Source organism: Melospiza melodia, chromosome 1, assembly GCF_035770615.1.
Source record: "Melospiza melodia melodia isolate bMelMel2 chromosome 1, bMelMel2.pri, whole genome shotgun sequence".
Lineage (NCBI taxonomy): Eukaryota > Metazoa > Chordata > Aves > Passeriformes > Passerellidae > Melospiza > Melospiza melodia.
The window spans coordinates 33914651-33986739 of record NC_086194.1 but is presented as its reverse complement, the minus strand read 5'-3'; the positions used below and the strand labels follow the sequence as shown (position 1 = coordinate 33986739).

Genomic DNA, 72089 nt, shown 5'->3' with positions numbered 1-72089 from the left:
CCCTTTGCTCCAGGGATTAGTTTAGTCACCTTGCATGTCACAGCCCAAATCCATAGGGAACAACTACCAAAATAATTGTTTTGACCAGGTGTCATAGACTGCAAGCTTTTATCACAGTAGACTGTGTACTTGTGGCATAATAGGAGATTAGGACTCACTTGAGAAAGAAATAGCTTGTCACTCCATCGATCAGAAGGTCACACAAGAGACCAGCGTTGCCATCATTTTGGAGCAGGGGCAAGTTTGAGGAGGGACAAGGAAATTACTGCTGCTATTGAAGAGACATAGATCACCTCCCGGCTCACACCTGGCCAGCTACTTTGACCATCAAGTTAAGGCAGAAAACTTCATGACAGATTGAGGATATATCTATGTCAAACTGAACTCCATTTTGTTCTATGAAACCTTTTTCGAGTCAAGGCTTCTATACAGTGCTGTGACCTTCACTGAAGAATGTCATCCCATGCCGGAATGCAAACTCATTTGTAGATTACAGCATAGATTTTACTGCAGAAACAAACAAGCCATCAGACATGAAAAGCTCTTTCCTGTGGGAGCAAATGCATTTTACTGGATTTTGTCTTTGAATAACACTCCAAACCACAGCTAAGGAGGAAGTTGATGGTAAAGTCTGGAAGAAGCATATGGTAGAGCCCAGCTGCAAGAAGGCTGGAAGAAAACTCACTGACTCTCGGGTTTGTATGACCCACTCTGTATCAAGGTTTATCACACTAAACAAAAATTCAGAGTGATTTGTTGACAGTGAAATATTTGGGATCAAGAACATCCTTCCCTTCTGACACACTGTTCTTGGGATCCTGCTAAAACTTCCCTGCATGTAGACACTAGGGAAAAGTGTCTAAGTAGACAAGGAATCAGGAAAGCAGAGAGATTCATTTAGATGGGCAAAGATTGTGATGATGAATGTCTCTGTTTTCCAACTTGGAAAAAACACCAGTTTCTGGAGATGTATGTAGCAAATTTAGAGGAAAAGATGATTGCAACAAATTTCCTGAGAGGGTAACTACCCGCTGCAGGTGGTTCTGACCATTACATCTCTACCTGTCCACTGCTCTTTTCTCAGACTGTGCATCCAGACTTAGAGCAATGGCTTCAAAGTTGAACCAAGAACCTCTCCCTGTGCTTGTGTGAGGAGGGAAAGGGCATTTACATGCTGCTTAACAAAAAGGGACAAATGGGCTGCCTAATTCAGGGGAACAGATTGTGGGTTGCTGTGCTGATCACAAGAAGTCACTACTACTAGGAAACCTTTCTGTGAAATGTTCTAGGACAATCCATAAGGGCTGCTCCTCAGCAGTATCCTTCTGCCAGTTGTTCTAAGAACCAATGAGGATTTTAGCAAAATCTATGAGGGGCAACTCAAAAACTGTGGAATTACATAAAAATAAAGGGAAACGGTCCCTTCTGCTTTAGGATTTGTTTCCCCTGTTGCTTGTAGGGCTCCTGGACACTATCTGTATATATTGAGTTGAGATTAGAGTCAGAATTTCCTTGTTTCAAAAATCCATATCCATTTTCATTCTTTCTTTCTCCTTCTATGGATGAAGACAGAAAACTGCAACTGAAGCTGGAAGTGGTATTGAGGCAGCTTATCCATCAGAGACAGCAGGGACTGGGGATAGAACAAGAGGACACAGTCTCAAGTTGCGTCAAGCGAGATGTAAGTTAGAATTAAGAAGGCAATACTTCACAGAAAGAGTGGTCAGATTGGAATCATTTACCCAGTGAGGTGGTGGAGTCATCATCCCTTGAAGAATTCAAAAAAAGACTGGATGTGGCACTTGCTGCCATGATCTAGTTGAACAGTTAGAACATCGGCTGGACTTGATGATCTTATAGGTCTCTTCCAGTCTTGAACTTCGGTGATTCTGTGATTCTATTTTATAATGCCCGATTCTGGTTTGACATTCACAGAAAAATTCCTGGGAAGAAATAGCACAGTCATGGCAATTTCCTTAATTTTAAAGGTGCAATACATAAAATTAAATACCTTTATTTAGTCTGTCTCTCTGGATAGTCATATCTATGTAATCCAGAGACTGAAGGGAAACATTCAGTGACCATGTTAGAAAGCTCTGTGCGTCTTCTTGTCAGATGCCCCATGAGAGAAAAATACCTTTCATTACCAGTCTAGTCCAAGGAAAAATAGGAATAAGATGAGAGAGAAATATAAACAGATAAACTTGCCACAAGTGTGGATGTATATTTTTTTGGAAAATTTCTCAGGTGTCTGTGCTCAGTCACCTGGAGTCTCCAGCAGTGGGATGAAATAGGAAGGATTTTTTAAAAATCCACAATCACATATCCAAACTAATTCTGCCGAACTCATAAGCAAGATGTGAGGTAGGACAAATACGTGCTGTCAGATGTAATACAGTGAAACAAATCACATTTCATCCTTCTTCATCTGATTATTTCCCCATCGTATTGTTTATCCTCATAGGCCACACGGGTTTGGGCTCTAAGCTGGGATATGCTCTTGGTGATACTGTCTGGAACAGGAAAAATGTTTTTAAGTCCATTTAGGTAATTTGTAGGTTTTACTTCTCCCATTTGCACCCGAGGGCATGTTGTGGCTGAGTTCATCCAGGGCAAGAGACAGCGAAGTGTGATTCATGGAGCTCGTGCTCAGAACACAGGGTTAGCTAAAAGGAGTGGAAGGACATAGCCTGAGTAAAGGCAAGAGCAGCCAATGGAAGTTCTCTGGAGCAAACTGCTCAGACATGAAGAAAACTTCTCAGTGAAGCATAACAACAACCACTTAGGTATTTTTACATTAAAATACTGTGGAACAACATACAACATTTCTCAGTGCAAAAGACATGGCATCTGTATGAACAAAGGAATGTGAATAATCTGTGTTTTACCAAGTGGGTGTATGGAGCAGTACTTACACAAATTGACACAAGAGGTCATGTTTGGCAATGAATATACACCTGTGAAAATTCTGACATGCTCCTGGGGTTGCCTATATTCCTGTAAAATGGGTTATAAAAAAGAAGAGAATGCCACAGAGTCAAGTTCCAAACCTAATCAGGCAGCTGTAAATGCAGTGAGCCTAATTTATATATATTTAAAAAGAAAACATTAAATAGACATAGGATCTATTACAAATCATGTTTGCTGTAGACAACACATACTGAATTTTGTTTTTAAGCCCTCATTCTTGCAGTCTGCTGAGCACATAGTATTCTACACCTGCTGCTGCTACTCTGTAATACTAAGGTACACTGGGAGTAGCTTAAGGCCAAACTCTCAGTGTACAGGACAGAAAGGAAGACTGTGTTTGCCACCCTAGCATATTTGCTGAAGAGCTGAAACCTCCCTGGACTGGATCAGAACAGAAACAGAACGGAAACAGAAAAGACAGCACAACCAGCTGGACTGTTTGTCCTAAATTGAGCAAGTTTTCTCAGCCTGAGGGTGCACCCTCAGGGCAGGACCCTCCCTACAACCAGGGACCTGCACACAGAGAGCATATAGTGCTGTAACCGGTATGCGCAGTTAATGCTGCTTCTGAACATATTCCCCATGTCTCTGGAAGAGCCAGTCTTTTATGACCTTAAAACACATACCCTCATGCACTTTTCCCCTGCCACTGGGCTAGAGGCTTTACCAGTATGACTTATCCAGTAATAAAGTAGTGCTTGGTCCTTGGTTTCTTTAAATGAAAAGCTTGTTTATAAACAGAGAAACAACAGATTTCTCCTTAAAGAATCCCGAGGGCTTGTCATAAACAGCTGCAAAGTTGGGGCACAGATTTAAACTTTACTTGCTTTCCTACTGCTTTATTTGCAGGAATGGTAAGTGCCAACCTTTATTTTAGGTATCCTTATTGTAAGTATTAAATATTAAATATTAAGTGGTGAAATCTTCATTATATTCATGGAGAACTTTCTGCTATTTCACAGGCTTTTACCTGGATGTCTGTGAGATGCTTTAATGCATGCACATGCCAAAAGCTAGACAGACATACATTCATGCAGTCACTGTTCATCCTGCACAAACTACTCCTCAGCTGGGGTCATTCAGACCTGCTCCTCCCTGCAACAATGCTGATTTACATAATCAAGGACCTGGCCCTGAAAACACTGCTGATCCACCCATGGTTGCCTCCTGTTTCCCCAGCCATTGCTGAGAGGTAAAATAACACACTATGGGATTCTCAGGCTGAGTCCCCACACCACGAAACCCATTGAGCTGGGAGTGCCAACTCTGGGCATCTGTGCTGTGGGGCAGCACACCAGTTATGAGCACTGACTTACAGCAACCCCCCAGTGCCCCAGAGAAGACAGACTGCTCTGCCCTGCCCCCAGAAGGTGCTCAGGCGCTGCTTCCTCGGAATGCCACTTTGCAGTGGTCTAACGCAATACATCTCAAGGAGCATTTATGCTGTGTTCACTGCGCATTCAACTGTGGCCACTTCAAAGGTTTAACCAAGTATTTTATGGCCATGGTAAAGGGTTCTTATTGATTTAAATTGCAAGCCTGGCTCCCGTCAGCTTCACTTGAGGGCAAAAATGCAATAAAATATCCCACATCAGAGAGACAGACATATCGCATTCAAAATCTTAAGACATCTTTTTTAGTATAATCACCTTCAGTGGCATGCTGTTTTCCTCTTTTTTTTTTTTTAAGGACAAGGTTATCTTAGAGATTTCTCCATCTCTACAGATTTGTGATGGGCTGCCTTTTAAATTTGCCAGCAGGTCCATCCAGTGGTAGGCATGAACCAAGCCTCTTGGGGTTTGGGTTTTTCCTATGTGTTGGACACATGTGCAACGTTGCTGGGATGACATTGATGCATTGGCAAATGTTAGCTCAGAGTCGTAGAGTTTGGTCATTAAATTATTTGCATATGCAGCAAGCAGACCCTCAGAGGGGTGTGTGTTGGGGGGTGGCTTTCCTGCGCCCCTGGGATCCTCTGCCTTCATTGGTGTACCTTCCACAATTTCAGGAAACCCTTCTCCAGACTGGGAAAGTCCTTTACCCTCTAGCACAGTTTTAATAAAGGAGACACATTGTCAATTCAGAGCATTGTTTACCATCTTCTCATCATGGAGAGGCTCTGTGCAGCCACAAAGAAGGTTTCCTCACTGGGGCAGTGCAAAAAACCAGACAATACTTTCATTGTACTTCACAGGTAGTTTCTTTAAAATAATTTATCTGAAATGTATCTGAGGTGAAGATAACCTCCGGACACATTCAGAAAATAGCAAACGATTGCTAGGTATCTGACATTTGAAATAACATGTTTCTGGAGGGTTGACATTACAAGAGTCATTTCACTTCAAAATGTTATTCCTAATGTAATTTTTTCAAATTCATAAGAGGCGCTTGCTAGGATTCAGCGCAGCGCCGGAGTCACTCGAAAGACAGAGGTCAAATTCATTTCATTTCTTTTATGTTTTCCTCTCCTCGCTAGATGAAACAAATGATTGAGCCAGGAGCACTTGGCAGGTCGGTGGCTGTGCGCGGCGGCGCCGTCGCAAGATCGATTTTCCCCATCCGGGGGCCGTGGGCGGCATGGGTGACATCTGTCGCGGTTGTCATGGCAGCCCACGGCGCGGGCCGGGGTCAGGCCTGACAGGGAGGGCCTCCCTGCCTCCGCCCGACGCGCTTCAAGGTTAACAGCCAATGGACCAAAGAAATAGGCAATTATAGTGCAGTCAATTCTGGTTAGGGAAATACCCGAGAAGTAAATATATCTGATCAGTGGATGAAAATGAAGCAGCCCGGCACTGTGGGTGGGGGCTGTCAGTGCCCTCTGGGTGCGGGGCTGGGGCTGTGCCCTCCCAGACTCGGCAGCTGCCTTCGCCCACCTTCAACTCTGCCTCATGGAGAGGCTTCCCCCTTTCACCCATGGATGGTCTCTGTCTGGGTCCCCAGACTGCCAAAGGCCACCACCACCTCCAGGAGAGACTCTTCCTCCCTCACGAACTCTATTTCATGGCCAGGTACTTGTAGTGCCACCCATGGCGCCTAAACAATGGCTTCAATAAATTATATCTCCATGTAACCAGGTGTTATATGTATATTCTAATGTTGGTATCTCCTGTGGGTAGTCTGGTTGTAGATCCAAGAGGGGGAAGAGATGAGGGATCCTGAGCTTCAGCCACTTAGCAGGAGTGGATGTTGCCTTCCCTCAGCCATCGAGGGCAAACCAAAGCACCACCATGCCCAGCAGCTGACCTCAGAGCTCAGCTCCTTCAAATCCTCTCAGTCTGCCTCTGCTCTGTCTTCCCTGAATGCAGAATAAATGCAGCAGGCTGTCCCAGAGCAGCTGTGGTGTGGATGGGGGAGGAGGAGGCAAGCAGCTGGGTCCCTGGGCTGGTGAAGTCCCCGAGCCTCTGAGCTAGCTGTAATGTTTGGGATGGACACCCTCTTCCGCAGCAGGAGGGATGGGTGAGGCATCAGGAGATTGCACTCAGATACACGCAAGGATGCCTGGGCACAAGTCCCACAGCATGTCAAACCCATCTCCACTCCTGAGTGATTTTGGAGGTGATGCAGTTTGTTCTGGACCTCCTGTCCATCAAGCAATGTATGCACCAGCTACCACCAGAGATCCCCCATTTCCTGCATGTTTTCCCTGCTGCTGCTTCTGAGGATAGCCTAAGGAGAGGGATAGAGGACATCTTGTTCAGCAGGAGAAGACTGGGATTAGCTTCACAGGCTGTCTCTGCATGTCCTGTCATCACAGGCAGGCTGGAAACACTTTTCTCTGCCTCTGGATGCTCGTGGAAAGAAGGAAAACACCCCTGGCTCAGTGCTGCAAAGGCTGCTCTCACTGAAATGCACGCACCAATTCCTGTACCTTGGGGTAAGAGTCTGCCCTAACCAGAGCCCCTTGTCAATCACTCCTGGCTCCCAGGGGGATCAGCACAGCAGAATGGAGGCTTGTTTGTCCCAGCAGCTGCAGTTCCTCCAGAAAGAAGCTATCCGAATCAATGAAAACATTCAGTTTTAATGACCGCAGAAAATAAATCCCTGAAGATCATGAGTGTGTTTCAAATGATGCATCAAAAGCAATACTGCCATTTCCTTCTGAAGATATTTTCCCAGTAGCTCAGTGTGGTAACAGTCTTTCCCCCCACACTTCTGACTTTAATCCAGAGCTACAACTTGAATGAGGTGAAACTTTTGATTTCCAAGATCACGGAGGAGCTAGAGCAAAATTTTCACAATTCTGAATTGTGTTTGCAACCCCAGTTGATTCATCACTTCTTTCTGTCTGTATCTGGTTCCCACTCGATCACCTGTGGTGCTCCTGTGGTGTTCCACCTGCTCTGCTCTGCTCAGCCGTGCGTGGACATGTGTGGGGTCAGGGCAGGGAAATGAGACTCAGCCTTTGTCCTCCAGCCTCAGTGCAGAGGTCCAGCTACTGCTGATCTGCCTTAACAGTGTTCATGGTGCTCATGGTCTCATAAACTCCATTGCTGGAGTTTATGAGACCCCACAGCTCTTTGGTATCGCTTTTAAGATTTGTCTTGCGCAAAAAAAATTACACATTTTTGTAGCTTCTTCTTTTCAGCAAAGCCAAGATTTGCTGCCTTTCTTCCCCCCCTCCCCGCCTTTTTTTCCTGAGAAGCTTTTATTCAGATTTGCCTTTAGCAGCCTTTTCCATTGAGAAAATCTTACATAGAACTGAATGCTGTTTACCAGACTCATTATCGATGACAAAGGGAAGTACCAAATACTGAAGATTTTATTTCTTCTAGTTATTAGCGTCTTAGCTGTCATCCTGGTCTGGGATTCTGTTGATCTCCTGTTGCCCTGCTACATTCCTGTCAATCTCCTCAGCACACTGCCTGGGTATCAAATTATTTGGCATTGCCCCTCAGATGCCCTCTGGACTCATTACATGGGTAATAGTGTTTTCTGTATTACTGTCTCCATCTGCTAAGGAATTACTTTCAAAGTATACCGTGTTTTCCTGAAGATCTCCCTCTGGTATGCTAAAAAAGAAATATTTATCCCTAAGAAGGTCACCACCTCTATTTAGTCACCTGTTGAATGGATTCAAGATGCTTTGATTGCAGGCTTTCTGGGGCAGGTTTTCTTTGTGTCATTCATTGATACTCAACACCTGCTAAAATGATCCTGTTCTTCAGAAGGAGTCTTCATCTATTACTCCAGCAAAAATAATAAACACAAAAAAAATATGCTTCCTAGATCTGGGGTCACAGTGATACAATTTTTCCTCATTTTGGTCACATTTGTTGTCCCACAGAAACTGATTCATGAAGTCATTTAATTTCTCAATCCTTTATGTGATCAGCGCAGCAAAATTTACAATGCCCATATACTGTGTGGAAGGCACCAGTATGTTGCAGCATTTTAACCTTTTAAATATTCCGTATTTCAGCTGGCTAGCCATCCTACCCCTTCTGCACAGTTCACTGCAGCTGTAAATAGTGGAGGGAGAGGAACAGACAGCCAATCAAATTACAAAAAGCTGAAAAGGTCAAAACCGCACAATTTACTACTACCTTTTCCAAAATACAGGAGGCTTTAAGATTCCATTATTTTCTCTTGAAACAGTTAATTAAAAGAAGCAAAAATTGTGTAAAAGGAGTATGTGGATGGAAAAATAAGTAAGGCAGTCCTTGTATAATATGTGTCACCAGTGTAACTGCTTCTTTACAGTCTTAATGTCAACTACTTCTAGTCTTTCTCTGTTATTAAGAGCCAGTCCTGCAGCTGCCTTCTTCAATTTTCTGTAGGGCATCCCAGCGACTGGCTAGCTGTCAGCCTTCCACCCTTCTTCTGCTTTTCATCTGTTCTTACAAGCAATTGAGCGAAAACCTGGCAATTTTCTTCAGGGAGATAAATTTTGCAAACACACAAAATTCACTTCACAGCTTCCAGCAGACCGGAGGACACCAATACGTAGGAAAAGGAAGAAGACAAGAATTTATCTTGACATATGCAACCCCTAGACAACACTACAATCTCCTTTGAGTAATATGCAAGGAGCCTTCTTTTAGGCTGAAGATGACACTGGAAAAAATCCCTCCCTCTATATTTGCAACACCACCATTCATTTTGCAAGTCAATTTGCTCTTATTTCTGGCAGAATCAATGTCTACAGCATCACACCACTGTCCCTGTACTCTCTCCACACTGGCTTTCTGTCCATTGCAAATAGTTTAAAAATTCCCGCTGTAGACAGAAAGCAGCACCACCCCTCTGCTCCCCAGTGCATGGAGAAACAGCTCAAGGATGACAGGCTGCCACAGCTCTGTCACCCCCAGGTATGGGCTGGTGTCCCAGGACTCCATGATTTGCAGGCAGAAAAGGAATTTTTTGTTCTGGGTAACTTATTCAGCCAGTTCAGCAGGTGAAAAAGAGGCCTCTGCTACTTTGCCAGCTGACTGGTCTTCTCTGTGGAAACACTGTCAAGTAATTGTTAGGGTGTGTTTTCCTAAGAGTTTTCACTTTTTTCTTTCCGTTGGAGTCATATTTATGTAATTTTATGACTTTTGCTTGGGTATCCTTGAGAGTAAATTAAATCAAAAGCAGCAGAAAATTAATAGAAGATATAGACCCTTTGGGTTTTGATACATGAGAAGTAGGGTAAAAAGAAAAAAAAAGAAGAAAAAAAAGTGAAAAAGAAATACCTTCTCTCCTGTTTTTCCACAGCTATTTAATGGAAAATTTCAAAGAATACCAGAATAGTTTTTCTTCTGTCAGGCTGTATGTATATTTCCCTAAGGAAAAAGAAGTAAGATCATATGGAAGCTTATTCATTTGGTCTTATTTTCCCTTTCTGCAAAAAGGATGCCCACATTTTGTGTCTGGTCTCTGTACTGTACATGGCAGAGGAGCCCTGGCTGAGGATGTGTTGTTGTAGCTCTACTACAGCCCTGCACTAGGGTGAGAAACCATCTCAGTGCCAGTGTGGTTTAGAAGAGCCTCCCTCTTCTTCCAGGGCTGAGCAGTGGCCCCAGACATGTAACTGGGAAGGGTAAAACTCTGCTGGGGCTTGGATGAAGGGGCAGCTGCTGAAATGAAGCTGGATGAGGTGCTGCCAGTTCAGCTGCCAGGGACTGAAGCTGGCGCTGCATTGCATCCATGCAGAGGTCAGTCACACAGTCACACAGTCACACAGTCACACAGCATGGGTGCCAGCCAGGAGGCAGCAGTGTGTAACCTCATGCCCAGGGTACAAGGGACTACAGCTCACACCAGCCTGGTGAGCAGCAATTTGTCTGAGGTTACCTACTAGCTGAGGGTTCACAAGTGTAATATGTGGAATCACATCATTAATAGAAAGGTGCCATTTCCAGATTTTTTCACAAACAGACCTTTCAATTCACTGTGCTCAAAACACTGAATGCACAATTCTCAGGTATCCTACTTTGTTAGAAAAAACATCTTAATCTGGATTTCACATGCTCAGCCATGAGGAAACGGCCCCCACTCCCAGTAAATCGTTCTAATAGTCAGTTTCTCTCTATGTAAACACTTCAGTGTTTATATGATGAAAGGGAGCTTTTGTAATTGACTTTAACTTGTAGCCATTTCCTTCTCCTCCCCGCTTCGAGTTTTCTGCTTCCTCATGTCATTTTACTCCCAACTATTGTTTATCTTCTTTCCCCTCAGCTTTGCTTCCTACCCACCTTCTATTGTTTCTGTTTTCTCAGCCTTTTTGACCCTCCATTCCTTCTCTCTCTCCGTTTCCTCTTACAACATCCGCCTTTTTCTGAATTTATCTGCTCTGCAGAATTTCACAGTGCCCGAATACAACCATGGCACAAAGCCTGCTGTGATTTAGTCACCAGCAATCTGTCACTCAACCATAATGAAAGCCTGTCACAAACAAAATTCCATCATATGAGAGGAATTTCCTGTATGGAATTATATTTTTGGATGAGAAGGGCATTTCTCTTGTGGCAACTCTCCCCACAACATCCCATTCTTCGCAGAGCCAAAAATTGATTTACTTCGATATAAGAGAATGCCAAACAGAGCCTTTTGGGGACGGAAGAAGTAGTGCAAACTACTGATAATCAAGATAAATCAAGCCATGACGTAGAACATAAGCACTATGCTCCATTCAATTCAGCTAGGGAGCTCAACTTGTTCAGCACTGTAGGTTATTTTCCATTTGTAATTAGAGCAACAAAGAAACAGCCTTTCCCTGTTCTGCTCCATCAGCACAGCCCCAGCAAACATCCTCATTTTCAATAACTCTTCCCCTTTATCTCACTCTGCCTGATGCCTAATAAGCTGATTGCTATTTACTTTGGACCAACAGCTAATCTGTTAATGATTGATTTTAAATTTTTACAGCCATTTGTCTTTGGCAGGACTTGAGAGTGTGAGCAGCAGTCTTTCTTACCTGATGAATTGGCTTTTCTTTAAAAAAAAAAAAAGGATTTAAGTCAAAAGTCTTCACTGTTATGTTTTGCTGACAAACAGCTGACACACAGTGAGCAAAGCTTAGACAAAAGGGTAAATCTTCATCAGAAATTTCATAAGCCTTTGAAACCACCAGTAAATAATGTAAGTGGACATTTTGTTAATAGTTGTAGAGGGGTAAAGACCTACTTATGAAGTAAAACATAATTGTACTATAAATTCACTGGGCTTAAAATTCTTAATTAACAAAATTGATGCTTGTAGCAATGGTTAGGTAGGGAATAAGAACTAATCCTGCTACTGTGCTCGAAAATGATCTAAATTGTATACCATATGATATATGTATTACCATGATATATGCCTAAAAGTGAATTTCATTTCCCATTAAAGGACTGCCAAATAGACAGTAGTTATTTTAATTGCTACAACCCAGCAGTGTGGTGCAATTTAATTGTTGATTCTAAAAATGGAAAAGTGAATAATAACAGCTTAGCCTGTATATTCTGAAAAGAATAGGAAAAATTCTATACCAGGAAGCTATGCATATTTATAAATGTTGTTTCTTCAATGAGCCACTTAGGGACAGGCCCAGCAAGGAAATAAATCATGGTTAGAATGCCTATACTGTGTCTCACCCATAGATCTCAACGCTCTTTAAAAAGCTATGCAAGTTGTGTGATTATCATTTTACAAAGGGGAGATGCCAAATATCAGAAAGTGATTTCCCCAACATCTAGAATGTTCCCGATCCAGAGTTTGGTTTAGGACTCACACTGGAAAGGCAATCCCTGTTCAAGAAACCAGAAAAGCCACTTTGTGCTAAACTATCAGCAAGCTCTAACAATAAATGCCTTTTAATCAGTTAACAATTGATTTATAAGATGATCCAAAAGTATATTCATTATACATGCTGTATATACATTATATATGCATCCAGGATCCAGGTACATTATGAGGGATAGTCTGACAGAAACAGGGAGGCAACCTAAAAGGTTGTGCAGCTGCTCTGTCCCCTTGTTGACAATGAAATAGCAGCAGAGAAGGTTGTTTAATCCTCACCAGTCCCACACCACAGTTCTGGTACCACAGGTAGCCTCTGTCAGGCTTGAGTTGTGGAAGCCTAAGAACTCCTCCCAAATAACCCCAAAAGCAGACTGATGCACATGGAACTTGTGACCCACTATTTCCTTATGTATATTTTGCATAATTTGGCCAGGACTAATAAGCTGTAAGCAAACATAAACACTGTATATACATCCAAACCTCTCAGCTCCAGGCTGAGTTACCCAAGCTTACTATCCCCCACAAGAATTTTGAACTTATGGCTAGCTTAAAAAGCAAACTGGCACTTTCTCAAAGGAAATGAACACTGGGGTAACCAATTTTGGCAAGACCAGCCCAGGCCAGCAACCATTGGTGCAGAGGTTTTGCATTCCATGGACTGGATGCATAATTGCAAAGCACCGAAAAGGAAGCACTGAACTCTTTGAAGGATGCAAGCTCTAATCTCATTAATATTTTAGATGCCACAAGACATGGAAGCTCCACCCTCTGTCAGCAATATCGTGAAGACAATCAAGGTGACTTGGGAACAGGACTCATGGGCCTCCACAATGGTCTATTGACCTTCTGGTGAAGCAGATACCGTGTGACAGAGATTGCCTATCTCAGCAGGCAGGATGGAAACAGGAGAAAGTGTTAAATATAACCAGGTAGACAGTGATGAATTGACATGCTGAAAAATCGAACGCTTCAGTAATCAGCCTAAGGATCTGATATCAACAACATTTTTCAGTTTTGTCTGAATTCATTGAAAGGTGTAGTTTAGCAAGCTCACTTCTCATTGGTAAGACCTTTCATCTTTATGCAGGTTTTCTGATTGGATTCTGAGACATCATCGCTGGGCTCCGTGTCTTGCTGTTCTTTGCATAGAAAACAGAGAAAACATTTGCATGAGAGTGAAGTGGCCTGAGCAAACCAGAGAATTGGAGAAATTACTGGATTTGTGACGCTCAAAAGTATTACTCTGCTCCACTCACCATAAGAAGTCAGGGCCAGATTCAGCCCCAACATTCCTACACAAGGTTGTGCAAGGTCTCCAAGCAATTTCCAAAACATACCTGTGATCCTCATCTGACATGAAGAAAACATCAGGGTGAGAAATTAGGGATTTATCTGAACCTTTGTTGCAAGCTGGAGGGGACATTTAGTTGAGGCATGCTCCACAGCAGCCCCCAAAAGGAGGATCTTGCAAGGCTGCAGGGAGTCTAGAGGAGGTGGTCTCCAAAAATGTAGTTTTGTGGGTTATTTGCCCTGTTTGACACTCCGAGCCCTCTCACCAGTTTGGAGGCGAATCCCTCCTCCACAGCTCTGAGTTCTTCCCTGGATGAAAGGTGTTTATTGAAAGCTTGAAACAAGTAAATGTTGCATGTATATTTAGCACTCTGAAGCCTTTGTAGCTATAATTCTAATTACAGAACTCTAATGAATGTCTTTATGGCTTCATTAAATCTTTGGGATATTTATATTATCCAAAGAAATAATCTCCATCCATTAAGAGTGCATAAATCCTGAAGCAGAAGTTTAGATATTGCTACAGATATGCTTATTTCATTGCAAAACACATATAGAGAATTTAAAGAAATCCATTAACAGGATTATATACCTTTCTTCTAAAATATATTTTGAACATAATATTTTATTACAGAAGCCCGACTGCTAGCAGAGCACTACAGGAGAGGACATTCTAAAGTAATTACTCAGATGGTCAAATGGGCAAATATTATTCAGCCAATGTTTGAAAGATCTTTCATAAGGAAAAGTTTAGTGTACTTTTCATCTGTATATTATTAATCTCAAAATTAAATACTTAGGGTACAAATGTCAAAATCTGGAAGTTTTAAAAAAAAGAAGAAGAGTATTTTTCAGGGTATATTTATCTCAGGCATGTGCACAGGACTTAAAGGTTCTCAGGACAGCTATAAATTGCACATGCAAAGCAGCAGTTTTGCAACAAGACCTGCATTTTTATGGAACTGAATCTGTTACCTAGACAAGGGGGCTGGTACCACCTGAGATGCCCTTGGACAGCTGGGATTGCAGATGGGCAGAGGTCTCCCACAGATCCTGTGTCACCCCACCCAGCCTGAACAGACCCCTGAAGAGGCTAAGGACATATCCAGTGGGAGGAGGCAACCATGTACAGATACATAACTGAGATTCACCCCATCTATATTCACACAAATCTCATGCACCTTTATACCAGAGGGTGTCAGGAGGTGTCCCCAGGCCCCGGGGAGCTCTTCTTTCAAGATACCCATTGAAAAGTGGGTCTTACCATCTGAGACAAAAAAAAAAAAAAATGGCAATTCTGAGACAGAGATGGATTTCTTGCATTCTTTCCTCAGATCCCAGTCTTTTCCCTTTCTTCTTCCTCACTTCTGTGGAAAAATGAGCCTCAGATCCTTCCCTGAACTGACTCTCTCAGATCCACTTACATCCTGATTGCCAAGCTGAAATCAACCAAGAACTTTTCCTTTTCCCTCCATTTCTCCATCTATTTCCTACTTGGACTTTCCATTCCTCCACATATATCAGGACTGTGGCCATATATTTTTATTCTTTAACAACTTGAGTGTCGGAGGTCGAATTTGCAGCATGATTTTGAGCACAGTAGTAACTGACAATGGTTAGATTTCGCAAGAAAGAGAGCTAATATAACTATTATTCCAGCCCTTCAACTTCTGAATGCAACAGATCCATGTTAGGTTTTACGCTTTTGCATCATTTCCCATTAATATTGCAAAGAAAAGCAGTATTCTCTCTCAAACTGGCTGAAGTGTGCAGTATGTCTAGGAGCAACCTCAGCAGGAGATAGATAGTGGCTGTCCCCAGGGTATCCTGCTGCTACTGATGAGGACAGATTCAGCCCTGCTCAGACATTATCTGGTGCTACTGGAAGCATACCAAGCATCTCTGCACTGAAAATTTCCAGATAAATAGGAATTTGCTGTAAAATTGTGTGTGGGTATTCACAGATCTCTTACTGGGAATAAACTGTCAGGACTACGGCACAAGGTTAGGGCCATGGTAGATATGAGGGATGCCACATGTTTTCCTTCTGCCTTCACTCTTCATCTTTCTTAACAGAAACAGGTACCATTTGTTGTGCTTTACCCCAGCCCCACTGAAGTATAATGATGCCTTGTAGTTTAGTCAGCTTGGGTGAAATTTTTAGTTCAGTTCTACATACACCAGGGACTGGCAAAAGTGCCTCAGAGCAAGATATGCAAAAGGCTCATTCTGGTTAGCTTATCAAAACAATTATACAATTATTTTTTAAGTAGTGAATACTGTGGGCAGTATTTTTTTTTTTCTTTTTGATACTGCAATTTCACGACGCACAAATTTGCAAGCAAAGGAGTATAGAGGAAGATTGGCTAAAAATGCAGCAAGATTTGTGGAAATAATGTTCTTGAGGAGAAAAAGTCATTATAATTCTCAAAATGGGTGAATCCACAGTGTGTATATATATATATATATATATGTACATATATACACAGAGCATGCTAGGGATGTTTGCTATTAATAAAGTAGTGGTTTGTCTCACCTGGAGTCAAGTCCCATAGTTTCTCCTTAAATGCAACAAGACATCATCCCAGTATCTGGGATGTCTGAACATCAGCAGAACCATCAGCTGTCAACTGAGATGGGTTCTTAAGCCTCTGTGTGGAGGTAGATTGTGAAGAAGTCAAAGCTGGCTGCATCTTTATTTTGCTGTCCAAGATGGGGTCCCAGTTTTCAGTACCTTAACACTAAATAACAGCTACCAGTTGACTTTCTATGGCAGAGAGAGAGGTTGGTTGAACAACTGCTTATAACCTTTTCTGTTTCATATTTCTTGAAATGAACCATTAGCAAGCTGAATGTTTGCAATAATTTCTGTTTCGCAAATCTCCACACTTGTCATCAAAAATTGTCAAACCTTTATGGAAAGGGAACTTCTACGAATGGGGAAACTAGAGTAGTTTACTCCTGAAAATCAGCTAGGATTTTTCTCCTGGGAAGAGAAACTTTTACCTCATACATAATGAAATAAAGCAATTCTTCCACTTAAACATGATTAAAGTAGCTGTGTGTATGCTATAGATAAAGTTCTATCTTCCATTAAATGGTAAATTTAATGAAATTTGTAATTTCAGGTACATAAACAGTGAAAATTATTTGGAATTTAAACCACCAAGCATCAGTGATGATCCCTGGACTTTTCTCCGTAGCACATATTTTACCTCTGAAAATAAAATGGAAGTCAGACTTCACTTTCTGTGAAGGTAAAATTATGCAGAAGATGGAAATACTCTTAAAATTCTTAATATGTACCTTTTTCCCCTGACTGTCAGGAGTCAAGGAATTTAAACATTTCAGAAGATGGTATATTATATGGAAATTTTTATAATGAATGTCAGTGGACCTGAAAAGCCAATATAATGCATCTATAAGCAGCATTTCATCAAAGAATCCAGTTGTCAATGTATAATGTATTTGTTTATATTGTGATCACAGTCAAAGACCTTCTCCCTTTTTTTCAATTAAATGTATTCAGAGTATTATTAATTTCTTCTGAGATAGCTCTGTGAAGGCTGATGGAACTCCAGTTTTAATTGTATGTTTAAAATTTTATATTTTTGTTTCAATCCTCTAAAATTGGGTTTTTTAATATTTTTGACTCTGCCTCTCCTGCTGTTTCATTTGCAACCTGATTTTTTGACGTCTTAACTTTTCCTCCACCATAGCAATTCTAAAGCTTGAGTAGCTGAAGGTGAAAATGCTGACGGAGGATGCTGCAAATGCCAGACAATTTCTGGATGACAAACACTTGCTAACACTCTCTTCTTACATGTCTCTGTCTTCCTGACTTCTCCTCTCCTGTCTCCACAGAAACAGTACAAGGACTAGACAATATTATTTCAATATGTGTTAAGCCACTGCTGTTGGTTTTTAGGCATATTAGGAAAGGCTGTATTTTGCTCATAGTTGCACTGTAGTCAAAGGTTTACCACATTAAGTTTGTTATTTACCAATATTCCCATTTGTGCAAGGGGAGGTTTACAACTGTTGGAGAAGCATTTTCTGAGATGCAATAAACAGAATAATTAAGCATTATTACAGTTTGGGTTCTCATTTCCCCTCTCTATCCTGCTCTATAATAGGGAGAACTATACTTTTTTGCATAGGAAATCAGTCTGTATCTAGAGTGACTCTCCCTCAGTTTGAGTCTTGGTACCCTCAACGATAGTGACAAAATTTTAGGGTGACAGTCTGCCTCTCTATGAAGAAAGATTTATCCATATAAAATGTATAAGAATGCACCTGTCCACTTTTTTTATACAAACCTGCATATGTGTGGAGATACACAAGCAGAAGCCACCCAGACTGCAAAACTGCACCACTGAAGACACTCCTCAACTGATATGAAGGAGGAGAAACATTGTGAAAACTTTGTCCATGTTCCTGTAGCACCCAAAATAGTCAATATTACTTAAGTGGGACAATTTTAGCTTTTCCTTTAGGAACCACAACAACTCTGGTCTCAGTGGATCTGCACAAGACACTGTCATTATCACCGGATCATTGACACGATAGACCAAAACAGCTCCAGTCTATCGTGTCAATGTGCACTTAGGGAGCCCTTAATCCATGGATCATTGGCATAGGATGCTGTAAAATCTCTGTAGGAGACGTTATGGTGTAGCGAGTCAATGCACACCTAGGGACTCCTCCATTTGTGAATCATTTACAGTGCATCATGCCAATTTATACTCAGGGAGCCTTTAATCTGCAGGTTGGTGCATTTAGAGTAGCCCTGTATACTGGAAATTCTTGTAGGCTAAGTGTTGTACTGTAAACATAAAGTTCACTTTCTTAAATAAATTTTGGGTTCTCCAAAAGGAGCTCCTGAAGGCATATGGATTCCAATGATGTATCATGCCATGAAAATTTGTAGCTTGCTGGGATTCTAGGGAATCTTTCAAAATCTCAGTGTAAGAACAAAGGCCAAAAAATGCTGCTGCTGAAACCTTTGTGGTTTTGACCCTCCTCTAAGTTTTTAAAAAATGCTTGAACCAGTCTTTTTAGCATGCTGCTTACAAAATAAATTAATCCCAGGGGCCTTCTGTGCTAAAGAATCATTGATCATTTTCATAAGACCACCAAAAGTATCCTTTTCTGCAAATAATGAATGAGTTGCTGATTCAAAAATGAGACTATTGAGGCACCTAAATATTTACCAGGGTGATGAATTTTTTTTAATGGTTTTCTGTTTCACGGTATATATTTGACAACCTGCAAATTCCTATCTACCTAATGACATCTGCCCATCAAGCCTAGGAGCTATGATTTGTGACCACAAGTGGGTCCAGTTACTGAAAACAGAGAAAAGACAGCCTTTCTGTTAAGTATCCATCTCCCAAGTCTTCATCCTGGTATAAATCACTGTCACTCCATTGACTTCAGTAGGTTTGCACCAATTAACACCAGCTGACAGCCTAGCCCCATATTTAGTAAAAGCTAGTTTCCAAGGCTAATGGGGTTGATTCAGACCTTTTGCTTACCAGGCAGCTTTGCCACAGGGAATTTTTAAAATTCTTTTCCTCCTAAAATGGATGTAAAATTTACCAAAGGCCAGTTCTAACTGCCTTGTTATTTATGATGCTGTGGTTCCCTTTATGAGGACAAGGTATTTCTGCGATGCCCTTTGCCAGCATCCCCTGGTGAACACGAGTGCTGGGTACCACTTGGTTGCTGCCTCCTTCCCAGCTGTATGCACAATTTGCACCACGTTCTGCTGCTCCACAGCAAAAGGGCATGGTGGGCACACCAAGCACAAAAATGCCACCTGAGTTTGAAAATTGACAGCAGTGTGAAACCCTTCTCTTCTGTTTGACCACAACAAAGTGCCCCAGACATTCAGCCTGGGACTGCTGCAGGCAGGGCCATGGTGTGACTGTCCAGGCACTTCAGCGAGCGCTGACAGCCCGTGTGCGTGGGCAGCGTGGGCAGCGTGCGAGGGTGGGCAGCGGTGTGCAGCCAGGCTGGGGCTGCCTGCTCCCTGGCTTGGAAACAAAAGCACTTGACAGGGGCAAGAGTGCAAGCGCAGTCGGAGCCGGGGAACCAGCCAAGCAGTAATCCAAGAAGTCAGTAGATCAGCTGTGGGGATGGGGGGAGAGCGGGGAGCAGAGGGCGGTGGTGAGGAGAGGGGAGAGCTGGCAGGTCTATTTGAATATCAGGCTCTGCCACACTCGAGGCTCCGCTGACAACTTCATTACCTCCACATATAAAAATGACTGCAGGGTAATGCAAATGGCTTTTGCGTTGTACACTCGCCTGCGTTCTCCGTGCCGGCTGCAGGCTGAAAAGACCTGGCAATGGAGCCTGGAGGCAGACGAGCTTTTGTCCAATTTAATAGGATATCTCTTCAAGGCATAATCCTCCCCTCCCACTCCCCATGCATTATGGAGTCCGGTGACCTGGCTCTTCAGGCACGGGGAGAGAAGGGGGGCTGTCTCCGGCTTGACCTCATCTGTCAATCACAGAAGAAAGAAAGCGAGGGGAGAAGGAGGGAGGGATGCCTATCTATCTATAAGAAATTTCTAATGAATGTTAAGCAAATTTCCTACAGGCTGACACGGTGATCTAATTAATATTATAGAAATGTCGACAGAATATCATTCTGCAGATAGGATTTATCACCTTGAACTGCTGTATAACTGATGGTGAAGGAATGGGCACCCCCGTCCCCCCTGATGCTGATTAAATTAGACATAAGCATCAATATGTTACTTATTGGAGACTAGAATTTCATGCTATTACTCTTCAGTTAATCAGAGAACTGTATCTTTTTTTAAAAGATATCAGATTCCCAGTTCTGCTTGTCTGATAAAACAGATGAACGGTTTGACTATACGACACTCACTGTGTGGGGGGAAAATTCACAAAGAAATCCCACCTAAAGCAGGCTGAAAGGTCCTGCAATGACTTTGGGAAAGCTCATTCTGAATGCACCTGACCCAAAATTCAGGGTGGTGTTGGTCCAGATGAAAGAAGCAGGAATGAAATATTATTGCCCCCTTATTGATCATGAAGAGACTATTTTGGAGGAGCTCTGCCATTCACTTGCCCAAGATATTTGGAGATAAGACTTTTGCTGCTGTACAAGATGCATCCAAGCCTTATTTCCTGAAGCAAGGGCACCTGAGAGTGCCTGAGAGTCCTGGGTTGTGGCACAGTTCTTCTGTCTCTTGCCTGAACCACTCACAGCCCACTGGGCTCTAGTATCTACCTACCTACCAAAACCTGGAAATACAGAGTAAGCCTCAAGCTCTTCTTGTAAAGAGCTTTATCCTAATTATCTGTTGTTAGGAGACTCTCATGTGCGAGTAGCAAACTTCTCTTTCCACAATAGTGCATAACACCTGAAAAGTTGGTGGTTTTTTTTCCCTAGACATTATTTTGTTCAGCCTTCAGCATCCTTCTTCAAAGGCTGTGTGCAGAAAGCTTCTCTTGGAGCAACTTCGTTCAATGCGGAATGATCGAGGCACATCAGCACTGGCACACCACCAATAATGATAATAGCGGCTGAAATAATTGACTTTTTCTTTTCTTTCCTGCCTAGGGATCATTATACCAAAAAATAAAAGCAAGTGGGGGGATGGTAATTGTCATTATGTTTTGCAATGATGTGGCTATAAAAGAAGATAGAACTGTTCAAGAACATGTAACTATGTAAAAAGGAGTGAGTCTAAGCATAGGAAAATTGTGGCAGAATATCAGGAAACATTTCCTCACAGTGAAGCTTTCAATTGTGCAATGGTCACCCCAGGGAAGTGACAGAAGTCTTGGCACTTGAGTAATTTAAAATTAGAGTGGGTAAAGCACAGGGGAATATACTGTTGGGAACAATCCTGTATCGATAGTTGAATAGACAGAGTCACCTAATTGGTCTTTTCAGGGAGAAGTGGGAGTCTGTGATGACTGATCTGTCCCTTAGGCATTAGGTTTCAGAATGACCATTTTGCATCACTAAATGCCTGTTCCTGATTTTCTGGTTGGACAGTTTAATGCATTTCTAAGCTTGGCTAGCAGAGATGAATATTGTTGCATCCTACATGAAGCATAAAAATGTTAAGCTTGAAAGAGGTTCTTATGACAATAAGAGGATTTGTGATTCTGATCCAAAATGTTGTGATTAAAATCTAACAGCAGGATACAAAATTTAATGAATGGCTGTCAGCATCCTTTTGCTCTAGGTTCAATTTCACAATCTGTTTAATTTTGCACCACCACCAGCAGCAGCAACCCTGCCACCTCACAACATCGGCAATCACTGCCTTCCCATCTTTCTCCCTTGTGCCAGCACTAGTGACTGTGGGGCTGCACGGTCAGCTAGATCTCTAAAAATGAAAAGTTACACTGTGACACCCCCCAAAGACTTGTGCTCAGCCAAATCAGCTCTCAAAGCAGCTGCCTGCTGTGCTGTGTGGATGCTGAGGCCAGCAGAAGTGAGGGATACAGATATAGCAATGCAGCTTCAGGCTGGGGGCTCTCAGTGACAGCCCAGGCTTAGGTCAGCCTCTGCTGATCAGCAAATCCAAAGTCCTCTTTATTTTAATATTTTGGGAAAATAAGGCACAGCCAGCATAAGCACTTTGCTATGGTTGTGTGCTCAGTCTCCCAGAGCTTCAGCTACCTTAGGGTCATCATTTGATGACCTTCCCTTAAAGATCCTCAGCAGAAGTCAGATCCAGAGGCATAGTGTGGGATTCAGCTCATCTCACTTAGCAGACTAAAATGTTAGGCTTCCAGTATCAGCTTCCTGCATCCCAAAAAGAGAGCCAGCATCTCCAGAGAGTGATTCACCTCCTGTAACTTAGGCTTAGCCTTGAGCACCAGTTTCAGGCTGGGATGAATCTCAATGACTGTGAATGGAACCCAGATGACTAATTCTGACTAGATATCTAATTTTCCACAGCAAAAGTGAGCTGGGGTGAATGCCTATCCTTGGATAGAGAGAATTAGCCCATGAAGTGCTTGTGATAATGATAAGCTTCAAAATGATATTGAAATATTGTTTTAAATATGCTTTTAGCAATCAAATCTTCTTTCAGAGAGGGAGCTTTGAAAAATACCTTTTGGGAATGAGAAAGATTTTTTGTGGTCCCACAGCAACACTTCTCTGTCTCAAACAGGTGTTTCATCTCTCACACACATTCTTCTCAGACCCCAGAAGGCGTAGGCTCACAGAGTAATTTTGTTTTGTTTTCTTATTAACTAGAACCGTTTTCCCCTTAATTTGCAAAAAGCAGAAACAACTTGATAGCCAGCTAAGGTGAAGGAGTGGTAAGAGTGACATGGGACACAGCTCCACTTTTAAAGCCTTTTATTCTGGCAGATATTCTCCTGGGTCCAGGCACAGCCACACAATTCCTCGCTCAGGACACCACCCTTGGCAATACATGAAGGTTTGTGTTTGTGTGGACCAACTCACCCACGGCCCAGTAAGTGCTCAGATGCACTGCTCCACTCAACATAAATGTCTTATGGTTGCTACACCTGACTATAATCTTGGACCTCTAGAAGCTGAGCCTTTCTAATACATGTATGCCCCAGGCAGACATGCATGGTGTGAAGATGGTGTCTGTGTGACTTCTGCTGAGGCACGACACGACACACGACTCGAGCAAACACAGACTGCATCACCCACCATTTTGTGCCCCTGTATCCTCCCCCCAACAAATGTTCAGTCATATTTGTGCTTGTGTGTAAGCATTCATTCATCACCTACAGTCCTAAAATGCCAGGGGATAAATACAGTGCAGTTCATTCCTTTTAAACACTTGGGAACTCCTGTGTCCTAAGGAAAGCAAGAGTGGGGTATAACATTGGCTTTAAACTACACAAAGCTGCAAAACCTCTCTCCTTTGATAGCTGTCTGTTTGCAGACATGACAAAGTGCACCTTCCCAGCACAACTTAAAGACTGCTCTTCTTACACATTTAAAACAGAGATGAGGAAAATATATCATGATTTACTAACATTCCAAAATGATGTAATACAGTAGGAGAGGAATGCTAACTTTCCTTTTCAGCAACTGCTCTAACCTACACTAATGAGTAGACTGTTAGGAATTTTCTTCACTTAGCATTTCTCATTATTAATAAATTTTGCACTGACAACTATAAAGTGAACACTTTGGATTTATGCACCTAACCTAATTACATATGCTGCATGTACGCATTTCATTATTTACTTGACAGATTCATTCCTTGATACCATAAATAATTAAAGAAGGATCAAATATTAACAATCAGATACATGTTAATTCTCCTCAAATCTGGGGAAACAAACACATTTTATTTTCTGTTCAATAAAAAATGGAAAAAAATAAAATGCTTTCATTAGAAGGATTTAAAAAAAATAGGTAAAGTTCTTGAGTGTCATTTTTATTTTGCATAGAGTGAAAATTAAAATGTCCAGCTGGTCCCTAGTCCCTTTACAGGAACACATACAGCAATTTTAACAGGTATAAAAGGTTAGTAATTCCCTTTTGACAGTTTCTAAATGAAGCACTTTGGTTTAGTGTTTGTCAGGCAGTTTGTCAGAGGGAGGTGACTTCAAATGTAAAGTCTGATCCTGTTCCCATGAATGTCAACAGCAAATTTGTACTGAACTTCAAGCAGGACAGCATCCATCCCATTATTTCCTACATATTAGTGGTTCATTTTTTCCAGACTAGAAATCCAAGCTTGCCCTCTCCCATCAAGCACAATTAGCTAAGCAAGGGCCTGATCCTGCTCACTGAGCAGCCCTGCTACAAATAAAAGGTGAAATTCTGCTCCTGCCCCTCTCTGCTGCTGTGTTACATCCTCTCTGGAAGCATCCTACTCAGGCTTTGGTGGGGTTTTCTGTAGAGGGCATTGCACAGCAGGAACCAGGCAAGGCAAGGAACTACGTGGACTTTCCTGCACTGCCAGATAGCCCCAGGAACTGCTCAGGGCCTCCAGAGTTAGGGTTCTTCTCAGAAGAGCTACTGCTTAAGCTCTGAGTTATAATTAAATCTGCAAGAGAATTATTTGTGACGGAAAGCTGCTCCCAGTCACAAACCCGTACAAACTGTCTTGCCTGCTGTGCAATTTAAATTGATGTTTAAATATTTCTCTACACATTATTCAATATCTCCATTTGATCAAAAATATTCTCCAATTTGAGCAAATTTACTTTTGGATATCACATTCCACAATTTTATCATTTTAAAGGTGTTAAAAATTCATAGATTGCCACATTATTCATCATGCAAGATTAATGCCAGCCTGACAGGTTTTGCAAAGATGTGGGGTTTTTTTTCTAAGTGCATATACCATATCTGTATGAGATGTACCATGGTTGTTGAATATTGATTATTCACATCTCCTTTCTTATTTCTGATGCTAAAGAGAGAATATTAGGGTGTGATTGTCAGGGTTAGCGTCTCTCTGACCTACACATGTACTATTAATAATTTATGAGTTGATTTGAAATAGATCTCTGTGAAATGAGCTGGCAATAAGCAGGGCTGTCTAAGATGACAAAGATTCAGAATAGGCCAACTCATGTACATTAGCTTCCTGGTTCCAATCTGAAAACAAAATGAAACAAAACCTCACTGTGCCTTATGCAGCAGTTAGGGATATATTATTTGAATACACAAAGCAATATCACTGCTCCGTGTGAATCTGTGTCTGAGTGATGTAAACTTTAGTCAAACTTTTTAAAGTATTACACTTTTTCAGCTATATGAATATATCTACATGATGCATAAATGAGCAATACAAAGTATGGCACTCTGTTGGTCAAGCCAATGAACAGAGCCAGCTCACAGACTCCTAATTCCATTTAAGAGTCGTCTCGCTGAATCCACAGAAGATAAAAATAACAAAGGTCAAGACCTGCAAGTGCAGCTGCTGGATTGGCTTGAGCTTGCCAGCATCTAACAGGAGCTCTTCAAAGACTGCTAACATTATGGAGTTTCCTACATTAAAAACAATCTTTCTTTGCACTTTATCCCTTAATTTAGAAAGCAGCCCTGCTTATGTCCACAGACTTACTGAGGATGCCGAGATTGCATTTAAGGGGTGTTCTCAGGAGCACACCTGGAAAAGGCAGCCTGTCCCCTGATTGCTGGTAGCAGGCACAGCCTGAGGAGGTGCCTCTGGCAGAGCTGCATCCTGCCAGAGCTGCTCATGGAGAGGAGCTGGCAAGGGGCAGTGGGACCACAGAGTGTGCCACCACAGCAGGGCAGGGGCAGCCACACTCAGGGCCTCCCAGCACCGGCTTAGGTGCAATGGCAGCAAGTGAGACACAGCTAAGAAACCACAACAGGGCTGCCCACTGCCTTCCAGAGGGCACTCATAGAAATTCCATCCTAACACTGACTTCTGCCAGCTCCCCCAGAAGAAAGACTTCTAGTAAACCTCAGGCCTCATCAGCTAATATTTGGTTCTCTGTGTCTATGTCCTTTTCTTGACTGCTGGGTTACATGTGTTTGTTACTCACTAATGAGGGGTATTTCTTGTTTCCCTGTCCATGAACTCTTGAGATCCCGAACCCTAAACCTGCATGGAAATATGTCATATAAAGTTGTTTTTGGTTTTTTGTTTTTTCTTTGTTTTAAATATGATGCAAAATCAAATGTTAAAAGCAAAATTCCAGCTGACCTGAACAGGAAAGAGACACTTATTTAAACAGCAAACAGCCAACAGTTAGGCATAGGGAAACTAGTTAATACCTTGTTGCAATTTTAAAATAAAGATGTTCAGCTATGGAAATTACATTGAACTGCACAAGCTAGGGCAGCACAGAGCAGTGTGTCAGAGTCACAGGGGTGTTGCAGTGACACAGAGACAATGAAATTGGATGACACCAGCTCTTCTCGGTGGGAGGGTTTTCTCTGTCTGTCTCCTGGGAGTTTTGCTGCACATTCTTTGCAGGGAACCTTTCCACCCAAAGTGGCAGCAAGCCTTTTGGAAATCTATTAATATTCTTCCTCAGTGCTGTGAAGTATGCTGCAGACAGGAGATGACAGGTGCCTTACCATGAGCAGGGGAAGAGCAGGGGACTAACACCAGCACTGACTTACTCCAGTAAAATTGCCTTGCTGGTATCTCAGAACAAGAAATTAATCAGGAGGGAGAATTGACTCATAATCCCAAGCCCAGCCAGTGGCCAAAGCAGTTATTTATTATTTGTGGTGTGGCACACCAAACACATTCTTCCCAGACAAATCGGAGGGCAAGGTCCTTGCCCTGAAGAACATACAATTTATGGAGCTGACCCTGTGAGATGCAGTGGGCCCTCCCGGGAAGAGCTGGGCAATTTCATCTCAGGATGATTTTGGCACATCTTGGGAGGTCTCACCTCTCGCTAACACAAATTGTTCTTCTGACCCCAGGGGATGACTTCTGTAAGTGAGAATGGTTTGGTTTTTAATCTGTGACTCGCAAGAAGTAAAATCTTTTATGTGGCTGTAGAGTTTCTGCATGAGCACAGTATTAATACCTGCATAACTGAGAGGGAAGCTTGAACTTCTCAGGGGAGCTGCAAATCATCATGCATTCAAGCAGCAGAGTTCAGCATACATTTCTCAGCAGGCTCCAAAGCACCATTTTTGGGGGGTGATTTAGGCAGGACAAAACCACATTAAAAAAAAAACAGAGAATGAGCAAGAGAGGTGATTCTCCTGCTGCTGACATCCCTGACATATCCACCGCCCTTGTTGGGTCAGGAGAGCTTTAGCCAGGGGCCCCTTACCGTCCTTCCTGCTATGGCAGACAGAGAAACTGAGAAGTGCCAGAGGAACCTTCTGTAGGAACAGCAATTCATGTTACAAAAGCAAATCTTTAAGGTCTCTTTCTTGAGTTGTTCCCACAGGGGAATTTGGGTCCTGTCTTCTAAGAAATTTCAGGGGGTGCTGAGGTTGATGGTTATGAATTAGTGCAAGCACATCACCACCACTGCCATGATCTGTCTCACCAATGTTTCACTACATTTAACATTCAGATCTCTGCTTTCTTGTGTTGCACCCAGAAAAATACCAAGTACTCAGTTCTCAGACCACCAAAATTCCTTTTGGACTTCTAAGCCCTGAAGTAGCCCAGAATACTCTTCTTACAGGATGCAATGCATCAGGGAACATTCAGCTCATCAATCCAAAGCATCAATGAGTTGGCCATCTTCAGAAGGAAACATAAGCCTCATCTTTTTACAATGGCTCCAACATCATCCAGGAACAAGGAGGGACAAACTAAACCAAGGGATTTCCTCATGGTTCTCCTCTGTGGGAAAGAGGAAAGATAACATTGTACTTCTGGCTTTTGGAAAGGACAAAAACCTCTCTTATTTACAGGCAGTGGCCTGCCCTGATAAATGTGTTGTAGGAAGCCATTGTGATTAGTAAGGAACAAAGTGGGAGGGAAGAGCCAGTCAAGCTCCAGGAACAGCACAATGCCCTGTCCTTGGCACAGTCTTCATCTCCTGCTCAGAAGTCATCATCACTTTCTACAAACAATACAGAATTAAGGATAAACTTGAGAGCCTTCTGGTGAAGTCTCTGTCCTTACCCCAAGAAAAAAATCTGGTCAGAAAGCAAAATATGAACCTTAAAAGATACTGCTTGGATTTAATCAAATGGGTTATTGTAATCTAGAAAATTATATTTACCTATAGTGCTTGCATGTCACATCAATTTTGGAGAATTGTTTTTGCTTATGAAAGGTCAGGTCATACATCCCACCAGCAAAATAAACTCGTATGGAGAGGAGGCCTGCTGAAATCAGCTACAGGCAACACAGCTTTAGAAAAGGAAGTTTGCAGTGCTCACTTACACCAATGGTCTTTACTCGTATTAACAATATGAGTAAAGACAATTGGTGTAAATGGTCCTTATGAGTAAATTGTTTTCATAACTAGAGTAATGGATGGATGAATAAAGACTGAAAGATCTGGCCAAAATCAATCTTTCCTATACTTTTTAGTCAACATCAGCTCTCTTTCCTTCAGTCCGGTTCCAGTGATAATGCCATCTAATATCAACAAGACCACAGCACATCTGCAAGTGTCCCTCAGAGAAAATCCTGTCAGTCCTGCTTATTTAACCAAGCTAAACAAGGTACCCTGATTACCTCTCTCTTCTCACTTCCTGTTTTTTAATTAGTGAGAAGAGTGAGTAACTCTCTTTCTCCAAAATTGACATGAATCTCTGTTATGAATGCTGCAACCCAAAAGATAATTAGCCCAAAATTTACAAATTCAATAGATGCCAGAGGGAGTTTGGTTTCCCAGTGCCAGAGTGCACGGTGTGGGAAGCAAAAAAGCAATCCCTTTCAGGTATTTCAAGTCAAACATCAAAAACTGGGACCCCCCTGCTACCTCTGGAGTGCTTTGTGCTGGCAGCTGGGGCTGAGATTTTCAGAAGGAGCATGGCACTTCATCCCTGCCAGCAAGTAATGCAGTGGAGCCCAGCAGCAGGAGGAAAACTGTTCTTCCCTCATCTAAGAGAGATGTCCTGTACATCATTGTGGTCACCTTAGTGTTCCTCAGTTTCCTCAGCTGTAAAAAGAGTAGATCCTGTTTATTGTAAGGCTGAATTAATTCCTCATTGCAAAAGACTTTGAGACTCTGGACAGGAAAGCTTTATCATAAACACAGACAAATTATTAACTTCCTATATCCAGCCCATGATGTGTGGACTCTGGTGCCAAGGTTGATGTTGATTTCCCAGCAAAACTCAAACCATCTAGGAGCCAAACTTGCTTTCAGATTTCTTTTTGTGTGTGACCAAATTGGCAGCATTTTTATGGACAGACACTCATATCCCACCTCCTCTCCCAATGCCTCAGATCATTAAAAGCAGCAACAGTCTTGAGTCTTTTAGAGAACAGGAAATGGTAATAAAAAAGATTCATATAAACAGCACTTAGAGGGCATTTCTTGCCAAAAGTTAAGAAGCTATGTTATATAAAGAGGTCACTCTTCCAACAAAGTTACTTCTTGGGGTTACATGAATGTCCCAAGGTGGACATTCATATGGTTTCTTTTCTGTCCTGGGACCAGGTCTCCTAAGGCTCTTGCACATCAGGAGAGTGATGGGCTTCTTCAGGGAGTGAGCCAGAGTAACTAACTCTGGCTCACTCCCTGAAGTTGTTTAGGAGCCAAACTCCCTAGGTCAGTATTAGCTTGCAAGAAAAGCCATCCCTGCACTTTTAGTGCCTCAGTCTCACAGTTCAACACACAAAGCTCTCAAATGACCATTGAAAGTAAGAAGTGTTGTGCAGATGCAAATGGGAACACAGGAATGCTGAACATTGTGGGTGAACTCCTGTCCCACACCGGGGATTCTAATTAAAGCCCAATTTCATGGGATGAGTGCTGGTTCACACCAAGTTGTGTGTTACTGCCTGACAGCCATTGCCTTCAAGAAAAGTAAGAACTGGGTCAAACCAGCAGGTCCTGGGACTCTGAATCCGCTCTTGGATAGGGGCTGCCAGCACATGGTGAAAGTAGACTGCAGGGGCAGGACAGGAATAGGGGGGTGCCTCTCTCCTGGGAGACCTGCCCAGCTCTCAGCCCTACACTGGCTGCTCTTACCCACACACAGGGATAAAAATACAAGCCCAAAATTTATCAAAAACCAACCAACTCCAAAAAATAATCATATGTCCAGAAATGCATAGGTCAAAGAATAAGCTGCTAAAATACCTCATCCAGACATAAGTGAGGAGTGTTATGAATAACTCAGGGCTGCATTTTCAAGTTTTTAACACCCTGGTCTGACCCAGGCTTTTAAGAAGTTTGGCCACCTATGGCTGCTGACTGCCTTCTCCTTGCAGAATGTATTGCTTATACAGGAAACAAAACAGAATCAGGATTTCTGACACTTGGCTCAGAGGAGTGACTTCAGAAAAATCACAAGTACTCTTTCTGAAGCACGAGGAGATACTGTTCTTTTGAAACCATTTTCGTTACTGTGACATAACAGGAAATAAGAACTTATGAGAGGTCTTAGAAACTGGAAATATATGGCATTTTGAAAGCATGAACATGAAAAAGGAAAGAATAGACTTTGTAGTCCACTTTATCATCACTATTATTGATCCCATAGGACAAAGGAAATAGCTTTAAACTGAAGCAAGGTGGGTTAAGATTAGATATCAGGCTGATATTCTTTACTGTGAGGTTGATGAAACACTGGAATAGGTTGCCCAGAGAAGCTGTTGACAACCCATCTGTGGGAGTTTTCAAGGCCAGGTTGGATGGGGCTCTGAGCAACCTGGGCTAGTGGGAGGTGTCCCTGCCCATGGCAGGGGGTTTGGAACTTTAATGTCCCTTCCAGCCCAACCCATTCTATGAGCCTACGAAGACCCATGACTTAATATAAGTACACCAAAAATAGGAAATAAACCCAGAAGTTCACCTATATATTGTCTTTCAGAAACAAAAAAATCACTGTATTTGAAAATGACTGTTTTAAGATGTTCTCCATGTCAAAACAAACATTTTTCTGTTTTCAGGAAAAAATTTACTACAGCACATTCAAAAAAGGCCACCTATTGGTTCCAACAAGAATGTCATTTTTAATCTCAGTGTCATTCAGAAACCAGAATTTTTTAACCCCCACACAAGCAACAGAAAGTTATTATCATGGACTTCAACTGAATCAGTGCTTGATATGTCTTAACCACTTTTACTGTGAGATTTGCATTTAGTATTTGCACAAACACTAAATCAGTCCTCTGGTATTGTTCTAAGTACCAAAATATCTAAAGCAAATACATTTTTGCTCAGAAGGCCTAACTGAGGGGCTTTTTTCTCTATGATTTTTCCTTGCTTTCTGAATAACTAACAAAGAATAAAAATAGTGTAAGAATCTGACAAAATATTCATCTCATCTGATGACTGTTTTCTTATTTCCAAGCCAAAAAAAAAAAAAAAAGGAGCAGATACTAGAAGTAATTTTGCAAGCACTCAAAATCATGGGTATCACAGGAAAGTTCTACCACTAACACATATTTTAAACATAACTATGGGAAGAAATCAGAGAATGTGCAAATACTTGTAATTACAGTATCCATTTAAACTTTAAAATAATTCTAAACTCAGACATATGCTGGCACATTTAGCATGGAAATTAGATGTGCCTGATCAACATTTTAACAAAAGGAACATTTGGACAAAACCTATAACTGCAGCAGTACCTGGGTGGTTTGCTGCTCCTAATCATCAGAAAAGCAAAGATAAACTGAGTGAGACAATGGTTGAGTTGGGTGTACTGTCATAAACAATAAATCATTCCCTACCTTTTGGAAAATATGAGATAGTTGACATGTGTCAAGATTTTTTAATGTATCAGGAGCCAGTAAGACAAAATACATTCTTTGAAGGAGAACAATCCAATTGCAATCTATTGGTCTGATTTTTTTGTTTTGTTTTGGTTTGTTTTTACAGCAAAAAGATCAAAGCTATGATGCAGATTGTTGGCCCAAATTTAGGACTGAATACATTTTAGTGCCAGGTTTCATAAATTATCCCTACACATCAAGGCCAACATGTATATGGTCAAAGATGTCCAGAGGATAAGAGACACATATGCCTTATTAGCTGTGGGGTTTTTTAAATCTGCATTTGATTTTACAGTCTTTGCAAACAATTGTGGTTTTACTGTCCATACACGTTTTACGACTTTTCTCCTCACAGCAGCAAATGGTGGATCTAAGCAATTGTGAAAAGGAAATGTTCAAGTGCCAAATGGCATAAAGCAAGGAAAAAATGAGAAAAGGAAAAACACTCCTCCATTTCTGCATGGCATTTATCACAAGAGTAGGTAAACACTTAGCATGTAGAAATATGATGAGGCCTCGTGAAAACCTTTTAATGTCATTGCTAACAACTGTATTCACTACCAGGGCAGTCATTAACAGGTTGCCAGGAGAGAAAATACAAGCTCCTAGACTGTTTCCATACAGACTGCACTCAATGTTATTACTACCACCACATCAATGCCAAGAAATGATAATGGGATGAGGGCACTCCCCAGCCAGGCACCACGAAAAACCGAACTGAGAGAAAAACCGAAGTGAGAGGTTGTCACAAAGCAGCAGACAAAGGGACTTTTCTTTTTCTTGTCCTTGTAGTGGAGAACTTGAGGCATATAATGTGCAGTCACCCTTGCCCTGGATCTCTTACCCACCCTAAGCATCGTTTTCCCCATGAGGGAGGGTGTCACAGTCTAGGCTGTGGGAGTGTCACAGTACCTGTCTTTACAGGAACCTCCCAGTCCTGCCTTCTCTAGGATCATGAACCAAACCTTTATTTTCCAAAATCCCTGCAGCTCTTGGCAGGTTCATGTTCCCAGAACCTCTGACACTGCTGCCCCAAGTGCTCAGTGGCTCCTGGGAGGGTCCATCTGCAGGTCAGCCCAAGAGGCAGCAAGGCCCACGGTGACAGCACAGACCTGTCCTCCAGGCACTTTGCCTTGCCACCATCCCAGGGCTGCCTTTGTGGCATTTTCATTGCCATGGAGCTGGGAAAACCCCACTCTGGTGCCTGTGCTGTCCAGGATAAATCCCTCTTCCCCCTCCCTTGCTCTGCTCCATCCATGAATAAATTTCTCCTTTTTTTCCTCTCTGTATTTTTTTTTTCTCTTTCCCATTACCCCTTTAATGCAGAGCAGGGCTGCTGATTACAAAAGAGGCAGTTTGACTTGAGCAATAGGTCTTCTTCACTAATCCTCACTGTCATGGAAATTCCAGCTGCTACAAGAATAAGAGGCTCAATCCATATTTGCCAGCTCTAATATGAAATCTGTCAGGGCCCAAATTAATGAGTTCCAAATTCCTTACATCACGATAACAGGTTAAGACTGGTCAATTAATTACATAAATCCTTCCCGATTCATTGTGCATTTTGAGGCGCGATTGTGTCTTACATAACCGGGTGACACAAGGCCTTTGGCTCTCGCTGTTCCGCAGAAAGGCCTCCATTTAAAGCAGCCTGCCTGCCACCGAGGCCGGCAAATGTCACACCTGGGCTCTGCGCCGGGCCCTAATTGCCTTTGTATAAAAACAAAAATGCATTAATTAAGAAATAGTAACATGTCTTTCAAAATAGGGCGGAGCTGTGGGGGTCGGTGCATGAGGGGCGGCGGGGCTTTCCCGTGGGGCGGCAGGTGATGCCCCCGCTACGCCGGCTGCGCCCCTCCCCAGCGCGGTGGGCGCCTCCCTGTTTCGCTCGGCTGCGGGGGGAGCTCAGGGACGGGGGGAGCCGGTGGGGAGCACGAAAACCCAGAAATGACCCAAAAACGCCGGGCCGCCCCCGCGGAGAGCCGCGCACGCCAGCGCGCTCCCGGCGCGGGGCCGCGCCCGCTCCGCCCCGGCCCCGCCCGGCGGCGCCTCCCGCTGGCGCACAGCGCCCCCTGGCGGCCGGCGCGGAGCGGGCGCGGCCCCTCCTTCCGCGGGGGCGGCAGGGAGGGAGGAAAGGAGGGAGGGAGGCAAGAAAGGAGGGAGGGAAGGAGGGAGGGAGGCCGGGAGCGCTGCGGCAGCGCTGTGGCCGCCCCCGCCCCGGCTCCCCCTCCGCCGTTGCCATGGGCTGCGGTTGCCACGAGTTACCGGATGAAGGCTGGGCGGCCCCGCTCCCTGAGCAGCGGGCGCGGGGCGGAGCGGGGCGGAGAGCGCGGCGGCGCCAGGTAAGGCTCTGGCCGCGCTCCGCTCCGCGGCCCCGGGGCAGGGCAGGGTGCGAGGAAGGGCCGGGCCGGGCCGGGGCGCAGCGGGGAGCGCGATCCGGGATGCTGCCGTCCTTTCCCTTTTCCCCGCGTTGGTTGTTTTGTTCTTTTTTCCCCTCTCCCCCTTTTTCGAGTGCTCCCGGCCGCTCGCCGCTCGTAGGGCGCACACGCACCCACGGCCGCGGCCGCCGAGCATCCGCGGGCGCCCCGCTAGCCAAAAGCGAGCCCGAAGGCCGCAGTTCGATTTCTGTTTTACAAGGCCACTTGAATTAATTTATAAGGATGTTTTGTTCCAGAAGGCAAAGAAGCGGCTTGACGCGTTATGGTGCGTTTTTAACACGGAAGCAGAGAATAACTGTGTAATAATTTCCTAAAGCGTTTAGGCCTTTCGTGAAAAGATTCAGCCTGAGACTGGAAATTATTCTTTACTTTTTTGCCACCTCGTAAAACTAGGGAAGAAAAGTAAAGCCCCCGGTCCTTAGCCCTGAGCCTAGTCCTGCAATTATAGGGAAACGACACAGGACCATACGAGGTTTATTCTTCTTATCCATACCGTGTATAACAGAGCAAGCCACAAACATTTTTTTGTTTAATAATTCATAGTAATTATGTAAAATTTAAATGTTAATCTGGAAAACAAATTCAGTATGTCACCTGTGAAAAAAATACATGGAAACCGAAGTTTGCACTGTTCTACAGTGTGCGATTTAGAGTGTAAATTTCCCTCCGTGCTTACAGAAATACATTGCAATGTAAACAACAATTTTCACTCCAATACACCATCTTTGTGGAGTTTCTTTGCTATTCTTTTTGTAGAAAATGTAAAGTGGAAACCCAAACACAGCAGACTGTGTATATGTATACACTGTGTATATATATCTGCACATATATATACTATATATATGTATACATATATACATATATGTATATATACACATATTACAAAAATAACTGAAGAATAAATTACATGTGGTAAGTCATAAAGTGATTAGGATATTGATATTGAAATAAAGGAAACCTCACTGTCAGGTTTAAACATGAGCTAGAAAGTAGTAACTTGTTTTATTTCATTACTTAAAAGCTTTTAAGAAATCATCATAAAAATGAGGATGTAAAGCTATAAGCAAAAGAGGAAAAAAGCTTTTGAATGCATAATTATTGCAATTAGATATAATGTAATCAGATTACTACTTCTAATTTATAAATTAGGTATTATCCTGTTTTTAAAAAAAAGCTAGCAGGAAATGTCAGCGTTGTTCAAAGCTAAAAAATGAGAATCAAAGCACCAGTGACAACTGATCAAACTGTGTGTCATAGTACTGAAAAATTACCAAATCATTAAATTTAAAAAAGACATTAAAATTATTTTTTGTTTAACATTTACATTTGTAAAAGCTACATTTAATGTTTCAATGAAACAAAATACTTAAAGCCTTTATATGTGATTATATACAGCTGATACATTAAGGAGACATACTAGAGAGCATGGAGTACTTTCCCTCCCCCATTACAAAAAAAAATTCTAGTAAGACTAGCTACACAAACAACATTCAGAAGATAAATATTTGAACAAATTTCTCTCAAAGCTGAGAAGAAAGTTATAGTATCTTAGATTTTTTTTTAACAGAATGACAAAGAAAATAAGAGAATAACAATAGAGCTATTAGAAAAAAAACATTTATTTCAGAAACATCTTCATTCTTCATTTGGAAAACACTTGCTGGTGTACTGATAAGCTCCTAGAATTAAAAAATACAATTAACCACAAAGGCTCTCCAAACCTTGTGTTTCTGTAATTTTGGTCAGGTACTGAGGATGTGTTAGTAAGCCAGAACTGTAAAGTGCTTCAAGAGTTTAGCTCAATCTTTTAAAACAAAAGAAAAACCTACATTGTCTTAAATAAAAATGGTAATATTCTTCTCAACATTATTCCAGTTTTCCTTTTTAAAGCCTTCCCACCTTTTAAATAAATTTGCTAAACAATTTCTTTGTAATGTGCTATCTTAAAAATAATATGGAAAAAGAAATCAAGTAATGAAAATCTCTGACTGGCAGTAACAGCTATTTTTAAGCTGCTTTTAATGATAACTTGTTGCTTTAGTTAAACATTATCACGCTCACATTAAAAATAGCATTGCTGCTAACTCACATAGAAGCTGAGACGGTGAATAGATACATTTGTGCAATTCAGTAAGACTGAGCAAAAGATACACAGATATTTATCTTACAGAGTGCTACCATCAACAAAATACAGCGGCCTAAAGTAGTTACCTAAGAGATGTTATTCCCAGGCTACTAAAACCTGTTTCTAAAATTACACAGATTCCCAGCTGGATGCTTTAAAAGAAAAAAAAAAACATACCCACACATGTTTATGCTACCCCTTACTAGCTGTCTATTTAATAATCTGTTGTTTCTGTAATTCACAGGTTTAAAATGCTCCTTCTTTGAAAGTAACCACAGTTTTCTTTAAAAAGAAAAGGAAAAGAAAAAAAAAAAAAGGGGGCATGTATTTACATCCACTTCGAGGCCGGTAACTACCGCACTGAAGTTAATGGGAGCTTTGCTAGGGTGATCAGACCCCCTAGCTCTTTTTAATAGCAGTTAAATGTCACATATAAATACAACACCACAGTGAAACATACGCCTTTGACAGGATCTGGGACAAGACACTACGCAGCTGCTGTGAACAATAAAGAGCAAAACTGACGTTTAATCAAAATAAGTGTTGGTGGTTAAGAAGTTGTGTTGAAGCCTGCCTTTTGCTTGTGAATAAAGTCAATATTCCAACGTGGTAACTACAGCCACAATGGAATCAGCAGCTCCTGTAACTCACAGGGAGTGGGGAGGGCCACATCCATGCAGGGTGTTACAGCTATGTGATTACCATCATCTCACAGAGGGAGATACTCCCCACTTCAGCTGCCGAACCAAAACACCTCTACCAGCACCTTCAAATATAGATGCCTAAAGTTAAACATGTTGGGTGAAATCCTGGCCCTAGTGAGGTCAGTGCAAAATTCAGCCATTGGTTTCGATGGACCTCATCCAGGATTTTCACTGGGAATGAGTATCCATAATTCCTTGGGAGCTGAGAATCTCCAGCAAGCCTAGAAATGATGTAATTTTTATTTATATTTTTAAACTTCTAAGCAACCATGCTCAAGAATTTTTGCCTTCGGTACTTAAGCATGATAAAACCAGTCTTTCCATAAACATTACAGACGGACCAGAGGAAGATGTATTTATATCTCAAATTGTCAGCAGCATATAGTTTGTACCAATGTTGTTTTGCTGATGTTGCTGAGCTACTTTAAAAAGTGAGTACCTTGGTGGGGTGTGTAATTTCATCACCAATGTCAAATGACTTCTAAAGATGAAACTTCTCTGATGCAAATGTCTAAAAGATGCTTTGAATATGTTTGATATGATATAGCAACTTTTAAGATGAGGAATTAAGTTATCTTTATTTTTTAAATCTGAGACACGAACTCACTGAAGAAATTATTTTAACTGCCACATATGTCAAAAGAGCATGACTTACCCAATACTGAGATTGTAAAAGTCACAAAAACATAAATAGGTAGCATGTAGACCTTCACCAAGATACATTTTTAAAAAAATCACCAAAAAGACAGGTCTGTTTTGAGTATTTTGTAAGGACATATGGTTGCATTAACAACGGGTCTTCTAGATTCATGTTACCAGACAGCCCTGCTTGTGTGGCATACACATGACCAGTAAACAAAGCAGAAACTGCTCTGTGCTGTCCTTAAGGTAGCAATACAGGAATGATTTTTCATGATTCTTCAGAAGCTGGGCTTGCTTTACATCCACATGAAATGCTGTCATCACTAGGTCCGAGCCCGGAGGATGAACTGCAGAAAAGGGGAGAGGGGGGGAGGAAAAAAAAAATAAAAGGAGGAAATTGGTTTTCACAACACACTCAAAGCCTGAGTAACAGAGGAGAACTTTAATTATCTCCAGTCACAAAGAGAGACAGGAAATTTGGACTTTTAATTAGCCATTTGGAGTGCAGTTGGATATTTTTTTAGCAAGATAATTTAAACGCGAATAATTCAAGTCTGACTAAATGAAATTCACATAATCAGAATGCAGATAATTGAATTTCTACTGCATTCATTAATTCAGTGTGGAGGTGTGTGTGAAGACTTCTATGATGAGCTGTCACAGCTCAATAAAATCTCAGTCAATTAATTTTTTCATTATCTTAGTATTACATCAACAAAAAAGTGAAGCATGTGCGTGTGTATGTATGGATATGGATATATAAGAAAGTAAGGATATACAGAAATCACCTCTCTGAATCAGAGTCTGCATCGTTTTTTCCTTTTTTTTCCTCTTCGTCTTCTATAGGAAAACGTCTGTTCAGAGAGGCGAAACTGAGAATGGCATCAGCAACAGAGAATTTGGTCTGCCCAGACACACAGGCCTCCATGTCCTCTGGGCTTAGCTGAGTCTGTAGGAAGAGGTGCAGCCTACTATCTGAGAGCAGTAATGCATCTTGTAGGATCCTGGAAAAGGAAATAAAGGCAAATGTTTATGTATGACCTGCACACACACACATATATATATATTCTAAAGTGTTTTCCCAGAACAAATTCTAAATGATGTCCTGCTTTTAAAGTTGCTTTTAAAGATGAATCCTAAATCAGTAACAGAAGGCAATGAACATATTAAAATGATTAGATGCGTGTTACCTTCTTATTACATTATTTGGAATTTTAGGTGAGTAAAAACATGAAGTTAATAGTTAGGCACATCTGCTATTAGAATAACTTCAAGGACATTTCTTCCATTTAACCATCTGCTATTACCACATGGATCAATTAATGATTTTTAGGCAGTTGGAGGCATATACTCTTACAAAAATTTGGTCTCTTTTTTTTTTTTAATAGCCAATCTTTTATAAAAATTACAAGTCACCAATTTGTTTGGTGGAGTAAAGAAGTGTGTAAGAGACAGTGTGTAGGCAGAACAGACTTCATACATGTGCAACATCAGGACTTTGGAATAATACCTGTCAACATCTGAGCCAACACTAGCCAAAATGATTTACAGTTATGCTGGTTTTCATTTACTTGCAGAGAGTTTTCAGGGCCTCTTAAATTTTATTTTATTCCAGCTATTATTTTCAAAAATAGGTTTTAAAATTTGGTTCGTATATATTTTAAATTAAACTTCCAAATAAATTTAGCACAGAGTATTTACTTAAAGCACATGAAAGTAAACAAAATACAATACATTCCAATAACACAGAAAGTTGTAGAGAGACTTTTCCAAGGCCTGAGAATTGAGGATCATTGTTTCTATTTTTAAATAAAAGATACGCAACTTTTCTTCAACATTTCTTTAAAGAAGGAATTCTTTACTATACAAATCCTAGAATGATTAACAACAAACTACTTCAATTTGTGTGTATTGTTTTACTCATGTAATAAAGACATCAGAGGCTATGACCATGCCAAAGAATGCTCCACAGAATATTATTAAAATATCTTTAAACATCTCAAAGCTACTCAGACTCAATATTTACTTATTTATACCCGTTTAGGCTACAGTTTTTACCAAAAAAAGTCATTGCTGTGCAACAGGAAACAAGAGATGACATTAATGTAAGAACTAGTAAGAGCAGAAAGAAATATTGCATTTTAAAGGTACTCTGACTAAAATGAAAAGTATAACTGATTAGTTCCTTCTCTTGAATAAGATTAATGGTGTGTTTGGACTCTAATGTTTTAAACACAAATACGTTCTGAAAACTGTTCTCTAAAGCGGCCAAGATTACAATAACATTTAATAAACACACAAAAGGATTTCTGGCTTCATTCAAGCCCATAAAAATCTGTCAAATTAAAACAAGTAGTAAGAGATATCTACATGAAACCACGAGAGACTTGTGTGCATGCACATTTCACTTGCCTAGGTGAACACGCATTCCCAACCAAACACCTCCAGCCCTGACACCTTCCAATGAGGAAATGTCTCCAACAACCCTAATGATCTACCAGGTGTGGGTGAAATTGAGCCTCAGAACGATCACATTTTGCTGAAGTTCAAAATAAGCACACTTTTCACACACAGAGAAAGCCTTTTAAATCCAATCTGAGTTCTCACAATTTTAATAGCAAATGTATGTCTGTAAAATCAATGTGGGTAATGTATTAATAGACAGAAAAACTTCTTTGTAGTCTAAAATCCAGCAAAGGCTGTGTAAAAATGATTCAAAACAGAATTTACAGGTCCACACACCTTGACAGCAACAGCTTCATGATTACAGTTTGAAAAGCCATCATTCAGCAGCCACTAAAAGAGGATTTCAGCCTTGACTCTCGATAAACGCACATTCCAAACAAAGACAAACATTGCAACAAAAAAGTAGAGGTATCATTCCAAACAATAAATCCACTTTTATAGTTTATGCAATCAGGAGAGTAAATATTCTACTTCTCTTTAAAAAAAACCAAACAAACAATTAAAAGAAGAAAAACAAAAGAAAAATAATGTGCTGGAGTTTCCTGTAGAGTAACTACAGTTACTGTTTTTCCCAGGCACAGTGAGGAGATGCACATTTCTGCAATTCTAACATTTGCGTGTCTAATGCCAAGTAACACAGCAAAAAGCCAAGTCATTAAATTCTGTGAATGGCGTTTAGTTTCACAGATTTTCCTCTTGCTCTACCTTCAAAAGTTTCCTGCCAACCAGTGAAAACACGAGTAACTAACTGTTCATGAGATTACACTACACTTACAGCTCTGTTGCTGTTTGAAATGTATTTTATTTTCTTTATAAAATAACGGGTAATCTTTAAAATTGATTTTAGATGGTTTGAGGCATTACACCAGAGAAGTAATGAGCACTAATGTCAATGATATTGGACACAAATTCATTTTAGCTTTATTTCATGTCCAGTACAATTCTGCTAAGCCTTGAACTGCTAAAGCACTGTTATTAACTCGGCAGTAACCTAACACATGGAACAGCAAACAAAAGTGATAAGAGTACAGACTGATCAGGACCTCAAGGCTACTGTCCTTTTTCTGCAGCTATAATTCAATTTCCAATTTTACTTTACATTGGACTCATTATTTCACAGTAATTTTCTTTTCTGCTTCATAGTGCCATCTGGAGGTGAAGGGAGTGAAGAGAAACCAAGGTGCAGAAATGGAAAGATGTTCATAAAGCTAATCACACCCACACTCATATATGTATATGTGTGTGTTCACTATGTGTTCACATTGAGACCAAACACTCAATGCATTGTGCAAGTCATTTAAAACCATCCTGGAAGCAGATATACAAATACCTTTTACCTCGTTGTACCCTTGAAGAATTTCTGTTTTCTCTTAATTAAAAAATAACTGCTGCTTTTCCCACCCCCCTCTGAACCAACAGGTTAGACTGCTTTTTAATTGCAAGCTTCAAGCAACCAAACTGTAAAATAAATTCTCCACTACCCCAGGAGTGTTATGCTTTCCTGTTCAAACTACTCTTTCTTCAAGGGAATACCCACACATTTGTCACCAGATGGTACTAGTAGTATTTAGTGCTGGTATAGTAGTTCCTCTCTGGGGGCTTTTGCTGTCCTGGGGGCTCACTGTGTGAAGGGCTTGACATTTAAAAACTAGACTTGGCTTTGAGGACTTAAGAAATGAAAATTACAAACCACCACCCAAGAAATTAAAAAGGCAGGAGGAAGGGAGGAGCATCACAGCATTAATACTCGGATGTGTTCAGGGAGGCCGGACGCGTGCGCAGTCTCGACACAGCAGGGAGAGCTCCCAGCGCTGCTCCCGCGCTTCCAGTGCAGCCAGAGCAGGCAGGGCTGTGCTCACAGTGATGGAAATCAGCGCTCCTGGAGAGCCACGGCTCACGGTAATCACTGCTGTGAACTGACTGAGCACGCTGACGGAACAACAGACCTTCCAGGCACGCCTGCAAGAACGGAAGGCTAAACCCTGCAAGTCTTGATCCCATCAGCAGTCATTACTTGTCAGAGATTTCACTCCTCTTGGCCAGATTGCTCACATGCATAATGACTACTTATGTGATTAAGGGGGCTGCAAGATAAGGCTCTACATTAGAATTAGATAATAAAATAATTTTTTATTCACAGCCATGTGAATCTTTGTTTGTCAGCTTTCAGTAAATGCTTGTGATCTCTAGACCTTTAAAGAAGCAAGACTGAAAAACACCCCAAGCAGAAGAAATAATGTCATTTTTGAGGAAATGCTGGATACTATATGAGGAATATTTCTCTTTTCCCGTGTTATGGCAAAAATATTTACAAAAGAAAAAAGCATGTGTTTTTTGTTATTTGGACAAGGTCCAAAATCTGGTTTTCTTCACCATGATTTTATTATGTATATTATACACTGTTCTGCTAGAGAAAAACAACATATGGCTGAACAGTACAACTTAATCCTAACTAAAGATTTCCTGTATCTCCTGTAACCTAATACAATGACAGATGCATACTTGAATGTGTGTGGAAGGTTAACACTCCGATTTTGTTTTCAACAAATTTACTCTGCCCATTTACAGCAGCTCACGAGAGCAAGGGAAAAACCCGAGGAGCTGAGAGACGGATGACAGCCTGTGCTGTGGTGCCCTCTATTGAGCATCCAGCCCCTCAGCCCCAGCCCACACCAAACAAAGCCCCAGTTTCCTCTGTGAAAAAGCTGACTGTGTTTCCTCCTTCACATTTTATAAGGGAGGAAATGTTACTGATATCAAGCAACTGTGAAGCAACTGTTGGGTATGTGATAATGTGTGCGGTTAGGAGAAGATTAAGCCACATGTGCCTGCTACACATTATTCCCTCACCAGATAGGAAACAACAGCAAGGCTCCACTGGAGACAGACACCTTGCCCAAGGTGGTTCCACCTGCCCCACAACTGCCAATGCTCCTGCCTGAGCCCCAGTCTCCCACTTTCCACTTCCCTGAGACAGCACCCAGTGGAGACACCTCCAGAAGAGACCTCTGACCCTGCACCAGCTGCAGCTCGTGGGACTGCAGTGGAAAAGGCAAGGAGGTGCCTGACACCAGACACCTTCAGAAAATGGCTCTGCCTTAGGCTGATTAATTTTGGGTGGCTTCTTCACTCTGGCACCCAGCAAGGCCAGTGCACGGCCCTCTGCAGGAGCAACACTGTGGATGCCCTCTATTCCCCGTGGATCCATGCATTTTGTTTCTCAAAACTCTCAGTGTCTTCCACCCCATCATAAACTGCATGTCTTCTCCTTAAATCACCATTTTTTGGGATCTGACTATATTCAATTTTTAAAAAGTCATCAGATGAACTCAACTTCATTCAAAATGGCTTTGTTAATTAGTTTTCTCATGAGCAAACTCACTTGATTTTCTCTGAGGGTAATCTAAATCCCAAAGTTAGACCTGCACAGCTACAAATGGATGAAAGCAAAGAGGATCATGCAGAAGCTAAAATTATAAGATAGTTTTACCTCTAGTTTAAGAGTAAACTTTTCTGTGAATTCACAGGCATCCTCAAAGGACAAGGATACTTAGCAGGAAAAACACAAAATTTTCCTTATTCTTACAAAGTAATTCATAATTGAAAAGGGGCTAGCTGACTTCCGTTAATGCAAATGGCCTCTTGAAATATTAAATTATGCCCAGACAAGAAGTGAGCTTTACAGCTCTTCATCACTCAGAGATAATAACCTGTAAGACAAGTAGATCTTACCCTGCATTTGTGCAGTAAAACCAAATCAAAATGGGACACCTGTTCCCAGATTTCACCAAAGTCTAGTGCTTAACTTCCCAGCTGTCTGCCTAATTCTTGAACTACTGTGCTCAGCACGGAGGGGCTTCACAAAAGCTCTAAGTACACACTGTGCCCTGTGCTAACTCACCCTGGAGTGGGAAGTGAGGAAAGATAACAGAGCACTGTAGCCATCCACATATAGGCAATATGGAAGTGTTCCCAGGGCCAGAAGCTGAGCACTAGAGAGCCTCCAGCTGCTCCATCCTGGCTCCTGCACAGGCAGGCACTACAGCAATCTGGTCAGACAGCACATGCACAAACCTGGTCGTACAGGCACAGGGCACAAACCAAGACTTTGAAAGATCTAAAGCCCCTCTTCAGAGATGTCTTGGATCCTGGTAACACGTGGGAGTCCTGCATCACAAGCAGGCATTTAAAAATGTTACCTGCAAACCCTTCCCCAGACAGGTCCACATAGGCTCAAATCTAATTCCTCCCCACTACCACAAAGAATTGCCAGTAGGATTGTGAGCTTGTCATTACTGGGGTGAATGGAACTCCCAGCTTATCAGTTTTGGGTTAGGGTCCCCCCTTTCTACTGTGTCAGAATGTGCAGCATCCAGACCCAGAGCTTTAGTAAATTCCAGTGTGTATGTTTATTATTTGTATTATATGTTTATTACATGTAATACCTATGTAACATATGTATATTGTTCATATATGCACACGATACACATAGAACATACATCTATACAGAATATATGTGTATATTTTACATACACATGTATATTATACCTATATATTATACATAGGTATATATTATACATAGGTATATAAATATTTTATACTAACTTTCGTTAGGGAGTTCCACAAAATTCAATTTCACAAAAAGAATCATAACCCTTGGTTCAGCGTCATAGATGGGGGTGGGGGGAAAGCATCACGGCAGCCGAGCCAATAGGAAGATCCTTGTGTGAGCAGCAGCACAGTGGAGCCAGCCAGCAGAGGGCAATGGTACAGCACATACGGTGCCAGGCCAGTGCATCTCAACACAACCTCCGAAAATTCCTTCCAAATGCTCCCCAGGGCCGAGAGAAAGCTGGCACTTTTCTTGCACTCAAGTTCAAATATTTAAGTCATTCCCTTACAATCGAGTTGCTTCTTTTCCCACTCCTGGACTAACAGCAGCATGGTGAAACGTTCCACATGCTGTCATTTTCTGCTGTACTCATTTAACCTACAGTCATCCACTAAATTGGAGCATGAGGATGCCTTTTAAGATAATCTACCTTTCTGGTTTGCCTTTTGAAGTGCAGACAGCAGTTATAAACATTTCTGATGCCTTGTTACCAGACAGGCCTCTTTCAAAATGAGAGTGTTTTTTGAAATACAACTACTCCATGGGCCAGCACAGCTAAGACAGAACTGCTCAGACACCGGAACCTGAGCTACCACACTCTTCATATTATCACTGACATGCTTCCAGGAGCACAGCCCTTCCATTTCACTGCTTTTCTTTCCTGAGGTGTAAAAATATTTTCTAATCCTTTTCTGCTTTCTCTTCCCTGTCTCACATGCCTTCAGTCAGTATTTACTGGCTGACCTTTTGGCCACAGATCCTATATAACTGCATGCAGAATATTATTCCTGCAGCAGTTAGCTGTCCCTGCCTTCAGCTGCTAAGCCTAACAAATATACCTCGGGACCAATGATTTGTTGTCTGTTAGGGAGGCTTATAATGCACTGACTGGAAAGAAGATGAATAGTCTCTAGCTGCAGTGTTTCACCATGCCCTTACCCTGAGCAGCAGCTAAAGGCAGCCAGCAGAGGCACACACAGCTCCTGCTCCAGCAGCTGTGAGCAGCCTGCTCTCACACCAGCAGTGTCAGGGCACGACAAGAATGGCAGGGAAAAAGCAGAAAATTACACCAACAGGGGCTCAGCCTCTGCAGAAGGTGAAGTGGTCATAGCAGTGGGAATGAGGAGTGCAGTACTGAAACTCATACACTGCTCCCTTGTAATGCAGGTCAGGGTCTAGCTAAACCTGATGGATGATTTTATACAGATTGCAGCTGCACTGAAAATGGTCACAGCTGCTAGAGCTTGCTTATGCTAGTGGGACTGGTAAACAAAGTAATTTGATTTTAGGAAAGCTCTGTGTTAGGAGATCTCACTAGAAAATTCTCCCAGGCTCACAGGGGTTTAGCCCACAAAGACACCGATTTTCCATGAACATAAAAGGGGGAGCTTTCTTTGTACAAGAATATCCAGCTTCTTATTGCAAGCTAGAAATAGACATCACAGTGAAAGATCTCCCAAACTTAGTATGCAATTACAGAGTGATTTAAATTTAAGCCTATTATCTATAATCAGTGCAATGAAACACAATGGAAAAGCGCCAGCTGAAGTCTCCTTATAACCAACCAATAGAGCTGAAGTCACGTGTATGAATTATGACAGTGCAAGTAAAAAATATAACTAAATGTGTAGCATGTACAGATGACCACATGGTGGCTCTCAAGTACCAGAGATGAGCTATTTTAAACTAGAAATTGATGACCTCATAAAAATTCCAACACCTCTGGATAGGCTGTACTCACTTTTCCAGGAATTCTTGTAGACCCTGACGGCGATGGTCCACGTGATTAGGATTGTTCATGTTGAAAAAGGGAGTTCTGGATGGCAGTTCAGGTAGCTGTCTTTATAAACAGGAAAAAAACCCACAGTTAAACCAAATGTAAAACAGCAGAGAAAAATGCAGAAAGCAAATGCTGACCCCAAGCACGTGAAAATCATGGGTTATATTCCAGAAGCTCTTGAAATCAATTTGGGAACACAAGGTTGGGAAACTGAAGGGCCTCACACACCTCAAAGGGGAAAAATAAATCAGTCTTATTAAAAATAATTAATTCTGGTCCAGTTACTAAGCCATGTCTGGCTGCATCTTATGGGTTTAAATGGAAATTAAAAACTTTTGCCAAATTTTCCCACGAAGCATACATTTAGATAAAATGCATTCTACAGAATAAACTTGTGCTAGTAAGAAACACAGGATACTTTCCAGATCTGATTTCTGTAGTTCTCTGAACTAGGATGAAACAATCCTTCCCTCCATGACTGACAGATTATTAAATATATGCTCACATAAGCACTGCATTGCTCTGAAGCCTCTGCCGGAGCCAAACAAATTCTCGATAGCGTCGTCTAACACAGGATGTTTTCCTTGTAAAGCATATACTGTTTGTCTGTTGGGAAATAAAAAACATTTACTTTGCAAATCAGCTTAAGCTAAAGTGCAGGCATGGTATTAGCAACACATCCAAAATGTTATACTAATGCCCGAGACACCAGTGGAAAGCTTGACATTAAATCAGTTTATGTTAAGGGCTGTGCTTTACCTCAGGCAGGACTGCTGACAGTTTCTACTGCTTCTCAGGGAAATATTTTTCATTGCCTTCTTTTTAAAAGAAGAGATTTGGATTACAGTACAATCCACAGTAACAGGAAAAACAGACCTCAGAAAAAAGTTTCAGCAGATAATGCCAATCTTTGCAGGGGAAAAAGATTCTAGCTGTTCTAGTTACAATCCTGCAAACAGGTACACAGAGTTTTTGCAGTGTGCAGTCCCAACTTAAATCAAACAAAAAAAACCAAGGCAACTGCTCTCTGCAAGTAGCATCATTTGGAAATTTTCCCAAAGAACACTATTAGTTCACTAGGAAAATGCCAATTCATCAAAAGAGAAACACTTTGTGGAAATTAAATACTTCTGCCAAATTTTCCCACGGAGCATACATTTAGATGAAATCCCATACACCAGACAGGACTCCATTAGTAAAATGCCTGCAGTCCAGCCCACCCTCCCTGCCTGCCAGGAGCCATAACTCCAGCCAGCCACAAGGTGCAGTCTGTAGAGAGCACAAAGATGTCAGCCTCCTGGAACAGAGGAGCACACCCAGGATACCACACAGTTGGAGAAGATAAATGCTCTAAGAGCTGGGTAGAAGGGGAACTCAGCTGGCCTAAAAGCCAGGCAGACACAATACTTGGAGTCCATTGAGAAGTCTGGATGGTAGGACTGACCCAGGGACTTGGTGTCCAAAAGCCCTGGCACTGTGGTGGCAGGAAGCTGAATTGATGCTTAATAACTTCAGAGGTGCTGAGTGATGGATCATATATCACTGTATGCTGGCTTTGGCTGGGGGAGAGTTAATTTCCTTCACAGTAGCTGGGGCTGTGTTTTGGATCTGTGCTGAAAACAGTGCTGGTAACACAGGGATGCTTTAGTTACTGCTGAGCACTGCTTGCACAGAGCCAGGCCTTTCTGCTCCTCACCCCAGCCCAACAGCAAGCAGGCTGGGGGTGCATGGGAAACTGGGAGGAAACACAGCTGGGACAGCTGATCCCAACTGACCAAAGGGATATCCATACCATATGGCATCATGCCCAGCAACAGACTAGGGTGGAGGCTGGCTGGGGACTGCCACTGAGGAACTGGCTGGGCATTGGCTACTTGGTGCTGAGCATATGTTTCCATTTGCATCACTTGTCTTTCTACAGTTTTATCTATTTTTCTTTTAAAATTTATTTGTATTGTTATTATTACTATTTAATATTATTATTAATGTTATTACTACATCTTGATCATTAAACTGTTCTTATCTCCACTCACAGGTTTTCTCTCTTTCATCCCCAAATCTGCTCCCTCCAACCTGCTGGTGGGGCAGGGGGGATGTGAGCAAGCAGCTGTATGGTGTTTAGCTGCTGGCTGGAGTTGAATGAAGACACACTGGGTCTAGACAACATCTCCCCAACTCAGCAGTCACTGAGAAAGCCTTAATACATTTTTACTTGGAGGCACTGATGTCTGTGAAACAGTAATACAGCACTCACCCTGCCAAATCTACAGAATTTCTATTTACCAAAAATGAAAAATATAATTGCTTTGGAAGCAGTACTTGAAGCACATTACAAATTTAAAAGTTTCACAACTCTGATTGCCACACAGGAGAGAAGTGCTTATCACATAGGCATTTAATAAGTCATCATTTGACTGCTTGCTCTCATACACTAACTGCTTAACTCTTCCACACAATAAGGAAATGCTTTCGGTCTTGTGCCAAACATTAATCATGTAACTTGGTGCTCTCGAATACCTTCATTTTACACTGCAGTTAAAATGCTTGGATCTAGATTTGGCAAATTAGGATAACATCTTCCACATGTGATCCACCAAAGAACAATCAAGAAAATAAAATTATGTATAGGACAGATTTATGGCACAAAAGCACCATAATGCCAAGTGGACTCCCATTAACATATGGTGGACTACAATCACAAACCCAAATGCAACCACTTCACACATCCAAGCACCACTAAATTAGTACAATATGAATGTGAAGGTACACTGAAAACAACCACACTGCAGCAACCAATAACTTGGCAAAAAGAACTGAGGACAATTTAAAGCACAAATAACTTGAAAAGAAAGTTGTTTTCCCATGAATACCTGAACATCAACATTCTTCTACATACAGTAAGTTATCACTGTCTGTAACAGTCTTCTAGTTGATAGGTAGAGCTAAGGATTGGCTGTTGCAAGACACTGTGGAATGCACATGTGAGCACATTAGGGTCCACCCCAGCTCTGCTAAACCTACGAAGTGGCAATTGGCAAACCCATTTTACCTGTTCCACTGCATCCCAGTTGTTAAAAGGAGAATAATAGCCTCCAGCATCCCAGAAGCAGAAATTCCATTAATACCCCAAAGACAACTCTGGCTTGGAAAGAAACAGAAAAAAGAATCTGTTCTCATATTTTTATACTTACGTGAATAAATATCTCATAGTCTATGTAAGAATGCCATGAGTCTTCTTTCTGTATCCTGGGGTCTCGCACCAAGACAGTTACAAATTCCTGTAAGTGCATAATAAAAATCAAGCAATTAATTTCAGAAGACAAAGGCAGCCTTAAAGACTCTCTTGATTGTTCTGCTGTTCCACAAACTACTGAGTCAGATTAAAAGCTGAACTGCTGTTTTATTGAATTTTGCAACCCTATAAATGGAGAAGCATAAAGCAATGAATCATCTGAGCTACACCACATGCCTGGGAAAGTCCCTGCCAAATTGCTAGCTGAAAAGGAATATTTCAGATTAAGTAACACTGTGCAAAGTCATACATGTTTCATGCATGGGAGACAAGATCTTGGCAGGGACAAACTGAAAGTTTAACATTCAAAGTCACCCATGTAAAGGAGAAGGAGGCAGGTATTTCAGGCTTTTCCCACATTTGTAATCAACACTGACAGAGAGCACAGCTGCAGATGTGGCACTGGGGCATTTCTGTTCCATCAACCTGCCCAGGGAAGCAACACAGCTACACTGCAGGGCAAAATTCCCCATTTCGAAGCGACAATCATATAGAGTATTTGTTGTAGAAGTTGTCATATCTAGCTTACTTACTCATAATTTCTACATTTATGTAATAATTTAGAGGGGTTTCAAGAGAGAAAGAGAAGGCCTGTGGATGTTACTGTAATGTAACACTAATGGGAATTGGAAGAGACTGAAGAATTAGATGTTTCTCAATACTTTCAGCTAATGATCAAAATTTTGTTGTAGAAAAAACAAAACCAAACCAAACCCCCAAATCCTGATAAATCTGTATATTCATGCTAGGATGGAAAATATTCCTTTAAAATACCAAGGTCAAAAGTGTGCTTAAATACCAGCTACTTCTGGAGTACATGTAAAGTCTACCCTACTCCAATTGCATAAATAAGCTATTCAACCCAAAAGCTAAGCCAACCACTTAGCAAAGACTTAAAGAAAAGTGTATCACTTTAAGCAGTAGATGCATTCCCCCTGAGAAGAAGGCACTGCGCAGGATCTCCAGGTACAGGAATCAACTGTGGGAGGAATGACAGTATCTCTGGTAAAAAAAAATGCTTTTTTTAGTGCATGTTTGCATAAATCAAGAAATCTTGAACTAGAAAGCTCTCCAAGCATGTCTTCCTATGTCCAAACCAAAGACATCAGAAATAAAAGCTTTATTCCTCAGCCAAGTATTCTCCCCTAACACACACCTGCATGTAGAACCATTGCAAACCTTCAGTGGACTGACAGGAGAACAATAGCAGCCTTGAAAGATGAAGATATACTTTTTCCTGGGCAGCCATTGCACTCTGTAGGTAGCAGAGAGACATTCAAGGTCTGGATGAAATAATTTCCCTCCCTGATTTCCAGGTGTTACTGAGATGGGGAGCCTGTGGCCTGATGGCTGGACACAGCTTTTGTTTTTATGTTACTTAGCCCAGCTCCTGGTCCCAGGGGTGTTTTCTGTATAACTGGTGGTTACTTTTCTGGTGAGTATCAGGAACACCTTGCTAAATAAAGCCCATTTGAAAGGCTCCTCCTGCCACCTCTGCTGCTTCTTTCATCGCTGAAGAGCACCAGAGGGCCAATTCTCCCCTGCAGCTTTTTAACCCCATGCCAGCATGACACAAGAGGAACAAATGATCAGAGCTTTAATCATTTTTACCAGCTGAGGGTCATGCCTTTACTTTTACAAAAACACTAGTAGGGCCTTATGAGGAAGTTATTTCAGCTCCAGAGAAGATATTCAGCAATGTGCTGAACACCGGAGAGGACACCATTTTTGGGCTGTTTTTCTCCACCTGCCTCACTGCCTGTAGTATTTACCATACATAGGTAAGTAGGTAGGTAGGTAGGTAGGTAGGTAGGTAGGTAGGTAGGTAGGTAGGTAGGTAGGTAGGTAGGTAGACTTTCAGACCCACTGTACCATCTTTTCATGCCACAAGGTTTTGTCTTCCCCAAATTCCTATTTCCCTGCATCCCAATCTTCTCCAAAGCTGCAACCACTTCTCAACATACTTTCTTTCCTTTGCTGAGCACTGAATGCATCAGTCCTGCAAGTGGAAGAAGAGAAATTATGCCAAGAAGCTTCGAACAGGACACTGCACTCATTTTCCCATCAACTGCTGCAGCACAGGAGTCACAACCTCAGGCAGCCTGCTTATAACCTAACCTCAGCCTCCTTCCTCTCATTTACTGCTGTATCAGCTTCTTGTTGACTTTTCTTGTGTCCAAGTTCCCCAAATTACCCCATTTCCAAATAACCTTCCATAACCTTCTCCTTTGTACAGAATCAAAACAGTCTTTGAAGTAAAATACTTCTTTCAAACCTTTACAGTACCAAAGTATTGTGATTAAAAGTTGCTATTGGATATGCTGCTGGTTAGCTATGGTTTACTTTGCAAACCATTCCAGACCACAAAGATTTGCACTGGAAAACTTCTGTACACTCTTAACTTGCAATTAACTAGTCACTGAGTTTCAACAAGGAGGAAGTTAAAACCCTTCAGACACTACCTACCAAAGAAATGTGACCTGCTGTATATGCAGTGGCAGGAAGTGTCTAAGCAGTAAAGAACTGAGCCAAGATGAAAAATGATGTGCAGAACAGCAGAGCACCTCAGCAAAATGCAGCCCTCAGACACAGTCACTGTCAGCTTTGATTTGAAACACTAGGATTTCAACAGAAGACTGGGTCTTCCTTTTTTCCCCCCTTACCGAAAAAATGACAATACTGAGTTTAGAATGAAGCAAGATATACAGTAAGCAACTAGAAATGAAAAATAAAAATGTACAGCCTGTCTCAAGATTTAGGGTTACTTCCCCTATTTATCTCTTGAATCCAGGAAGTGTTGTTCCCATTACAGATTTTGCTGCTCTGAAACAGTGGCATTGCACATGTAGACTGTTCCTTCTCTTGACCTTTAAGTCTTCTCCAGAATACAAGATCCCACTAGGAAAACAGCATTGCTCTAATCAAAGCAGACTAACCACCTAGTATAAGTGGTGATCCACTGCCAGAAAAGGTGCCTATGCTTTTGCATCCCTAGAGTAAAGGTCAGTATTCACATACAGGTTGTGCTATGGTCCAAGCAGAGTTGGGTGGCAGAACACTCACTCCTCTGTGAGAATGCTCCTTTGCTCAGTGCATCCTGCATTCACTGGTCACAAACAACCAGGAGATTACAGCAATACTGGGTAATAACTACCTTTCTCCTCTCTATGTATTCCACTCCCTCCCCATTTTGCTATAAAACTGAGGACACTCTCAATAGATAAGTCTTTTCTCAAGTAAGGCACTGTCCACCTGGGGGAGGTGATGCTGACCTCTCCCTCCCACAGACCACTTAAAGACTAACTTAATCATCACAAAACTGCACTGTAGTCCAGCTGTACAACATGGGAGAATCAGTACAAAGACAGCCAAGGTTTCAGGGACTTTTCACTTTTGCCAGCTGCAATCCTGTACAAGGTGTCCCCCCCTCCTACCCAGTGCTGCTTTGTTTTTCCAGAACTGCAGATCTATCTAGCTATTATGTCACATTACTCGTATTTTCAGTTTTGTTTTTTTGTTGGTTTTTTTTCTTGGTTGTATTGTTGGGGTTTATTTGACTGGCACAATACATATATCAATGCATTCAAGAATATGTGTCCTCTAATGCTTCAGAGCAACAATTCTCTCAAAACCAAAATTTCCTGTTAAAAGTGTCCAGGCTTGGGCAAGGAGGCCTCTTGCACTGGAAACAGTATATACTCAAAAGAAAGGTACTGGAAGATGTGGCATCTCCATTTATTCCTTTTCTTTGGAAACTACTAAATTCAGAGGCAAACAATTGTCTGTCCAAACTCCTAAAGCTATAGCTTTGATATGGAGCCCAGCAGCCATGCTGACCTAAACATCCTCATGAATATTCAGAATCTTCAAATCTGCCCCAAAAGCAGTCAGAACTACTTAACAAGCAGGAATTGCAGAGCAGTTTCTCTGGGTGCATGTGCCTTTTAATTCCTGGCTAAACCAGCCAGTTTAAGCATGGCACTGGTGGTATTTTGCTACCCTGTCCTCAAGGCCAGGAGCAGTCCAAGTACATAGGGTCACACATAAATGACAAAACAGCCAAAGTGACACCCATATCTGGATTACACCTACTCCCTCAAGGTTACAGATCCATGCAAAGAACATGAGTGTTGACAGGAGACTATAAGGACAGCACTGAGGTCACATAGACAGAAGCATGGAAAAACAAAATGTTCCATTTTGAATCTGCCTCAAAAGGAAAAACAACCCATAAAGGCAGCTGAAGCAAACACAATAAATCTTTCTCTTTTAATTTTTCTGTTTCTTTTTTTCTTCTCCTTCTCTCTTTTCTAGGATATATTTCTGCATAATGCAATGGATTCCTCAGAGAAAAGCATAAGTCAGAAGCCTTTCTATAAAGAATCTGATCACAAAAAAATGTGCCCTTCTCAGAAATCTCTTAACATTTTCCTACTAGGAAAATAGGAAATCTGACATGGAAATATCTATTTTTAATATGAGGGGAAAATCTGCCACAAGAAGGAGGAATAAAAACAATCTCACATTGGTTGACTATTTGTATTTAATCATTTCAGCTGCATTTTAATTCAAATGTCTGTGCTCAAGACTGTATCAGGTGATGAGCTTGTGCTCCTATTACACATATGATTAGTCAATAACCCCTGAAGAGTAATTTTCCACAAAGCTTCCAAGAAAAATAGCATATCCCATCAGGTTGCCTGTTAGTAAAAGGATCAGCCACAAAGGACAGGGGACTTTTCATGCTGTGGATGTTGGCATCTTCACTCCATGCATACTGCGTAGTAAGGCTGATAAGAATCTAAGAGCTGAGACAAAATAATTTGTTGAAACTTTTAATGTTCATTGGACTGAGCAGAAGAGAACATGCAAAGAGGATTCTTGTGGTCCATGCAGCTGGAAATCAGAGCTCAGATCCAGATCCAACCATTGTCCCTATAAAATATCTAAAACTGATAAAAAGAAGACTCCATCCAAATCCTTCTCCCCTGTCTCAGTGTCTGAGCCCTTTATGCACAGTCACTTACTCTGAATGAATATCTGATTCTTCTATCAGATTTTAACAGAAGGAACTGGCACTGCATCATTCCAGAATATTCTGTATCCTGGCAACTAAAAGTATGAAGAATATAACCAGTCTTCTCTAATCCATGCGAATTGTAATGAAATTAAACCCACAACTTGAATCCTTTTTTATTAAAGCTTAGATACCACTTACCTGTTTTTCATGTTTTGGCGTCATCTTCACTGGTTTGTAGTAAAAAAAACTCAACCTGGAAAAAACAAAAACAGAATAGACATCAGATTGGTATTTAGTAGTTATTTAAAGGTCATTATCACTTTTGCCCTTTATTAGTAGACAGTGGAAAAAGCCAGGCTTAGTGCCATATATGGCAGAAAACACATTGCATTACCTGTGTATCTCAGAATTTATTCATTTTTAAAATAATCCCTTTTTTGAAGCACTGGGCTAGTCCCCTTCTCTATATATTTGTCATACTTGACAGTCCAGTTCATCTCTGGAAGTCAGTGCTTTTCTTCTCTGCTCCAAGAGCCATCTCAGGGCTCATCCTCGCACCCACCTCCAAGAGCTCTGCTGAGCCAGCATTCCCAGTGCTCAAACACAGCCGAGGCAGCACTGCCTGGGCCTCACTCCCAGGGAACCAGGAACAAGTCTGTGGGACCGCAGCTGAGGTCCAGAGACCCTAAAACATCTGAGTCAAAAGAATCAAATGCCCATCTCGACCGTCTTCCTCAAACTCAGAGAAATGGAGAGGCAAACTGCTTGGATCCCTCAGGAGAGCTAAAACTCAGGCTAAATTTCACAGCATCTGTGTTTTCAAACCTCCTTGTAGGGAGGGGATAATTAGACCAAAACAAAACACTTGTCATTAACTTGTATTTTAAATCTCCTCTTTTGCTGAAAATCCCAATAAATTTTTAACTGCGTCTGCAGTCCAATAAACTGGACAGTTTGCTCAGGACAGGTGCCCACATGGGAAGAGCAGGACAGCTTTATTTACTTGCCAGGTTATATACATACTACCTTCTGTTTAGTGACAGAGCTTGAAGCTGCTCTTGTTATTATACAACTACATATTAATGTCAAGCCCAGCCAAGGAGTGCTGAATACCCCACCCCTGCCCAATGCCTCTCACAAAGACTTTCAAATAACAAACCCCACCCATTTTAATAAAACAGAGCACCAAGATAAGCACACAAACATTTCTTGGACCAGGAAGTTACTCTGGAACAAACAACCACTTTGTTGTCAAATTTCTATAGGGTCAGTCATATCAATATAGGATACTCTGTTTCCAAATAAAAATGACCATACATAAGACTTCATCCTAAAGGGTGCCATTGTACAACTCCCATTTCCATAAAGATAAGGCCATCATTTCACTTCTATAGCTAAAATGGTACTGATAAAGTAGGAATAACAAAAACATATTTAAATATTATTTTTTTAAAAACTCCATTTATATATATATGCTTAACTAGCATGTATGTTCCGAGCTGAAGTTATAGAAGAGCACTCAAACACTTCTTGCTGCACAGGCTCAGCAGTGTCAAGCCTTTCTGCAAGGTGGGGGTAAAAATTTGGCTCACTGGTGCTAACTGCTGTTAATGCAAAAGTATATTATAAACTTTCCTTTTAGGGAGATAATTAGCTTTTTACCTCACAGGAGGGCACCAGCACACATCACAGGCCTTTCATGGAATTGCATAATCATTTAAGCTGTCTCCAAGATCATCAAGTCCAACCTTTGACTGACCAGTACCTTGTCCGCTATACCATGGCACCAAAGCCCATGTGAAGCTGTTTCCTGAACACCTCCATCCACCACCACACCCTGGGAAGCCCATTCCAATGCTTAACAACCCTTCCTGCGAAGAAATTCTTCCTGAGGTCCAACCTGAACCTTCCTTGGTGCAGCTTCCCCTGTCACTGACTTCCCCTTGTCACCACCATGTGCTCTTCCCCTGTCACCGGCTGATCCCCAGGCAGCTCCAGCCTCCTTTCAAGCAGCTGTAGGGAGCAATAAGGCCTCCCCTGATGTGGGATCTCAGCACCTCAGGACTGAGGTGCAGAGTGACCGAGACCACCCTTGGGGGGCTCGGGAGTCCTGGAATGTTGCCAGAAGTGTCTGGTGGCTGGACTTTGATCCTGCACGGGAGACGACCCCTGTATGAGGATAGGAGGACTTCACTGGGGTGAATGGTGAAGGGATAAGTTAGTTAAAGTGAAACACAGGGTTTAAGATTTCTGTACAGGGGGGTCTAAAGAAGTAAGATGGAGGAATTGGGGCGTGTCCTGTCCTTCTTCTTCTTCTTCTTCTTGGCCTCCATCTTCTGTGGTGATGTTGCCACTTTGGGATTGGTTATTACTAAAAGTGCACTGGTTAATAAGGGTAAAAGGTATTGGGGAAAAATGATAAATATTGTATACGTAACTTCGAGTATAAAGATAGGTGACCGCCCCAGGGGCTCTCAGTGTGCTCATGGCTGGCTGCTGTGCAGACCTCTGTCGGGCCAAGAGAAAATCTTTTAGATAAACAATTAATAAACACCGAGACCAAGAAAAGATCAGAAGTCTCTTCTCGTCCTTTGAAGCGCGGGCTGTCCAAGGCCACCCCGGGCCTTTCCAGGCCACCTAAACAGCCGAGAATCTGATACCCTGAGCCTCCTTTTCTCCAGGCTGAACACCACAGCTCCCTCAGCTGCCCCTCGTAGGACTCAGCCTCCAGACCCTTCCCCAGCTCCTTGCCCTTCTCTGGACTGGCTCCAGCACCTCCATGTCCTTCACAAGGGAGGGACACAGAACTGGACACAGGACTCGAGGTGCAGCCTCACAAGTGCTGAGTACAGACAAAAAAAACCAGCTATGTTTGGCTTGGGCTGTTTGAAGAAGATTCTTTGTGCTATCTCTCCCCACTGAGTACAGCTATAAACCCATATAGTTTGATGTAATTTTCCCCCCTTTCTCGTTTGAATGTGCTGAGGTTTTTTTTCAAAATGGCAATGCAAAATTTTTTTTCCAGTTATGCATCTTTGTTCCATCAAATTCTGCAGTGTGTTTCTCTCCTGCCTCTAAGCTGATTCAAGTGAGAAATTTTGCAAGCCCAAAATATCTCATTCCTAACACTGTTAGCAAATGACAAGGCTGAAATAGCACGTTTCATTCTGTCATCTGTTTTGCTAATGACCGAGTTATGTGTTGGTACAGGTTAGCAAGAACGGCTTAAACTCCAAACAGCCACCACAATTTAAAATATTTAATGGCAAAAAATTAATATTTCAACACCAAAAAGCTTCCTAAAATATTTAAAATACATCAGTTTTTCATCAAGTAATTCGGAAAAAAAAAATCAATAATGGAAATGCAAGTCCCCCAAGGCTGCCTTCTTTCACTGATTTCAGTGAGATTGCCCAGTCACGCTGCAGCCACTTGCAAATATACTGAATGCAATATTCTGTCTGGTAGCAAGACATATATTTGGGAACCTCTGTAACACATAGAGAAGCCAGTGAAGCAGAACACACAGCAAACCTAGTGAAACTTCTGCTTAAGAAGTTATCTTTGTATCTTGAGATAAAACTACTCAAAATACCAGTGATGGAGAAAAACAGCCATCAGAAGACAAACAGAAGGCTTTTGGTCTTTTTACTCTAAGCAAAATTTCCCCTGACAGGGAAATGAACAAGTGCTGGGAAACAGAATCAAAAAAAGCCAGTGGTCGGTCTGTAGTTTTGATAAAACACTTTCTGCTGAGGGTGGGAAACCTCCCCCACATTGCTTTGAGTAAGTTTTTGTTCTGCTTCTGATCCATTATCAGTCTGAAAACTTCTCTTTTTTTTTTTTTTTTATTAGTTTCATATACTATATCAACCGCTTCTTGCAGTACATATTTTTTTGGTTCTCAATTGCATAACCAACAAAACTGCCAGGGAACAGCTCCACAGCTGCTAACAGCAACCACTCAAAAGCAAAAAGATTACGTAGGATGAATTGCCATACTTCCTGTGCCTGAAAAAGAACCAGGAAGAAGAGGGAGGAAAAAAACACAAGTACTGCAGTACTTTTCTTAAGGAAAACTGATAAACTGCAGTGCTCTTCTTAAGGGTAAGAGATAAATAATATCAAGTATTATATTTTATTTCATATTTTAGAGATTAGTTTCTATTTTAAAATCTAAATTAAAACAGATAATCTAACATTACTAGGGATATACCCTTTTATCATGTAGATGGACTGCTCCTGAAGGAGGAAGTGATTCCTCCCCAGCGTTCTCATACTGCAAGATGAAAACTCAAGCAGTAGTGCAGACAAAAACCACATCAACTTGCTCTAAGAACAGCATGAACAAATGCAAGCCCTCCTGGCTGCCTCACCAATAGCTGTATTTAGCTGCACTGAAATTTTACAATTTCACTCATTACTGGGCAGTGACCTATGCAATATCCTTATCTGCCCTGGGAGTGCTCATGCATTCCATGTGGTCAGTGTTTCCTCTCAAGGATAAATGCTGCTAGTCAGCTCATCCATCCATCCATCCATCCATCCATCCATCCATCCATCCATCCATCCATCCATCCATCCATCCATCCAACCATCCATCTTTGGTTATTTTTAATCATATAACTAAATGACCACCTTCAGGCTTTAAAGGGGAAGTGTGATTTAGTTTTAGACCTTGGTGATGATTCAAAGTACTATCCAGTCATAAGCAAAGTCCTCAGCTGTGCTTTCGGGGTTGTTCCCACTATCAGTATCAAATGAAACTTTAATTCAAGGCTTCAATATGACCAAGAAAGAGAGAAAAACTGAATCTCTAACTGCTTACAAGTCTTTCCTGCATTTTGTGGTTTGCTCACCTTAAGACTCAAACAAAGTCATAAAAATTTTCATTTAGAGCCTGTAGAAAGTTCAGCTGCATCCATACATGGAGCTCACTGTCAAAGAACATGCCCATGTGCACCTGGCCACACTATGTTCCTGAAAGGCAAGCGATCTGTGTGGATTTGTAAGGAAAATACACAGGCGGGGGTGATGGCGGAACTGGGAGGAACAGGAAGAATAATTAAGAGACGCTCTGGAGAGCTCAAAAAACCCCTAAACCTATAAAAACACAGCATTTTGTGTTGCCAAATTGACCACATCCTAACACGGCTTGGCATTTACAGTAATTGGATACATGGCTATCACAGAACGACTGCTCTTGTTGATGGGAAAAATCTTATTCAGATGCTGCTCCTCAAGCAGGGACTTTCAGTCGATCCAGAATAACTCAAACTCAGCATAAGCTAATGCCTTCTAGTTCACCTGCTCCATTTAACACCTGGGGCCAGCCCAACTGTACTGATCAGACCCATGAGTTCACTTCTGTTCCTCACTGTCCATGAACCAGATGGGGAGCACTGAAACTCCACACTGTGCGGGTCACAGAGCATATTTCCTCTTTTCATCTATCCTGATGGTTATTTGCCTCACCCTCAGCAAATTACTGTAAGGATCTGTTGGTCAAAAGTGAAAGGAGTATGAAAGTCATGAGCATTTTCATCTATACACAAGTCTGGGGTGTGCAGCCTGCTTAGTGAAGTCCACAAAATGAAGTACCCCTTGAGCAAATCCTTCTCACTTCCCAGGATCAAAGTACCAGTTTCATCAGTGTTGTATCACAGTAGGAGCACGATCACTTCACTGCTGAGAAAAAAATAATCACACTGTCTAAACTGCTTTTAAAAGAATGGGAGCTTTCCAAACCACCATGAGAATTCACACACCTTCCTTTCCACCACAATACAATGTAGAAAGGCACTGCCAAATATCATCCCTTTGTGGCTGCACTTGAAATTCCCAGGCACTGTTGCCAAGATGCTTAGTTAACTACTCCTTCCTATGGAATTTCACCTCATTTAGTTTTTAAACACTTTTTTATGGCCATGAGGTATAAGACAGTTTCTCCTTAACCATTACATTAGCATTTCTCCCCAGTCAGCCATTCCCCTGTCCTGCAATCTTGCTGGCTAGTAAGACACGTTTTACCAGAAGGATGAATCTGGATCATTAAAAAAGGGAAAAAAAGACAATAGATAAGAAATTTTTGTTTGTTTCAGAGGAACTTGACAATCAAAGAGTTAATGAAAAATACTAATTTCCCTCTGCCCTCCAAAATAAATACATCACAAGGATTACAGTGTCAGGTGTGGGTCACAGATTTCCAATTACAGTGGTATTATACCACGCTTTCAATTGCTTCAAGTTAATACAATAGTGCTGGACAGCAGCACGAGTTACGTGCCAAGCCCTTCTGAAACCTCTAAAAGTCTAAAGACAAACAAGGAAGAAGTACTAATAAATCTGTTCAGAGTAGGAGAGAGCTATTCAGATCCTTCCCCATTCTCTTTTTGTTGTTGCTGAAGGGTTGGTTTGGTTTCTGGGAGGGAAGAGCGTTGTTTGTTTTTTTCTTTTTCAGGCTCAAATTTCAGATATACCCACAACCAAAGGACTTCATGGATATTCTGCAGCTTCAGTGGGTTGATGATCGCAGAGGATTGCTATGGTTTTCTCTTAATAGAAGCTACTGGTAAGGCTAACACAGGCATCTTGGGATTTCAGGTAACAACTACAGAACAGTAATTGTGGGTCAAATCACTGAAAAAACAGTACATGCCAGAGCTGGTCACAGTAATTATTAATTCCTCAGGGCTAATGCTTGCCACTGCTTCTGCAGACAACCAGGAGGCCACTCAGAACTTTCCTGCAGCTCCAGCTCCTGTGTCTTCAGGCAGACTGTCAAGCTGGTCAGCCATGGGAGCCTGCCTTTGCTACTCTTTCAAATTTTTATGGTGCCTAAGATTAAACCATGCAAAATTATTTTTGTGCCATACATAATCGCAGGTTTTGTTGCTAGGACACTTTCAGAAGGTTGACAAAAAAATAAGGCAGTCTTTGAAGGAAGCATTGGTGACCTTCAAGGTAAAGTTTCAGGAAGTAAGCTTGCTCCAGGGAGCTTTTGAGATTCCTTAAGCTAGGAAAAAATCAATTTCAGAAGAAACAGCAACCTTGGCAAGCTGGCAAATCAAACATCTTTTCAGCTGTACTCAACATGGAAAACACACTGGACAGGCACTAGGCTTCTTACTGATAACATACACAAAATAGGCACACCACTGGCACTGAAACTACCTCTGAGAAGGGAAAGAAGCAAGTAATTTCCAGGCTAAGCCACTTGCTGAGCAGCACTGTGTACTTTGCAAGCGACAGTTCCGTTCAGTTGCAGAAGCGACGAGTGAGGATGTACACACTGTGCATAAACCACACACAGATCTTACAGGGTACGCCAACAGAGAAAGATAAACCTGCCCTAGGTATTTATTACATGATGCAAGTTACAAACAACACATCAGACAGCTGTTACTTTTAGAAACCAACAAGGTGGGGGTTGTAAAGACACTAATGTCTCAGCATTTCAGAACATAGATTAAATTCCTAAGAAAAATATTAAATGCTTCTGAAGGAAGGTTCAGAGAATGTATATGTCTTTCTGTCAAAAATCATGTTTTTCTCAGGACTTAAGTATTTCATTGCATAAAATAAAATTACGTTGCCTTAAAAATAGTATCCTTCTCAAGGCATCTCTGTAATAATTAATTTTTATTTATCAAAGGAAAAGAAGGGCTGATGGAAGCTGTATCTTTGCTGGTGAGTAAGCAGAGCAAAAGTCAGCAAATACTATGCAGTCTTATCACTACATTTCCTTCTCAGTCTCTAAGACGCAGAGGCTGCCATCACCTGACCCCTTCCTTCCTGACTTACCCGCTGAGATACTTTGAATCTCATGTACCAGAAATTTCTCATTTTTTGTTTATTCAAAATATTTTAATTTATGATACAATTTTTGTCTGCTGCTTGAATTGCTGTTACTTAGCACTACACGTTCCAGCTTAGCTTTTTTCCTGCTGCGGATTTCCTTATGCTATCAAAGCATCTATTTTTGTGATGTGTTACCTGCTCCAATCCAGGAAGTGTTAGTGTTTGATCTTGTGTCCAGAGAGGAAAGTAAAGCAAAAGTTATAGTTTTGGCTGCAACCACAGAATTAGAAGTCCCAGTCTCGTGACATGGGTCTGGGGAGATGGCTGGGAAAGACCCAGCACAGATATAGTAAAAAATGAAATGAACAGCTAAGCAGTAACATCCTGAGACAGACTGATCCTAAGTCTGTGAGTCTGTGTAACTGCAGCTTAAGACAGAGGGTAAGACAGGAAATACCGCAGTCAATATCGTGTGCCCACAAAGCATTCTGATCAACTCTCTTCAAACTCTTGTGTTTCTTGTGTCTTCTAAGTTGACCAAGCCCATGGCAGATCACTACAACAGCGCAGCTGGATCAGATATCCAGTCCTTCACACTATGGCAATTCACTCTTTGGGCTCTCTTCCCCTGAAAAATGCATCAGATGGCCCATCACTGATGCAAAACCTTACTGCTGTCACATTTGTGTAGCTGCAGACACATATTGCACTACTTTGTGGCCTGGGTCTATCAACCATCAAATTAACCAATAAAGAATGTATTAACAGTGGGTTCACTTGTTCAATGGGCTTTGTTACCTTTCTAGAAGCTACACTGTGCCAGTGGCATGAGAACAGTATTTTGGAAGCAAAGGGCTTCTGAATAGTGTTACTTATTACTAAAGCAGGCAATTCGAAAAAACAAACAGTGTTTGGCAGGAGAAACTTTTCATGAGACTGACCAGTAAGAAAAACAAGCTGAAGATCAGTGATTCATCCATTTACCTAGATTTTCTACCTCTCATTTATTTGAGAGATGTGAATTTTATTGTTTTCAATAAAACAATAAAATGTTTTATTGTTTTGAGATGTGATTTTTATTGTTTTCACTCCACTGCTGCATCCTGACTTTCTAAGACTCATGTCAGCTTTTGGCCAGTTCCTGGCAAAAGAGGCTCACCTGTGATGTGGCAAATTTCTTTAAGAAGTTGTGAGAGAACAGCAGGAGGCATAGCAAATACACAAAAATGGGAGGGAGAGAAGAAAAGCAGCACTTGGCTGCTCTGCCCCCACAGCCAAGTCAAAGAAGTTGCTGGTCAGCCTGGAACAAACACTGCTCAAGATAAAGTGGTAAGAGAAGCAAACGTAGAAAACAGTGTTTGCAGGACAAGTAAGGTTCACAGCTTGCTTTCACAGTGCCCAAACCACGTGATGTTTTTCCAGCAATGAATTCAAGCAGACCACTAAGTAGTCTGAACAATAAATTCTGCCTTCAGTAGTAGAAAGATTTCACACTCACAGAGTAGATGCTGCTGAAATGAGCAGAATGCACAGATCTGTATAGCAAGTCTATGGGAAAACAGTGGACCAAGAGGAAACTGGCTTGTGTTAAATAACACTTATTCCAAGTTAATTTCTTAGTCACTGTCTTTAAACACAGAAGATATACACTAAACTTTTGGAAGTCCCAGCCTGTTTTCTGCTTGTAAGCGCTTCAGAGGCAAATACTATGAGAAAATGCATATGAAGTCACCAGTTGAAATAACTTATAGTCATAAACAATGTCCCAGAAGTCCTTTTCTTTTGCAACACTTGCAACAGGCCCAGTTCCATTCTTTTTGTTGTCTGTTAAGTTTAATTTACTTCAGGCTAAAAAAAAGCACAATCCAGTCTTAGAACAAGTATCAATTCATACAACCACACCTTTAACTAAACCAGCTGAAACCTACACATTTTGAATGGATGTATTACAAGTATTACTTCATGGTCCTACAGTTAAACCCATACCAAATATCCATCACATGGCTGGAAGGATCTGATAACCATCAAGAGATCCTCTCCAGCCCTACTGGTTTGTAGAAACACAGTGATGTTGCAGTGATGTTGCTTTTCAGCCCAGCTCTCAGAACAAAACCACAATCACAGCACCCCAATGAAACCAAGGGCCCAGACCAAGCAGGAGCAGAAGGTACCAGCTACCACACACCCCCTGCAGCTGGATGCCCACAGAGGGAAGCTCCACTGCAGGTATCCAGCCTAGACCTCACTGCCAGTAATTTTTCTGCAGAACTGACACAAGTAGGTCACTCGGTGTCACTGGAGATGTAAACAACCATTACCGAGGACGCTTTTCCCCTTTATAGGTGAGTTTCAAATCCTGCACCACATTATGCACAGCAAGTGTTTTACATGCTCAGAAAGCATTCGGTGAAGATAGCACTGTCCTTGACAGGGTCTGTATTATTGTTCTAGCAGAACAGGAAGGAAAATGGTTAGATGTTTTAGTCATCTAGACTAAAAACAATACAACTTTTGTAATTATAAAAGCTAGTTATTAACTGACCACTGAAATCCAGAATTTCATCTACATTAAAGAGAGAATAAAGCTATTCAAGGTTGGAAAGTTATCTAGCTTAGCCAAGCCTATGGAGAAAATGCAGCACTCCTTAGAATTTAACTTTGCCAGAAACCCAGTGAAAGGGCAATCATATACATGAACCTACATGATTTTTTCATAACAAACTTCTATTTCAGATGGTCCAGGACAAGTCAGTTTACCACCCAAGGTTGGAATGACAGAAGCTCTAGTGATCCTCAGGTGGTCAACATAATTCTGGAGTGTCAACTAGTGTTTACACAGTGATGTTCAGATGCTGTAAGTTCCAAAGCCTTCTTTTTCAAGCAAACCAATAGGTTTGCTCAAAGAGAAGATATTTAATGCGTACAAGTCGCCTTGGTGCAAAGGATCTGTGACTCTGGAAATCCTGGAGAAAAAGAAAGAATCCTTTTCTGAAAGAAAATGATTGCTTATGCACATATGCTATAGCATAGGATATTATTTTCCCAGTTTGACTGAAGCCTAAAGATTGCCTTATGTTTTCTTAAAGATAGTCCACAGGACTTCAAATTATCTTTATGGTTATCTTGCATTAGTTACAAGGTTTGGTGCAAATATTGATGTTTTCCTGAGAAAATCAAGATATTTTCTTTGCAAGTTGACCCACACTGTTAACACCAACCTACCATGGTTTGCATCAAACCCCTGTAATTCCTCTGTGGATAGCTCACAAAAAAAGACCTCAGCTGGGAGAGGATCTTGTATTTCTACTCTGAGGTTTAGCACTGGATTACATCCTATTGTTGACATCTTTTTCCCAACCAGCACGTCAAACAGATCTTCCAGCTCAGCATATTCTGTGATTCCTCTTCATCCACCCAGAGAGGGGGAGACAAGGGGCTTTCTCTCATCTGGGATGAGCCATTTGCCTTCCTGCCTCCCCAACTCCAAACAATCACACCTGCAAACAGTGGCAAGACAGATCTAACAAATGCCACGTAGTCCTAAATCCTTGGGGAGCACAACAACTCGTGTCCCAGCCATTAAACATCACCCTTATTATTTCACATGCCTGAAGACACGTGAGGGTGTCTTTGGGCTGTGCATGAGACAAGGCTGTTACACTCAGCTGTTCCCAAAGCACGACTGCAATGACACTGTGTGCCAACGTGACTATTTATACACAAGCGCCTGGCACGTCATAGGCTCTGGCATTATCAAGATGTTCTTCAGTGCCCGAGACTTGCAGATATGTCCCTTCTCCCCATAATCACTCCCCAACACCTCCACTGCCACCTCACCTTTTCATATGTCATTAGTAGAAATTCATTTCTTCTGGGAAAAGACACACTGCTCTTGGGAAAACAAAGCCTTCCCCTCTGGGAAGACAACTGAAGATCTCATTAAAACAGAAGCTAAAGTTATGACTAATTTAAAACCACACATCACCATTACACAATTAAAACAATGAGACTAATAGAAGGCAGAACTTACAACCTGGTGACTGCTGCTGTACACAAGAAGCAAGGTAGGTGAAGAGCTAGGGCCTCCCTGAGGGAAAGGAGGAGCAGGAACTGGAAGGATGCGTGGGCACCATGCAAACAGAGGTCAGAGTAAATTACTCATTGTCAATTCTACAGTAAAAATAGAAGCTTTATTACAGAAGTAGAACAATTGGCTTTGAAACATGGTTTTAGCTATAAGTGAGTGCATCTTCCTAGACATCTCTGGTAGAGAAGAAAGGGAAAGAAAGAAGTAATTTTCTTAAGCCTCAAATCCTATCAATATCAGGAAATAGAAATTCCTCCACACCACAAAAAAAAGTAGGTATGGAGGGTAATTGGCTTCCTCTTTTTATGCACAAGAGGGAAGATCCATAATGAAATCATTCCTTGTTTACCCATTCTCAAACAAATGGAACTTGATGGTGTGCATCCTGCCCCTCAGCTCTGTGACAGTCTGTAACACCAGGCATATGAAGATGATGGAGCAAAGAGAAACTCCCTTCAGTCCTTCAAGTACTTCCTTTCAGGCCAGGCCCACAGAGTGATACTTTTTGCAATAATTTTTTCAAGGTTCATATCTGTTGATGAATTCACCTGCCATACTGGGAGACAGTTTGACAAAAGTCACGCTGAGGTGCCAGTGGGACAACGTGCAGTGCTGGGGTACTGCAGACACCTTGAGCAACACCTGCACAGCATCAACCCAGAGACATGCCCTGTTTAACTGCAGACTTTCAGCAAAGCAGCAGAAAACAAGCAAGAACGCAGTATGTATGTTAGTTATGTCTGTACCTGAAGTACTGAAGGAGTAAGCACACCAGGGAGCAAGTCAAGGCCCAGCACAAGGGCTGGCAGACCATGTGGGCTCCTTTCTCTGTGGAGAACAGGCCCAACAAAATCAGAAAGGAAACTGAAACAAGGATCCCTGAGGATATTTAAGGATTCTGTGAAGACATTTCACTAATTAGGCCTTGAGAGGACAAATACTGGTTTGAATTTCTCCAAGTTGAAAAACGATCCCTGGAGGAACACTGTGGGAATTGCAGAACCATTTGTGATTTCATCATTGGATTATGTTCCATCAGAACTCCCACTGTTCTGCCTTTTCTACAGAAATCTGGACAAGCAGGATTCAGACAGCTAAACTTAGATGTTCGTGTCTTTGTGAATGCTCACAAGGTGTCCTACTTACTCTTCAGCTGCTGCTCAAGAAGAGGGTGGATCAACTGTAGGTCATGTGCCAGCCTCACACAAGTGTTTTGGATCCCTCGGGACAGTCACCTGGAAAGGCACCAGCCACACACATCAGGCCACTGACCCATGCCCAAACCTCTGGATGCCGCACAGGCAGCACTTTGGTGCTATGTGCAGTGTAGATGGATTCCTCAGGAGATCCTGCTCCTTCTGCAACATCTCCCACCATGAGGGCCTGTCTGTGCCAGGGCTGCTGCAAGTGTTTCCAGCTCCAAGCTGCCTTTGCAGTCTCTCTGCCTCTTCCTTCCCTCCCACAGATGCTTGATTTTAACAGCACAGAGAGCTGTTGCCCAAGCTCTCAGCAATTCAGTTGGAGCTTTTGCCAACAAGGAAATTGTGATGGCAGTCCGCTTTCTGTGGGTGGAGAGGTCACACCTGCAGCCACCAATGAAGTGGCATGACAAGATTTTTATTTTTGCCTTCCTGTCTTTCAATGTCTCTATATACAAAACATGAATGTTTTGTAAACATACTTATCAAGGATTCTTCTGGGTTTCTTTTCTTTTTTCCCCCCCTCCAAGCTGGGGAAGAAGAATGCTTACGAAAGATGTTTATATTCTTAATTTCTGTTCTGAGATTTAGCAAGCTATGATACGAAGACCTAGAGCCAAACACTACGCAGCAAACTTGTGCATGTAACTCCCTGTAGACATGAAGCATGATTTGCTTCTCTTTTCCAAGACTTATCTTGCCAAGAAGTTGGGAAATTCCTGTAGGACACATCTTCTCTTTGTATTTTTATCGGAAGAACAAAAAAGTTGCTGAGGGTTTATTTTTTAGATAATAAAAATACGCAAAGTATTTAATGAGAAGAAATAAAAACCATAATACCCTAAATTATAGAGATCTCTTTTGCTCCTCTGTTTACAAAAGCCCAAACCTTATGCATACTACACACCACACACATGGAAATGAGATCCATGTGACACGCTGCAGAGATATGACACACCAAAGTTGTTACCTGTCTCATACTACCTACCTACTTCCAGGAGGCAAGAAACAGCCCCAGCAGTCCTGAGTAAATGTTCACAACTTTTTTGTTTTGTGATTTATCACAGCGTGGGTTTTTTTCTTTCGGGTTTGGTTTTATTTGTTTTGTTTTCATTTTCTTTTAAAATCAACCTGCCAGAGGAGTGCTTCCTTCTTTCACATGCATAAGTTACACAATTGCGTGATAAAAGCAGAGAAGGTTGCAGTTGCCCAAAACGATGGCAATTAGGAAACACACTGAGCAAAAATTGACTGAAATGAGACCACAAGACTGATTCAGCCCTTTATGGTCAGAAAGGCCCCAACTTCAGCATTGGTACCCTTGAGAGTATCTCTCATTCCCCAGGAGGAGGGCGGGTGGAGGGGAACACCACACTGAAGCAAGTGCCTGATCTGTAGGCTTGGCCCAGCAGGCCAAAGGCAACGCTGCTCTGCGGCAGGGGAAATAAGCTGCCAGGGGAAGGAAGGAGGGAAGCATCAAGGAAACGTACTCTAGGGTTTCTTAGCAGCAGCACAATGGATCTAAAATTTCTGTGAACAGAGCCTTCACCCCCATTATGATGATCCCCATCTGCTCAGTGGTAGCACTGAACTGCCTTGCATCCGTCACGTCACCAGTCCTGGCTCAATGGTGACAGTCCACCACAAGGTCACCCCATGTTTGCCAACTGATGGCTTGATTCAATGCTCCACTTGTTCTTAGGCCTGAGAATTGCTCAGTTTCACCCAAATGCTCAGTAGTTTTTGCTCAGTATGGATTAGTGCTTGGGAAGGGAAATCTGAGGACACTCGGAGCCTCAGCACAGCAAATCATTACTCATGTGCAACCTCTACACTGCACCTCTGCTAAAAGCACCTCATCACTGCAGGCATGCAGAGATCACAGAATTAGCTCAACCAGCTACACCAGGGCTGCCTAACCTCCAAACAGGAGTTAACATGGAAAATCACAGCTGTTTTGCAACGGTAGAAGAGCAAAAATCCTTAGAAGTAATATTTTCAAAAGATTTCCCTCCTTTAGAAAAAATAATCAAGTATAATTATTTTCCTAATAAAATTTAAGATAATCATCATCATCTATAATAAAGGTAGAAGTATTTCTATGAACACAACCATGGTGTACCAATGCAAGATCTTTAAATTCATTAAAAGGCAAATACTCCTTAGACTCAATGCAAAATATACATTATAAACAAGAGGTTTCTGGATTTCCAGTCAAGCATCATAAATAACACCCTAGGCTGAGTCAGGCCTAATTATTACTTGCATCTTCTACACAAAGAAAACATTAGTATTTCCACTTTTCTGAAGAAAGTCCAGTATTGTGTCATTCAGGAAGGCCCTGCCTTGCATTACTTTCAGTTTCAGTTGTCCCTAGCACAAATAGAAGAACATCTCCCTTCACTTGAGCTATTTCTGTCAATGTGAGGCAATGAAAACTCCAGCTTCATTTTCCCTTGGGTTATGGGTGATGCGGGCACATGCCAGGTGGGTGCCTCAAACACACCCGCGTGGGCCAGACCCTGATCCTCAAGAGCTTGCCTCCACATTTCCACCTGCCTTTCCTCCCTGGAGGCTGCTAGCAGAATGAGGCAGTATTTCCCTAAAATCCTTGAAGGGCTGCGAGAACACCCGGCCAGCTGTCCTGATCTGATGGCGACGGTGTCTCGGGGTGTGACCCCAGCGAGTGCGAGATGGGCAGCAAACACAGCGCCTCACGGAAAAGCACCGGCAGCTGCCCCCGCGCCTTTGTGCCCTGCTCCAGAACAGGACCCAAGGCAAATCCAGCAACCCTCAGCCACTGGAACTTGCTCTGCTTTATAAAATCTGTTACTTTTAATTGCATACTGAGTTTTCATAGGCTGACTTCATTTGTACCTAAAAATTTCTCGCGCTGCTTAACTTGGATAACACAGAAATTTAAAAATAACATAAGGCAGTCTCCTGACTAACAGAACATCGAATCGAATGTTCTGCATTTAATACAAAAGCACGCTATGATATATATTATATATTTGTATATGTATACTGCATGTTATATAATGTATATACACAACAATAACAATATGTATATATATACACACAGAGCTTTTGCACATCCCTGCGATCTTTAGATCGCAGTTGCCAAGGGCGATGGATTTGCCACAGCAAAACAAAGAGGAGCGGACCAAAACAAGATTAGTAGTTGCTTAAACCAAATCTCCCGCTGCCCGGCGTTAATCATTGCCAAGGGCAGTCATTTACCGCGCCGTAAACCGCGGCGGAGCCCTGTGCCAGAGACCGGGGAGGGAAACCCATTCCAAAGGGCCGGGAGCAGCCGAGCGCCGCCGCCGGGGCCGCAGGGCTGCCCGCTGGGCCAGGGCTTGCCGAGCCGCCCCTGAAACCGCTCGGTGCCACCGAGCCCGGCAGCGCCCTCCGGCACCGCAGCCCGGGGCGCGGCCGCACCCCGAGCCCCGCACCACCAACCCGGCCAGCCCCGCCGGAGCCGCTCCGGTAGCCCCCAGGTGTGCGGAGGTCTGACACCTCCCGATCCCGGTCCCGATCCCAGTACCGACCCCGCACGGCTCACCCGCCGCCGCCGCCGCCGCTCCTGCCGCCGCCCAGAGCCGGGAGAAGCCGGCGCGTCACCGACAGCAGGCGGGGCCGCGCTGCCCGCCCCGCCCGGGCCCGGAGACCCAGAGGGGCAGGCAGGCTGTCCTCGAACAGAGGATCTGACAGCCCGGGCCCGGAGACCCAGAGGGGCAGGGAGGCTTTCCTCGAACAGCCGATCTGACAGCCCCAGACACCTGGTGGGGGAGGAGGCTGAACTCTGGGGCCTCGCTGCCCGCCCCGCCCGGGCTCGGAGACCCAGAGGGGCAGGGAGGCTTTCCTCGAACAGAGGCTGACAGCCCGGGCCGGGAGACCCAGAGGGGCAGAGAGGCTTTCCTCGAACTGCGGATCTGACAGCCCGGGCCCGGAGACCCAGAGGGGCAGGGAGGCTTTCCTCGAACAGAGGCTGTGACAGTCCCAGGCACCGGGGAGGGGAGGAGGCTGAGAGGGCGCGCCTGTGGAGCGGAGCGGGCATGGAGGTGTCCTGTGACCTGCATTCTGATGGGATCTGCATCCTGATGG

At 42.1% G+C, this 72089-nt stretch overlaps 1 protein-coding gene across 4 annotated transcripts; it reads right to left on the bottom strand.

Moving 5' to 3' along the window:
• Positions 1 to 35853: 35853 nt before the first annotated feature.
• On the bottom strand, positions 35854 to 71588 carry SNX10 (sorting nexin 10). 4 transcript variants are annotated; one of them, XM_063153458.1, is made up of 7 exons: positions 71548 to 71588; positions 55092 to 55146; positions 49773 to 49859; positions 47087 to 47187; positions 46543 to 46641; positions 38512 to 38727; positions 35854 to 38070 (listed from the first exon to the last, which is right to left on the bottom strand). In XM_063153458.1, the coding sequence occupies exons 2-7, from the start codon at positions 55113 to 55115 to the stop codon at positions 37992 to 37994; spliced, it is 606 nt and encodes a 201-aa protein (XP_063009528.1). In that variant the 5' UTR covers positions 55116 to 55146; positions 71548 to 71588; the 3' UTR covers positions 35854 to 37991. The 4 variants fall into 4 exon arrangements, with proteins under 4 accessions (XP_063009528.1, XP_063009522.1, XP_063009533.1 ...); XM_063153452.1 differs by having other exon boundaries at positions 71534 to 71559; XM_063153463.1 differs by lacking the exon at positions 71548 to 71588 and adding an exon at positions 67927 to 68016.
• Positions 71589 to 72089: the final 501 nt, after the last annotated feature.

What these genes read in the sequence shown, in the direction of transcription:
- SNX10 (XM_063153458.1), bottom strand. Translation starts at nt 55,115, where the DNA reads ATGACGCCAAAACATGAAAAACAG. An exon ending in ACTATGAGATATTTATTCAC is followed by an intron (nt 47,188 to 49,772) that starts GTAAGTATAAAA and finishes ATTTCCCAACAG; the next exon opens with ACAAACAGTATATGCTTTAC. An exon ending in CAGAGCAATGCAGTGCTTAT is followed by an intron (nt 46,642 to 47,086) that starts GTGAGCATATAT and finishes CTGTTTATAAAG; the next exon opens with ACAGCTACCTGAACTGCCAT.